Below are 72,089 nucleotides of genomic sequence, written 5' to 3'. Positions count from 1 at the left end.
GGCTCATAGAGTTTCAGATTCTCTACAATCATAACAAAGTAAATGTGCATATATGGTGGTAAACTTAGTCTATAGGAATTATCACCCACCTTTTCTAGTATCTCAAAGATACCATACCTTAATGCCTTGATTTTCTTACTGAGCCCTTGAAGCCTCTCCTTGTTCAATTGTAACCATACTCTGTCTCCCACCTTAAACAATTTCTCTGTTCTGTGTTGATCATGCTAGGCCTTATACTTCTCCTATGACTTTTGTAATGTCTCTTATACCTATAAATGGATATTCCTGATATTCTCTATAAAAATTTCACCCCTCAAGGCATCTCTTGTAAGATCTTCCCTCACTCCTCCTTGCTTCCCATATGCAACATCTGAAGGAGAAGGTGGAAAATATCCAAAACAAGTTTCAAATGGGAACATTCCTGTAGAAGTGTGGACTACTTTGTTGTAAGAATGTTGTGAATATACCATACGTTCATCCTAGGTCTTCATATGCTTATGTTTGTATCCCATCAAAAGTTGCACCAAAGTCCTATTCACTACTTTTGTCTACCCATCTACCTGTGGATAAATGTTGTAGATACTTTCAACTTCGTTTCCATCTTATCCCACAATGTAGTCCTCGCAGATGCTTTATGGATGTATTATTGAATAAAGATGCATTTTCATGGACTCCAGAAGAAACAAAGGCCTTTGAACATCTTAAAGAGGCAATGTGCCAAGCACCGGTCTTAGCTACACCGGACTTCACAAAAACCTTTATTGTGGAATGTGATGCTTCAGGAAATGGAATTGGTGCTGTTCTAATGCAAGATGAAAGACCCATTGCTTTTGAAAGTCGTCCAATCAAGGGAAAGTTTTTAAGCAAAGCTATTTATGAGAAGGAAATGTTGGCAATACTCCATGCACTTAAGAAATGGCGACCCTACCTAATGGGAAGACACTTCAAGGTAAAAACGGATCATGATAGCCTTAAATACTTTTTAGAACAAATATTATCCTCTGAAAAGCAACAAAAGTGGGTCACAAAGATGTTGGGTTATGACTTTGAAATCATCTACAAAAAAGGGAAGCAAAATGTGGTGGCAAATGCACTCTCAAGAAAGGATGAGGATGTGGAAGCATTGTTGTGTGCCATTTCTATTATCCAACCAGATTGGATAAATGAAGCAAGGGAGGAGTAGAAGAATGATGAAGAAGTGTGGGCACTTATTCGAAAGTTACAACAAGATTCCAGTACATCTGATACATTTAGCTGGCAAAATGATTCATTATGGTACAAAGATCGCTTATACCTCTGTAAGAATTCCCAGCTAAAACAAAAGATTCTTATAGAATTGCACACTTCTCCCTTAGGAGGGCACTCAGGATTTTTAAAAACTTACCACAGGGTTAAGAAGGAATTTTTTTGGGATGGCCTTAAATTAGATATTCAAGAGTTTGTGGCGGAATGTTTGGTTTTCCAACAAAATAAATTTGAAACAATTAAGACACCGGGTTTATTACAACCTTTATCCATTCCAAGCCAACGTTGGGAGGAGGTTTCAATGGATTTTATCACAGGTTTACCCAAGTCTAAGAGAAAGAGTGTCATCATGGAGGTAGTTGAAAAACTTACCAAGTATGCACACTTTTGTGCATTATCACATCCATTTAAAGCCAGTACAATTTCTACTGCATTTATGGAAATAATTCAAAAGCTACATGGAAACCCAAATATTATTGTAAGTGACAGAGATCCCATTTTCACAGGAAATTTTTGGACAAAATTATTTTCTTGTCTTGGTACTCAGTTAGCTCATAGCTCATCTTATCATCCTCAATCTGATGTGCAAACTGAGATAGTAAACAAATGTTTGGAAGCATATCTTCGTTGCTTTGTATATGATAAACAGACACAATGGGTCAAATGGTTGCCTCTGGCTGAATGGTGGTATAACACTTCCTTCCATATAGCAACAAAAATGACCCCATTTATGGCACTTTATGGGTATCAACCACCATCCATCACATCATATTTAAGAGAAAATTCTAAGGTTCAGGCAGTGGAACATCACATTGAACATCAACAACAAGTCCTCCAACTCTTAAAGGATAACCTCGTGTTGGCACATAATAGAATGAAACAACAGGCAGATCAACATCGCAACGAAAGAAGTTTTGATGTAGGTGATTGGGTATTCCTACGACTACAACCATATAAGCAAATGTCCCTCAAGCAAGCTAAGAAGGATAATAAATTATCAACAAAGTATTATGGTACGTACAAGGTGTTGCAAAAGATTGGTATTATGGCATACAAATTGGAGCTTCCTACAGCTTCTCGATTGCACCTAGTTTTCCATGTTTCATGTTTAAAGAAGGTTATAGGCAACAAGCTCCAAGTTCAAACAATATTCCCAGAACTTGACGAGGAAGGAAAAATTATATTGGAACCAGAAGCAGTCACAGAAACAAGAACTCGACAGCTAGGAAATCGATCAATTTCAAAGTCTCTTATCAAGTGGAAGAACTTATCCACTGAAGATTCCACATGGGAGGATGAAAATTTTATGTAGAAGTATCCAGAACTACTCAAGCATTGAGGACAACACTTTTTTGAAGGAGAGGGGCATGTTGGGTCCCCATAATACTAGTGATTACCCCATTACTATTGTAGTTATACCCCTTATAAATATTGTTGTGCCCCTATTGCCCCCATATTGTTATTACTGTGCCCCATAGAATCCCTCTATTGTTATTTTTGTGGCTTTATATTATTATTGTTAGGTCGGCTGGATTATATTGTGACTCCTTAGACTCCTATATATAGAAAGGAGGTTTTGTCATTTGAATCATCCAAGAATTGTTCATTTATGTAATGTAAAGGAGGTTGCCCCCTCGAAGAGGCTGAATTCTAAGGCGTTGATCTATCTTTTCTATCTTTTCTTGAGCTGGTTTCATAACACCATCCTTGATGAGCCAGTACTGGTTAGATCTTTGCATGAATATTAAATCTCTCATGCACATGTAGGGAATCCTAAACATGACTCCACATACATTAAGGGGAACCACATCTAGTTCTACTTTATCAATAAAATCAGCAATGACAACAAATCTAATTTTGCACTATTTTGTTACCTTCAACTCAACATCCCTATTTACCCATCCTAGTGGATATAGGTTTGGATGATCATTAACTTCCAACCCCAACTTCTTGACTAGCTATGTTTCAATGAGATTCACCTACAATCTTGAGTCAAACAAAGTATCAATCTTTGTCTTCTTGAGCTATATCTTTATATGGAATAGTTTGGTCATTTATTTCTCTTCCAATTGATGAAGGCTACTCAAACTCACCTCCTTCTGCACTGATGTACAGATGATCTTCTCATCCATTTCTTAGTTTCTTTCAACTTGGTTGCTTGAATCAGTGACCATGACATTCTTCTTATTATTATCTTTATTTTTGTTCATTGGGTTCAACTCTGGATGCAACTTCCAACACTTCTCCTCTATATGGCCATCAATGTTGCAGTGGTTGCTATGATCTTTGTAATGAAGTGATTTGGATGTCATCTTTTAATATTTCTCGCCTTTTTTCTTCTTCTTCTTCCCCTCCTTAGGAGTGTCTTGTTGCTCCTTCTGCTTTGATACACTTGATTGCTCTCACTTTAGGCCTATATTCTCCATGTATTTTTCTTGTACACAAGCCTCATCCACTTATTTAGGCTGGAACAACATCACTTGCTTCCATGGATGGTGGTGTAGACCCCCGAGATACTTGAGGAGTACATATGGGCTCTTTAGGGAAATAATCAATATTATGACCATCTTTCTGAACTCTTTGGTATACTCCTACACACTTTGGCCTGACGTTTTCCTGAAGTAATGCCACTGGATCCATTAGTCCTCTATGTGTACCCAATTGGGTTAAAATGTGACTTAATGAAGGTTTTGAATTCCTCCCACTTAGTCACTAGAGGTTCGTCCTCCAACCTTAAGGTCTCTGTGTGGCTCTCCCACCATGTTAGTGCATGGCCCTCTAATTTCAACTGAGAAAATGAAATATTTTGTCCTTCCTCAATTTGATGGATGTTGAAATAAACTTCCAATTGTTGCAACAAGTAATTCAACTTCAGAGCATCGATATCATTATGGTACAACTTGATATTGACTATTGATTCCATTTTAAATAGGGACTGTGATTAATTCACAACACTCAAACTAGGTTGATCTTTTTCAGGTTCTTTCTTCGGTTGGTTCTCCATTTATTCCTGATCTCTCGATCCCCCTTCTGATTTGTCATCTGCATTTGAACTCCCATATTCTCCAAATATCCCAATATTATTTCTCAGGGTTTCCTTGAGGAGGTTTACAATGTGATTTATGTCTGTGAGTTATTGTTTCAGTTGTGAAAACCTCACCTCTATATGATCACAAGGGTCATTCACAGATTCGTCGAGCATGATTAGGGTTTTACGATTTTTGGCCCCAACAATATAGATCCCCTGCAAATCTCCATAAAATACCAAAATACACTTCCTTTGATACCAATATGATCCATAAACTATCATGGATATTCCACAGAAGATTTCATAGCAACAAATCTAATAAAATTATTTTTAAGATATGAAATTATACACTAGTACAATTTTATTAAATTTTTGGATCTGTAGATTTACTGTTAATAGTGCATGCATGTGAATTAAAACTATGCATAGAGAACGGAAAAATAAAAGCTTAGAAACACACATAAGACACAAGATATGCTCTAGGAAAACCTTTTGGGAGAAAACCCAGCTGGAAGGTGAGGCCACTCCACTCTCTTTCTCCGTTGGGAAATATGGCTGCAAGTACAAAGAACTATGTATTGTGGCCCGTTGGCTACTACAATGCAAAAATCCTCTCTATGTGGTCTACCTCCTATCCCTCTTGGATATTTTTTCTTTTCTATGGAACAAATGCACTCGAAATAATGGAATCCCATTTCCTCCTAGTGGCCAAATTCTAACACAACCTAATAGCCTACTAGTGGTTAAGTTTGAATACCTCAACTCTTAACTAGAGTTACAATATAAAATATTCGAGAGTCTTTTAAATCATAATCATGTGGCTAGCCTTTTTCCCTGAAATGACATCCTCCCGAATTATGGGTGTGAAAACAGGAAGGTTAACTTCTGAGTGGCATAACTTTCGTGTACAGACTTAAATTGATATGCTTCTTATGTCACTGGAAAGATCTGTGTGTAGAATAAAATGAAAAGGTGCAATATTGAAATGGAAATTTTTACCCACAAATAAGTTCGTTTGATGCCTCAAAATGTTCCTGAAAGGTTTCAAACCCTGTTTTGCCAAACTGGGTCTCACCAATAAAAACGGTCCGATTTGCTAATTCCCTCACCTTTTCCACTCTAAAAGCATCGAGATGGATGAAAACCAATATAATTATCCAATATGGATCACACCTCCCGATTTTGGGAGGCTTTTGATACCCAAATGATTCTACTGAATGAGGTTAAGAAATTTTTCCTCCACCTTCTCTTTGGTGTACCATTTAGATTTGCCTGGACGTTGTCCTTTCAACCTAATCTTCCAAAGGTCATGCTACCCCTTTATTGTAGTTTTGGACCTCTTCTACAAAACTGTATCTTCTGGCAACTCTGCCTACGCATCTGGTGCCAAATCCTCCATAGAAGGTAGGGCATGTTCCTCTTCTTGATCTAGCATGGAAGGCTCATAGAGTTTCAAATTATCTACATTTAGAATGAGTAAATGCACATATACAGTGGTAAACTGAGACGATAGGAATTATCACTCACCTTTTCTAGTATCTCAAATGGACCATACCTCAGTTCCTTTATTTTATTACAAGGCCCCTGTAGCCTCTCCTTGTTCAATTGTAGCTATACTCAGTCTCCCACATTAAATATTTTTTATGTTTTGTGTTGATCATGCATGGCCTTATACTCGTCCTGTGACTTCTACAATGTATCTTGTACCTGTAGATGTATCTTCCTGATCTTATCAATAAAATTTTCAGCCCTCAAGGTGTCTCCTGTAAGAAATTCCCTCACTCCTCCTTGTAGCCCATATGCAATTTCCAATGGCGAAGGTGGAAAATATCCAAAACAAGTTGTAAATGGGGACTTTCCTGTAGAAGTGTTCATTGCTTTGTTTTAACAATGTTGTATACATACCATATTTTCATCCTAGATTTTTGAATGCTTGTGGTTGTATCCCCTTAGAAGTTTCACCAAATTCCTATTGACTACTTCTTTCTACCCATCTACCCGTGGATGGAATGTTGTAGATGTTTTCAAGTTTATGTCCATATTCTCCCACAATGTAGTCCAGAATACACTGAGAAATCTCATATCCATATCTCAAACGCTACTCCTTGGCATCCCAAAGTGCACCCAGGCCTGTCAAAAGAATAAGTTTGCTACTTCTTGCCCACTAATGGTCTTTTTATAGGGCATCAGAACACACATCTTGTTGAACCTCTCAACTACCATGAACATGTATTCATATTTGGTAATTGTTGGTTAACCTCCTGGAAAGTCCATGGAAATGCTTTCCCAAGGACGAGTGGGTACAGGTAAGGGATGATATAGACCCCATTTCCTATTACCAGGCTTGTTGGTACAACAAAGTGTTGGCTTAGTGGGTCCTAACCCAGGTTCAGAGTTAATTTCTCCAAACAAAACCCTACACTACTGGCCCTTTTGACATCAACCCACGTAGTGCAACCTAAAGTCTCACCTGAAGCAGTATGGGGGGATGCTGGAACCAAGTTTCCACATCCAGAGATCAGTGTGATGTCTTTTATTGACCTAGATCTGCCTTTGCATAGATCTATGATCCCCTAGGGCTCAATAATGAAACTTCCTTTAAACGGCCTCCAAACCTTTGCGAAGGTCTACGATAGGTCGTTGCAGACCCTTCATAGATGAATCAACCACTTATGTGCACCATAGAATAACCCTAGATCTGAGTTCACGCATATCTACTTAAGTACTTAATAAATATAACAGAATGTATTATAATCTTCACCGAAGTACTTAACAAGAATTGTGTACAGTTAATAAGACTTATCCAATAGAGTCACACATCAATAAATCAATAATTCATAAAGACATTATTCCATCACAACATATATCGCAACATAAATAATAGAAGTAAACAGATAAGCACATGAATTTCTTCAACAATCTTCTTTATTGATCTTCAATATGAAGTTACAGACTCAAACTGCCATGCGCACTCAGCCGTAGGGGTCTGCGCTCTCAGTTGAAAACTCTACTCTAGGCCCCCAGACACTCAGTTGCAAAGCCTTTTTCCTTGTATCTACGCGCTACTTACTTGCCCTTTTTCTCCTCTCTCTGTCGTAGACATAGATCTACCTTAGACTCTCTAAGACACACCTATTTATAGCTTTTTACATAAAATCCCATGGTCCGCGGACCATGGGTGGATCTCAAAACTAACTCGACTTTACATAGAAAAGGGGCTAAAACCCACTTTTGAATCCTAATTGTCTATGCACCTCGCATCCACAAATTTCAAAGACTTTACATATTTTTACCAAAATTTACATCAAAAATTGGGTTTTTAACCCCAAAACTAACCCATGGGACCCCATCCCAACATGCCTCCAACATAAAGGTCGCGACTCACCCTCAAGTCACTCAGCTGGCACATCAATCTTGCTGCGAGGATCCCCCAGCTCCACCTACACAACTGCAACCTTGGAAGCGCTCTACATAGCTTCCTGCATGACCTCTTCTACGAGCTGCTTTGTAGCTAGTCCTTTCGCAGCCAACTTCATCATTTGTTGTGTTTGTTGTAAGCCCATCATCTTATCCTGAATGTTAGTTGATACTTGGCAATATTCTTCTAACCAAGGTCCCAACTTGCCCTTAAGCATGACCTCCTTCTTTTGAGTTGCTTCTACCTGTGTGAGGAGCTACTTCCCCTCCTGCAACTTGGCGAGGTGCTTTGCTATAGAAATTGATCACATCATCACCCTAACCTCGTCGTACTACTTTTGGAGCTCACAAATCTTTGTATTCAATATCTGCAGGTTTGGGTCTTCATGAGGAGTTGTGACCAACTCCATCCCCTATTCAAACAAGGTCGTGCAATCAGTGACTGCGGCATCCAAAGTGGCCATCCCTTCCTTGATGGTGGCTCCTCATTGCTCCCTGACCTTGGGCAGAGTCATAGGCTATAATTTGAGTTGTAGCTCCATGATATTCATATTGAGTTCGAATTGAACTCACCCAACATCCGCCTTCGCCTCACGTACTCCTGCAACTAATTTCCAGATCTTGGCTTCCGGTTATGCATCCTCTGGGATGTGCAACTCCGGCATTATTTTGCACGCCTTTGCTACCGTGGCCTCCAACCTGGAACTTTGTTCCCGTATTGTAATTTCTTCCTTCAGGGCCTACGTTTTCTCAATGAAAATTTGTTCATTATTCACCCTATATCTGCTTATCAAATTGAGAGTGTGTTTCTCCCGAGCTCTCAATTCCTCTGTCACCCCTGCCTGTAGCGCATGAATAAATTAATTGGGGAGTGTTGCAATGTTCAGTGTGATGTCCTTAAGGGTACTTAAGATGACTCGTTCATCAACCAATTCTGCCCGTAGGAACCCTTCCGGTAGAGAAACCATGAGAAGGTCCAGGGTCCTTACAAATTCTGCAGCCTAACTTGTCCCTGTTGCCAGGCTCACTTGTGTTGCGCTCGCTTGAACTGTGCCCACATGTATCCTGCTAGTTTGGATATAAAGCTCATGTAGATCCTTCTGGATGCTGCCCAGCATCAGCATATACTGCTGCTTGAACTATTGTAGCAGTTTAGTTGTGGTGTCCCGGACTTTTTCGTCGATCTCATCAATATCGCCCTCTATCAACACCATGGGATCACCCTGCGCTTTATCTAACTTTTGCTTCTTGTGGGGACCTTCCCATTGTTCCTGTCTGTGCTTCCTTAGCCAAAATGGGGTTCTCTACCCCTCATCTCTTCTGCCACCCTATTCAAACTATTCTTCCTCCTCGGTCGCGGGTGAAGGGGATTTACTGCTTCTCTATGATTTGCACTGCTCTTACTCAGCCTACTCCTTAGCAGCGTGCTCCTTTTCCATTCGATCCTTTTCTGTGGCTTCCTTCTTCCGCTGCACGACCAACTTCTGCACAACCTGCTTTTCTGCATCCTTCCTTTTCTTTTCAGCCGAGCTGCCTGTGCCCTTAATGGTTCCAGTATCCAAATCTGATGGGGCACACCATTCTGTTGACTATCACTTAATGACCTTCTATATGTCATTACCTATGACTAAGTATGGTAAATCATACCATTTCTGTTGCAGGTCCTTTCATGCCTGAATGTATACACGATGGAAGACAACTTTGAACACAACATAAGCTAACAACTACTCGTACAAGGTTGGGGACAACCTTGGCACTAGTTGATGGCCATGCAGAGGTTGGATTCCATCAGAACCCAAAATATCTTTGCTTCAGTAACCCACACAATGTCCTTCGTGGCCTAAAGAGAGGTGAACTGTGCGGCCTCTAGAAATCCTTCCTTCAATGGAGGAAACTGGCTATCCTCCGGTAGCTCCCATATGACCAACACGATGGAGAGTAGCAAACACGAATAGTGAAATGGCTTGGTCTCATCTTGGACCTTGTGGATAGGTACCTTGACCAGTTAAACTACACACCCTTCACGCACTGTGTAGCTAAAGAGACCACGGGTGCCAGAACTTCGTTTGCACGACACTTCCTCATTACTTTTCCAACCAGGGTTTGTGTGGCAATTTGCACCATGGGATCGTTGATAGACGTGATTGAATATATGCATGACTTTTTCACAAGTGCAAACTCCATCTTAATTAGGTCCGCTAAATATTTTTCACCTACCTTTCCTCCAAACTCCTTGACCGGATTTAAGCCCTCATGTGTCTGGTGCGTGATCCTCTGGATGAGCATGTCAATGATGGGTATAAGCCCTCATAGCCATAAGCATCCATCATGGACTAGTGTAAGCAACTGACGAACATAGTCGTGTTGATAGTGGTGCGGTGATAGTGGGGTACCCACAATAGGTTCAACAACCCGAAATTCTCCACTCCGCGGATCCATTCCATTGTTTCTAACTCAATGACACCTGAGTCCAAGTAATATACATACTTCATATAATTTGTTGTCACAAGGTGAGGGAATCTCTCATGGTATTCCAGGTTCCAATCTTCCATCTTCAGCAGGGGGATCCACACAAGGCATGGGCCTTCGAAGGGGACATGCAACAGCAGCAGGGGTGTAGAAATAACAAATTTGCCTAAGTCAGGGTCCTTGGTGACCTTTGTTTTCCCCTTGCGTAGAGGGATATAGTCCTGCAACATTGAAATGGGCTCCATTCCCTCAGTTTCTATATCCTCGGTGCCCTGTCCTTCCTCGACCTCCAAATCGATAACCATCTCAGGCTGCTTGTCTCTCTTCTTCTTTTGATTCGCAGAGTGTTTTCTAGGTGACTTGTGCATCGGCATCAACTTCTTTTGCTTATTCTTCTTCGGCTTCTAGGTTTCTCTAACAAGGTTAGGCTTCGACCTATGTGATCTTGGAACTGTAGGCACAAGAGCCAGAGCTTCCATACTCACCACCTCTAGAGCAGCTCCTTCAGATGTGACATCTCCCCCAATGCTCATAGTCTCAGTAGGGCTTGGTCCTAACATGGTTTCAAGGATGAAATTTGGATTCAACTATGGTAAATTGGCAAATGTATGGCTCGCAACCAAATCCTAAAAGAACGAGTGGTTTATAAGCAATAGATAACTCAGCTCAAAAACTCTAAGTGTCCAAAGTGTTCTCTATTGGACCAGCACACGTAGTTTATAGAGGTTTTTGAATTCAAATCTCACCGTTCCCCCGAAAATTTGATCATTAATGTTGTTTTGGTGGTAGATCCTCAAATATTTTGGCCTTAAATGTTGCCAACCCACTCCTCTTAACCATCTTTTGGCTATCAAATCATGAACAGTGACTCCAACGGTCACTTTCCTACTATGCTGCACCGCACCTATCTTTATAGCGCAGCTTATTATACTGCAACTTCACCCTTTTCCACACAGTCCACCTGCCACATAGTATTCCAATCCTGGCAGTGTAGTTTATAGTCCTATGCTCCCTTACAACTGCCTGGAGAACTAAGATTGTCTTGCCGTCATATAGTCATTAAGCCGGGTCCCCCATATATGGCTTCAGTTGGCTTCCATTGACCCTTCCCAGAAAAGGTTCTCCATTCAGCTTTGCGAGTTGAACGACGCCTCCATCTATAATCGCTTTGATAATATATGGCCCAAGCCAGTACATATGAAATTTCCATGGAAATTTAGTGAACTTGATATCATATAATAAAACTAGATCATTTACTTTGAATGTGCGCAACTTTATGTGTTGATCATGCCATGATTTTTCACACTCCTTCTGTACTTGTTGATGGAATCCAACCAAGGATCTATCTTCTTCAAGCTCCATCAACTACGCGAGCCGTTCTTCCAAGGCTTCATGATGTGTCATTCCTATGAAAGCTGTTATGCATAGACTAGGCACAATATATTCCATAGGCATCACAACTTCTATGCCATAGACCAATCTAAAAGGTGTATCTCCTGTCATCTTTTTGCAATTAGTCTTATACGGCCATAGCACTACAGGTACACGTACATCCCAATCATTCTGTTGCGTGTTACAAATCTTTGTTAGCGCATTCTCCAAAATCATATTAAAGGCCTCAACTATTCCATTAGCCTGAGGATGATATGATGTGCTCTTCTGATAATAAACCTGGAACTCTTCAGTCAACACGTTGATCATTTCATTTAGGAAGTGCATACCTCGATCACTCATCAACACTTTTGGGCAGCCAAATCTAGTTAACACATACTCAAACAAGAACTTCATTTTTGTAGCCTTTGTACAATCCTTCACTGGTTGTGCCTCCGCCCATCTGGTAAGATACTCCATCACAGTGATGATAAAGCGCGCACCTGTCTTCTTTCATGGGGAATGAATTGGCCCAATGAAATCAATTGCCCATTTTTCAAATGGCTGCAACAATACTTGAGGATTCAGTAGCAACACGTTCCTTCATGATGGTCTTCCTGTTCACTGACATGCATCGCATGCCCTACAATACGCTTTAGAATCTTTATGCAGCATAGGCCACCATAACCCTGCGCACAAAATCTTCTGTGTTGTCACCTTTCCTGCATAATGTCCTCCCGCAGCCCCTCCATGAGCTTCAACGAGGATGCTATTCTGTTCAAAATCTGGCACATATCGTTGCAATATCTCGTCTAAACCCATCTTATACAAATGTCCTGCAATCACTGAGAAATATGTCATGTGCACTACTAGTTCCTTCTTTTGCTGACTGTTATATCCTTCTAGCACCACCCCTGTAGTCAAAAAGTGGATAATATCTGCAAAGTGGTTATCTGCTACATGCACTATGAAGAGCTATGAATCAGGCAACCCTTACTCCAAATTGGTAGCTCCTCTCCTGTCTCGATCCGCGGCAGATGTTCAGGTCCTGCATTCAACCTCCCTAGCTTCACAATCACCTCAAAGTCATACTCGTAGAATAACAACAACCATCAACAGATCTTTCACCCCAACACAGGCTTGTTGACCAAGTATTTCAAGGCAGAATGACCTATGTACATTATGAAATGTCTACCCAACAAGTAGTGCCTGAATTTCTGTAGCGCATATACCATAGTCAATCCTTCGCGCTCCGTCGTTGAGTAATTCTTCTTGGCCTTTGATAATTTCCTGCTCGTGAAGGCTATAGGATGGTCCATCTCTCCCTCACCTACCTATGTTAGCACTGCTCCCAACGCAATGTAAGAGGCTTATGTGCTCATAGATGAATCAACCACTTATGTGCACCATAGAATAACCCTAGATCTGAGTTCACGCAGATCTACTTAAGTACTTAATAAATATAACAGAATGTATTATAATCTTCACCGAAGTACTTAACAAGAATTGTGTACAGTTAATAAGACTTATCCAATAGAGTCACACATCAATAAATCAATAATTCATAAAGACATTATTCCATCACAACATATATCGCAACATAAATAATAGAAGTAAACAGATAAGCACATGAATTTCTTCAACAATCTTCTTTATTGATCTTCAATATGAAGTTACAGACTCAAACTGCCATGCGCACTCAGCCGTAGGGGTCTGCGCTCTCAGTTGAAAACTCTACTCTAGGCCCCCAGACACTCAGTTGTAAAGCCTTTTTCCTTGTATCTACGTGCTACTTACTTGCCCTTTTTCTCCTCTCTTTGTCGTAGACATAGATCTACCTTAGACTCTCTAAGACACACCTATTTATAGCTTTTTACATAAAATCCCATGGTCCGCGGACCATGGGTGGATCTCAAAACTAACTCGACTTTACATAGAAAAGGGGCTAAAACCCACTTTTGAATCCTAATTGTCTATGCACTTCGCATCCACAAATTTCAAAGACTTTACATATTTTTACCAAAATTTACATCAAAAATTGGGTTTTTAACCCCAAAACTAACCCATGGGACCCCATCCCAACAGGCCTCCAACATAAAGGTCGCGACTCACCCTCAAGTCACTCAGCTGGCACAGCAATCTTGCTGCGAGGATCCCCCAGCTCCACCTACACAACTGCAACCTTGGAAGCGCTCTACATAGCTTCCTGCATGACCTCTTCTACGAGCTGCTTTATAGCTAGTCCTTTCGCAGCCAACTTCATCATTTGTTGTGTTTGTTGTAAGCCCATCATCTTATCCTGAATGTTAGTTGATACTTGGCAATATTCTTCTAACCAAGGTCCCAACTTGGCCTTAAGCACGACCTCCTTCTTTTGAGTTGCTTCTACCTGTGTGAGGAGCTACTTCCCCTCCTGCAACTTGGCGAGGTGCTTTGCTATAGAAATTGATCACATCATCACCCTAACCTCGTCGTACTACTTTTGGAGCTCACAAATCTTTGTATTCAATATCTGCAGGTTTGGGTCTTCATGAGGAGTTGTGACCAACTCCATCCCCTATTCAAACAAGGTCGTGCAATCAGTGACTGTGGCATCCAAAGTGGCCATCCCTTCCTTGATGGTGGCTCCACATTGCTCCCTGACCTTGGGCAGAGTCATAGGCTATAATTTGAGTTGTAGCTCCATGATATTCATATTGAGTTCGAATTGAACTCACCCAACTTCCGCCTTCGCCTCACGTACTCCTGCAACTAATTTCCAGATCTTGGCTTCCGGTTATGCATCCTCTGGGATGTGCAACTCCGGCATTATTTTGCATGCCTTTGCTACCGTGGCCTCCAACCTGGAACTTTGTTCCCGTATTGTAATTTCTTCCTTCAGGGCCTACGTTTTCTCAATGAAAATTTGTTCATTATTCACCCTATATCTGCTTATCAAATTGAGAGTGTGTTTCTCCCGAGCTCTCAATTCCTCTGTCACCCCTGCCTGTAGCGCATGAATAAATTAATTGGGGAGTGTTGCAATGTTCAGTGTGATGTCCTTAAGGGTACTTAAGATGACTCGTTCATCAACCAATTCTGCCCGTAGGAACCCTTCCGGTAGAGAAACCATGAGAAGGTCCAGGGTCCTTACAAATTCTGCAGCCTAACTTGTCCCTGTTGCCAGGCTCACTTGTGTTGCGCTCGCTTGAACTGTGCCCACATGTATCCTGCTAGTTTGGATATAAAGCTCACGTAGATCCTTCTGGATGCTGCCCAGCATCAGCATATACTGCTGCTTGAACTATTGTAGCAGTTTAGTTGTGGTGTCCCGGACTTTTTCGTCGATCTCATCAATATCGCCCTCTATCAACACCATGGGATCACCCTGCGCTTTATCTAACTTTTGCTTCTTGTGGGGACCTTCCCATTGTTCCTGTCTGTGCTTCCTTAGCCAAAATGGGGTTCTCTACCCCTCATCTCTTCTGCCACCCTATTCAAACTATTCTTCCTCCTCGGTCGCGGGTGAAGGGGATTTACTGCTTCTCTATGATTTGCACTGCTCTTACTCAGCCTACTCCTTAGCAGCGTGCTCCTTTTCCATTCGATCCTTTTCTGTGGCTTCCTTCTTCCGCTGCACGACCAACTTCTGCACAGCCTGTTTTTCTGCATCCTTCCTTTTCTTTTCAGCCGAGCTGCCTGTGCCCTTAATGGTTCCAGTATCCAAATCTGATGGGGCACACCATTCTGTTGACTATCACTTAATGACCTTCTATATGTCATTACCTATGACTAAGTATGGTAAATCATACCATTTTTGTTGCGGGTCCTTTCATGCCTAAATGTATACACGATGGAAGACAACTTTGAACACAACATAAGCTAACAACTACTCGTACAAGGTTGGGGACAACCTTGGCACTAGTTGATGGCCATGCAGAGGTTGGATTCCATCAGAACCCAAAATATCTTTGCTTCAGTAACCCACACAATGTCCTTCGTGGCCTAAAGAGAGGTGAACTGTGCGGCCTCTAGAAATCCTTCCTTCAATGGAGGAAACTGGCTATCCTCCGGTAGCTCCCATATGACCAACACGATGGAGAGTAGCAAACACGAATAGTGAAATGGCTTGGTCTCATCTTGGACCTTGTGGATAGGTACCTTGACCAGTTAAACTACACACCCTTCACGCACTGTGTAGCTAAAGAGACCACGGGTGCCAGAACTTCGTTTGCATGACACTTCCTCATTACTTTTCCAACCAAGGTTTGTGTGGCAATTTGCACCATGGGATCGTTGATAGACGTGATTGAATATATGCATGACTTTTTCACAAGTGCAAACTCCATCTTCATTTTGTCCGCTAAATATTTTTCACCTACCTTTCCTCCAAACTCCTTGACCGGATTTAAGCCCTCATGTGTCTGGTGCGTGATCCTCTGGATGAGCATGTCAATGATGGGTATAAGCCCTCATAGCCATAAGCATCCATCATGGACTAGTGTAAGCAACTGACGAACATAGTCGTGTTGATAGTGGTGCGGTGATAGTGGGGTACCCACAATAGGTTCAACAACCCGAAATTCTCCACTCCGCGGATCCATTCCATTGTTTCTAACTCAATGACACCTGAGTCCGAGTAATATACATACTTCATATAATTTGTTGTCACAAGGTGAGGGAATCTCTCATGGTATTCCAGGTTCCAATCTTCCATCTTCAGCAGGGGGATCCACACAAGGCATGGGCCTTCGAAGGGGACATGCAATAGCAGCAGGGGTGTAGAAATAACAAATTTTCCTAAGTCAGGGTCCTTGGTGACCTTTGTTTTCCCCTTGCGTAGAGGGATATAGTCCTGCAACATTGAAATGGGCTCCATTCCCTCAGTTTCTATATCCTCGGTGCCCTGTCCTTCCTCGACCTCCAAATCGATAACCATCTCAGGCTGCTTGTCTCTCTTCTGCTTTTGATTCGCAGAGTGTTTTCTAGGTGACTTGTGCATCGGCATCAACTTCTTTTGCTTATTCTTCTTCGGCTTCTAGGTTTCTCTAACAAGGTTAGGCTTCGACCTATGTGATCTTGGAACTGTAGGCACAAGAGCCAGAGCTTCCATACTCACCACCTCTAGAGCAGCTCCTTTAGATGTGACATCTCCCCCAATGCTCATAGTCTCAGTAGGGCTTGGTCCTAACATGGTTTCAAGGATGAAATTCGGATTCAACTATGGTAAATTGGCAAATGTATGGCTCGCAACCAAATCCTAAAAGAACGAGTGGTTCATAAGCAATAGATAACTCAGCTCAAAAACTCTAAGTGTGCAAAGTGTTCTCTATTGGACCGGCACACGTAATTTATAGGGGTTTTTGAATTCAAATCTGACCGTTCCCCCCAAAATTTGATCATTAATGTTGTTTTGGTGGTAGATCATCAAATATTTTGGCCTTAAATGTTGCCAACCCACTCCTCTTAACCATCTTCTGGCTATCAAATCATGAACAGTGACTCCAACGGTCACTTTCCTACTATGCTGCACCGCACCTATCTTTATAGCACAGCTTATTATACTGCAACTTCACCCTTTTCCACACAGTCCACCTGCCACATAGTATTCCAATCCTGGCAGTGTAGTTTATAGTCCTATGCTCCCTTACAACTGCCTGGAGAACTAAGATTGTCTTGCCGTCATATAGTCATTAAGCCGGGTCCCCCATATATGGCTTCAGTTGGCTTCCATTGACCCTTCCCAGAAAAGGTTCTCCATTCAGCTTTGCGAGTTGAACGACGCCTCCATCTATAATCGCTTTGATAATATATGGCCCAAGCTAGTACATATGAAATTTCCATGGAAATTTAGTGAACTTGCTATCATATAATAAAACTAGATCATTTACTTTGAATGTGCGCAACTTTATGTGTTGATCATGCCATGATTTTTCACACTCCTTCTGTACTTGTTGATGGAATCCAACCAAGGATCTATCTTCTTCAAGCTCCATCCACTACGCGAGCCGTTCTTCCAAGGCTTCATGATGTGTCATTCCTATGAAAGTTGTTATGCATAGACTAGGCACAATATATTCCATAGGCATCACAACTTCTATGCCATAGACCAATCTAAAAGGTGTATCTCCTGTCATCTTTTTGCAATTAGTCTTATACGGCCATAGCACTACAGGTACACGTACATCCCAATCATTCTGTTGCGTGTTACAAATCTTTGTTAGCGCATTCTCCAAAATCTTATTAAAGGCCTCAACTATTCCATTAGCCTGAGGATGATATGATGTGCTCTTCTGATGATAAACCTGGAACTCTTCAGTCAACACGTTGATCATTTCATTTAGGAAGTGCATACCTCGATCACTCATCAACACTTTTGGGCAGCCAAATCTAGTTAACACATACTCAAACAAGAACTTCATTGTTGTAGCCCTTGTACAATCCTTCACTGGTTGTGCCTCCACCCATCTGGTTAGATACTCCATCACAGTGATGATATAGTGCGCACCTGTCTTCTTTCCTGGGGGCTGAATTGGCCCAATGAAATCAATTGCCCATTTTTCAAATGGCTGCAACAATACTTGAGGATTCAGTGGCAACTCGTCCCTTCATGATGGTCTTCCTTTTCACTGACATGCATCGCATGCCCTACAATACGCTTTAGAATCTTTATGCAGCATAGGCCACCTTAACCCTGCGCACAAAATCTTCTGTGTTGTCACCTTTCCTGCATAATGTCCTCTCGCAGCCCCTCAATGAGCTTCAACGAGGATGCTACTCTGTTCAAAATCTGGCACATATCGTTGCAATATCTCGTCTAAACCCATCTTATACAAATGCCCCGCAATCACTGAGAAATATGTCATGTGCACTACTAGTTCCTTCTTTTGCTGACTGTTATATCCTTCTAGCACCACCCCTGTAGTCAAAAAGTGGATAATATCTGCAAAGTGGTTATCTGCTACATGCACTATGAAGAGCTATGAATCAGGCAACCCTTACTCCAAATTGGTAGCTCCTCTCCTGTCTCGATCCGCGGCAGATGTTCAGGTCCTGCATTCAACCTCCCTAGCTTCACAATCACCTCAAAGTCATACTCCTAGAATAACAACAACCATCAACAGATCTTTCACCCCAACACAGGCTTGTTGACCAAGTATTTCAAGGCAGAATGATCTATGTACATTATGAAATGTCTACCCAACAAGTAGTGCCTGAATTTCTGTAGCGCATATACCATAGTCAATCCTTCGCGCTCCGTCGTTGAGTAATTCTTCTTGGCCTTTGATAATTTCCTGCTCGTGAAGGCTATAGGATGGTCCATCTCTCCCTCACCTGCCTATGTTAGCACTGCTCCCAACGCAATGTAAGAGGCTTCGACATGTACATGGAATTCCTTTTCCCAATCTGAGAAGACCAAAATCGGTGTGGTGAGCATCTTCTCCTTCAATACATCCAAATTGCACTGACATTCTTCATCCCAACAGAATGTAGCATCCTTCTTCAATAGTTTCTCCATAGGCGCAGTAATATGAGCATAAGCCTTGATGAACTTTTTTTAATATCCTATATGTCTGAGCATTGCACGCAGCTATTTGACACTTCTTGGGGCCTCCAAATTTACTATCACTGCAATCTTGGCAGGGTCCACCATAAACCCTTTCTTGCACACCACATGACCTAGCAAGATCCCAAAGGGGACACAAAATAGACACTTCTTCAGGTTCAACATGATCTCGTATCTGCGACACATATCTAGCATCAGCTGCAAACTTGCTACATGGCACTTTACTAGACCGAACATCGTCTAGTCATCAAAATACACCTCCAAGAACTTATGAATAAACTCCTTAAATGTTGCTATAACTATGCAAGAGAATATTGCAGGCGCATTCTTAAGTCCAAACAACATTACAGTATACTGGAAACAACCCCATTCTGTCGCGAAGGTTGTTTTGCTCCTATCCTCTAGTGTGATCTTGATCTGATGGTACCCCGAAAACCCATTAGTGAATGAGTAGGTGTCCTTCCCTCCAACGTTATCCAATACTTCGTCAGTGAACGATGTCGGAAAAGGATCATGGATGTAGGCATCATTAGTATTCTTTAGATCTATGCAAATCCTTATTTCTCCCTTCTATTTCTTCTCTTGAACCACCATCAGGCTCACCTAATCAGATTCCTCCACAGATTTGATGATGCTTGCTTCTAGCATCTTATCCAACTCCAAGCAGACCTTTTCCTTGTATTTTAGATTTAGGCGATACAGCCTCTGCTTAACAGGATTCACGTCCAGCTTCAAAGTGATTTTCATCACACCCAAGTCACCTATGATTCCCTTCAGGTTCAAAAACTTGGTGGGAAAAATATCCGGGTACTCGTGGAGTATCTCAACAACTTTATCCACTGTAGCATCATTCCAATAATCCCCAATATTCACAAATTTTGGCTCTGCTTCAGTACCAATGTTTACTTGTTTGGTTTTCAATGATGCGGTGATGTCCGGGTTTTCTAGTTGCAGACCTTTGACCTTGCGATGGCCTTCTGCATCGAGAATATTGATATTTCTTGGATCTTCATCCTCCCCCTCAATAGTCACATTATAGCATTCTAGTGCATGGTGCAGCTAAGTGCTCCAATCTGGCTTAACCGACTCTAAAGGATCCTAAAGTATTTTGAGGATCATTGCCTTAATCTCCTGCAGAGCTTCACCAATGCATTCGAACCCATCTTCAAAACTGAAGGTCATTAAGAATCCTTCCCTTAGTATATCCCACTCCACGGTGCCATGGTAGAGCTCCATTTCTAGATACCAATTCATAGGAATTATATACAAAGTATGACAGAATAAGTGCACCCACTCCAGTTGCAGCCCTGTTCCATAAGCTTTAGTCCACTTCACTAAATGATCATGTGAATCATTTCTCCCATCATACTTCTCAGTCAGTCAAAATTTAGGATGACGAAATCGCAACCTCATCATCCTTTTGTAATATCACCATTCATCAAAGATGTCCTTGTGCATACCCCACCATTGTGCGGGCGTAGCATGTAGAGCCAAATATAATGCATGGAAGCAGTGATCCTCAGGGACCTCTCATTCAAATGAATCCAAAAACTTATCTACATCAGTTAAACCATCATAATAGGGTAAATTGCTTACCTCCAATGACACGTAATGCAACGATTTAGTCATCATGTTCCAGTGCAGTGTCGATACTTCATGTAGCCTATTCTGCCAATGCTCCAATTCTTCATCTGAATCCAAGGTACAGGAACTTTCCCAGTCCCATGCAATCTATCCATCAGCTGTTGAATTAATCCAGTCTTGATCTCACGCTGTTATTTTATAGATCTGATCCAATTCATCATCACTCTTTTCATAGTCACAGACCAGTTCCATATAGCACGATCCTTCTGCAGGGTCCAATGGTACTACAACCTGAAGTGATTTCCTTTCAAACGACATCATCCTCTTTTTTAAGTTGATGACTCCATTCATATCAATGGCCCAGTCAATTCCAAGGAGTGCAGGGTATGGGTTGATGTTGTCAACAATATCTATTACTTTTAAATCATCCAGTGCACTCACACCTTCTATATCCATTGTTACTCCATGTAGTCATCCCATAGGGATGATCTTTTGTTGGTTTTCCATTTTCAGCTGGATCAGAGAACACTACAGCGCAGGTCTCTCAATTCTCTCACATGTTTGTTTAGGCAAAATTTTTGCGTCAGACCCTAGGTCCAGAATGACCTGGACCATCTCATAATCTCCTGTCTGTGTGGTGAGCCTCATCTTGTGCCCTATTCTTGCCTTTTGTTTGCTAATTTTTCTTACTGCGTGGTGCCCATTAGGAGCATTTTCTTTACTAACACACTTGTTTATCAATTCCTATAGACCTTTCATAGCCTTTCTATTGCGCAGAATTTTCATGCAGGTTTCTAGGAACGTGGTAAGTACAAAGGGGTCAACCTCTATAGGCGCATTGGTTTCTGGTACCTTTCTCTTCCTTCCTGAGGTACATTCCTCAGTGAAGCTTTTCTTGGCTTCCATAAATGTTTCCTTCGTGTGCTCCAGATCAAACCCAACTTCCTTCTCTAGTGCCTTATGGACCCATCCATCCTCTTCAGGTTGTTTTCCCTTATCATCCCCAGTAGTTATTCCGCTTCTCAGCACGATGTTCACATTTGGATCTTCCTCGCAAGGCTTAGCTCTCATCATTTGTAAGTTCTGTGTAGGTGTTGAAGGCCCGAAAATCGGGTCGACAACAAGGGGGATACCCACCCGGTCCGGACCTTGGTTGGCAGCTCCTTATCCGTTTGGTATAGCGGGTCCGACTGGGGATAATGGGACCAGTTTCCCAATCTAAGGGGTGTGTGTGTGTGTAGAGTTGAATGATGCTGATCTAGGAGTGTTCTAAGCTAATTTAATTCAAACTTTTAAGCTAACTCTATGCTATTGTAATATAATAAAGGAAAAACAACACATCTAATCTACACTAACCCGGGGTGTATTTCTTCTATTATGCGATCTAAAAAGATTTCAAACAATAACTGGTAATAAAGATCATTCAGCTATCATAAGAATAGAAATCAATTAAGATAAACCATTCTGCATAAAAAGTTAGGCAAAACAGTTGTGAACAGCATATCGCATAATAAGTTATTCATATATCAAGCACAAATAAATGACTCCACCGTACAGAAGTGCCAAATGGTAACCCACACATTCATGCATTAACGTATAAACAACTGAAACTGCATATCACTTTAAGAATATGAACAGAAATAGGTCAAGAGATAAAAGTACCATTTATGACTGGTTCCACTCATAAGCTTCAAGCAATAATGATTTATCTCTACTTGTTCTAACATCTACTAAGAGTACAAAAGTGCAACATCAGTAGCAGACATTAAATGCAAACATTGATAAATCTCGATCCGTCCATTCACCAAAAACCCCCTCCGAGGGTGCAAAAGTGCATGTTCTGAGGACAAGTTTTTTGACAAATTTCCGGACCCTTCTCTAAATGCCTGAGAAGGGTTTAAATACTGCTAACTAATTAATCTTAATTACATAAATTTAGGACACGGTTTCAAATGACCGCCCTTCTACTAAAGCAAATTTATTTCTAAAAATTAAATCTAATTTCTAACCGTTTCTGTATTTGCTCCTTAGTGTTGTAAGCAATGCAACATTCGCCTGGGAAGAGTCAGCTGGTTGTCTTCTTCTTTCGTTTGAGTTACGAAAATAGAAACAACAAGAGCTGGCACCGCTTTTCTGACAAACTAGAAGGTATTTTCCTCTGACTCGGTGTATTCGCTGTGTGTATTCTTGGAAATAACCCAAATTTCTCTCAAACTGATTGTGCTGTTGCTATTTCGCTTTCCGGCCTTGCGAATGACTGAATAAGTCAGGGACTTTGCTCTCTCGACAATTTTCTGAATTGAAAACTGCTTCCGTTCTTTGTTCCAGGCTTTTCTGGTGCATTTTCCCTCTTTAGCGTTTTTCTTTTTTCTTTACCCAATCTAAGCTTTAGGATCTTTTGTGAACACGCTGCTTTTGTGCGCCTTTGACTCTGAGTCTTGGATAGTCTATTTCCATCAGTCTCTGTTGAGTGATACTCTGGAATCCACGGTCCTGCTGTATGCGGCATCCGTTTGTGAAGGCATTTCTTCTCTGTTCTCCTTAGATGTTTCCTGCACATTGATTTATATTAGTTTCTGTCTTGTAGTTTACGCAAATAAAAAGAGTAACGACGAAAATATTGACATGAAAGCTTTAAGCTCTAATGAATGCATAATCATGATACTCATAATGAACTGACTCTTCGAAAAACACAACACAATCCTTCTCGGATACTTTGGCGTACAATCATTAAATTCATTTTAGGTGCGCGCTCAATTTGGTCTGCAGACAGCTTTCCTTGAACGCTGTGCCGAGGAAGCTTTGCGATGAGTGATTTCTGCGACTCGCATCACAGTGTTGAGGATTGCGTCATTTAAGATGTATCATCGCAGGAATTGGTGATCACATTCATCGCAGATCGCAGTATCGCAGATCGCAGTATCGCAGATCGAAATTAATCATAATCATCATGTGTTGTTTATGCGATGTTGCGATATGCGACGTCGCATATCGGCCGTTGGCGATTCCTTAAGTTTTTCATTTAAGAGCGCTTCACAATATAAGCGATGCGATGAATTTCGCGTTGCTTCTTCGCAGCTTATTATGCGCATAGGAAAACATCTCACTCTCTTCTCGCGATGCGATATAGCTTTTAGGGAGTTTAAAATACAAAATTTTTTTGATAAAATGTTTTTTGGATTTATTGTTAAGGGTCCCCATTTGCTTGGTGTTATTGCTAATACCAATCAAGGAGGGGGGTTGTTGGTGACCACAACAATGGCGATTCACTGTGAAGAACCAATTATCTCTGTTTTTCTATTGAATTTCAACTTCCGAAGCAAAAAAGTTTTCATATGTCTAAATTTTGTAATGGAAAGATAGAGTATATTATTCCTTATCCTAGCATTGATACTTCGTCTCAACCTTTTTATATTCCAATCGTTTGTTTCCTCAGGCTTAGTTCTTGTATTCACACCAGACACTACTTGGTCTTCTAAAGATAAAATAAGGTCTTCTCTGCGTGCTGGCCTTTTTAAAATATGCTCATTTGTCGTAGGTAGAGCCTCTGCTGCCCGCAAGCATCCATAGCCTCGACAGGGTTACCTGTTTATCCAGCAATGATCCTTTATCCTGCTTGAGGTTATTTACAACATTTTCAGAGGAAAACCCTTTTTGACACTTTTTCCTTTTTTATTCTCTAAAGAACAATGTCTTGGTTTGGTGGCCAAATTATGACACAGTCATTCACTTGATTTACACTTTTGCTGAACAAGCTGGCTCGTGATGAGACCCCTTGTCTTTTGATTGCACCAATCTTGAGTTGTTGCCCTGTTTTGGTAGACAGTATTGGCAAAGTCAGCAAGTTATAATATCTGTGATCATGATAAGCCGGCTCGTGATGAGACCTCTTATTCTTTGAGATATAGTGTTTTCCAGGATTGTTCCTCTGAACGTTGCGATTTGCTTTAGCAAGGAGGAAGTCATTGTCTTTCCTTAAGAAAGCTCTAGACGACAATAATAGAGTTTGAAAGAAGCAGCCTTACAGAGAATGTTTATTTTATTATTGATACCTTTCATTGTGCTGATATAAAACAATTTTTTACCAAAAGGTTGCTTTCATCAAATCTTTGAAGTTGAAACTAGCATCAATGTTTAGGCTAAAGTTAACTCTACCTGTCAATAATAAAAATCAGATCTTTCGAAAATTTTTGCTACTTGTACAAGCGAAAAGCTCAAAATCTGATAGAGAATTGGTGTCCTTTTCATGAACCCTTTTAGTGACCATCTACAACTGGTTTTATTCATAAGAAAGAGAAAACAAATAAAAACTAAAACTATCCTACAAAAAATAGAAGAGTAATCTTCTATGGAAAATATTTTTTAAGAATCTGTCCATTAACAGGCAAAGAATCTCTTCTACCTGTTAAATCCTGCAACACAACCGTCGATAGGCCTATGAATTCTACAATCTGAAAAGGACCAAGCCACAGTTTCTGAAATTTCATATGTTTGCCCTTTTCTTCATGAGCCTTATCCCATTTCAAAACTAAATCTCCCATCTGAAAAAAATTTCTGGTCATTATGCTTGAGTCAAAAGAGGATTTTATCAGCGCTTGGTGATGAGCATGGGTTTTCTTAGCTTGTTCTCGTCGTTCTTCTAATTTAATTATTTCCATTTGTCTTAGTTGTATGGAGGAGGTAGGTACCTCATCGATGTGTTGTACTAAAGATAAAGAGGGAATGACTAAGTGAGTTGGAAGAACCACTTCTTTCCCATAAACTAAATTAAAGGGAGAAGTGTCGATTGAAGCTTTCTTCATTATTCTATCTGCCCATAAAGCATTTACCAACGCTTTGTGCCAATTCTTTTGGTTTTGGTCGACTGTTCTTTTAATAATCCTAATCAGGTTTTTGTTTGTTGATTCAGCCAATCCATTACCTTGTGGATAGTAGTTGGCCGAATATTTCAGTTTAAACCCTCTTTTAAGTGCAAACTCAGTCATTGTATTTCCAGAAAAGTATGAAGCATTATCAAATATTAAGGCCATTGGCAATCCAAACCTAGTGATTATAAATTGATCTATGAACTCAATAATATTTTCAGAATTGGCTATCTTGAGAGGAACTGCTTCTACCCATTTAGTAAAATAATCTATTGCCGTGAGGATGTACCTATGCTGCTTAGAGGAGTGAGGAACGATCTCACCTATTATGTCCAAGCCCCACTGGCTGAATGGTTGCTCGATGTTTACCGGCTGTAGTGGCATGGACGGTTTCTTTTGTTTCCCTGCAGCAGTCTGGCAGACTTGGCTTTTCCTCACGTAACTGTGTGAGTCTTTGAACAGTGTGGGCCAATAATATCCTGCACGTAAGATTTTATGTGCAGTAGTATCTCCAGCATAGTGTCTACCTGCTGGCCCATTGTGGAGTTCCTGCAAAACCTTTTCGGCTTTAGTTTTCTCAAGACACCTAAGAAGCACAGAATCATAATTCCTTTTAAACAAAACATCATTTATGAGCTGGTATTGTTTGGCTTTCAACCTCAGAGCTCTTTTCTTGGTGTGATCCAGGCGTGATGGAGCATACCCGTTCTTAAGATAATAAATGGTGTCAGCATATAATGATTCTGCATCGTTTAGGCTTACCTCATACGTATGTACCTCGTTAGATGAATTCTCAGGAATTTGCGATGCTCCAGCCAACATTTTGCAGAAGCCTTGGCCTCTTACAATGTTTGCTGGTTTGATCTCAAGATCGTATTCTTGTAAAGCGGTGATCCAATTTGCTCTTTTTTCGCCCACATCCTTCTGTATCAGAAGGTTTCTTACCGCTGGAAACGGTACTATGACTTTAGTATGGGCTTTGAGTAAGAAAGGTCTGAAATATTTGATTGCTTTGAAAACAGCGTACGCCTGTTTCTCTACGTCGAAATAGTTGAGTTCAGCACCTTGTAAATTTGAGCTAAAAAATGTGATTGGAGCTTCCACTTTCTCTTGATTTGTTTGAGTTAGAATCGCGGCATAAGATTTTTCTGAGGCAAATGTGTATAAGATAAAAGATTCTGAAAAATTCGGGGTTGCTAAAGATGGAGCGTTAATGATGGCTTGTTTTATCAAGTTGAATGCTTCATGCTCATCTTGACCCCATTTAAAACTTGAATTATTTTTTATCATATTTTGCAAAGGAGAAACAATACGTGAGAAATCTGGGACAAATCTCTTCACAAAATTAATTTGACCAAGGAAAGATTGCATGGCTTTTTTGTTATGAGGCATGGATATTTCGGAAATTTCTTTGATTCTGTCAGGTTCAATGTGAATGCCAGATTTTGACACTATGAATCCTAGAAGTTTACCTTCACTTAATGCGAAAAAAGATTTCTTCGGGTTAAGTGAAATCCCATACCTTAAACATCGTTGAAAGATTTGTTTCAAGTCTTTAAGATGGTCGCTTCGCTTCTTGGAGTACACGGTTATATCATCCAAGTAAATCACTAAAGATTTATTGACTAAGCCTTTGAATGCGATGTCCATGGCTCTCTGAAATGTAGCGCCGGCATTGATCAAACCAAATGGCATCTTCTGATATGCGTATGTGCCCCATTTAGTTCAGAATGTGGTTTTTAGCTGATCATCGGGATGCACCAGCACTTGATTGTATCCTGAAAATCCATCCAAAAAAGACATTAATTCTGAGCCTGCTACTGCCTGTAATATCGGCTCCATAGGTGGGAGGGGAAAATTGTCTTTTTGACAAGCTTTGTTGAGGTTTCGGAAATCAATACAAATTCGAATATCTCTATTTTTCTTTCTAACGGGTACCATATTAGAGACCCATTTGGAATGTCTGATGGGGAAGATTATTCTGGCTCTCAACAGCTTATTTAGCTCAGTTTTTATCTGATTTTCTAAATTGGGGTGGATTTTTCTGAGCTTCTGTTGGACAGGTTTTTCATTGTCAATCATCGGGATAGTGTGTTGAATGATATAAGTGTCGTATGTTTTCAACTCATCGTAGTTCCAGGCAAAAACATGTTTGTATTGTCTCAAAAGACGGATGTATGCTAATTTCTCTTCAGGTGCTAGGCCGTGGCCTAGATTACGTTTTGCGGTTTCTCATCGGTTCCTAGGTTTACTAAATCGTAGTTCAGAGTCGAACTGTAAAGTTTAGCATTGGTAGACCTTTTAAACCGACTTTTCAAATCATATAAGTCTTCTAATTTAACCACCGAGTTAGGTATAGCATTATCAATGCTATGCTGTTGTATTTGATGATCGTGATGGTCTTCGTCAATTATTTGATTTGAGTAGGATCCTTCAGAAGTGAGAAAATTTACAATGTCTGGATCGTCATTGAATACTCTCCAGTTTGTGATGTTGTCAGGGATGGACGGTCTAAAAATTAATTCTATTGAGAATCTATCTGGACTAAAATCTTCGGAGGGAATAATTCTAGAGGCTACGTTAGCTAACAGGTCTGCGCTCGCATTTTGGAGTCTTGGGATTGACGAAATATCGAATGCTATGAAATGTGTAGTCAGATATTGAACTAAAGATTGATAGTGCTTCAAATGACCTGATAGGCAATGTATGGTGTTACGTACCTGTTTGATGACAATTTCAGAGTCTCCAAAGACTTGAAGGTACTTAACGTTCAACCCGATTGCTTTGTATAGGCCTTGCACCAAGGCCTCGTATTCTGCTGTATTGTTTGTGCAATCAAATTCAAGTCTGCACGTAAGCATGGTCTTATTTCTGTCTGGGCTAATCAGAACGCTTCCTGCTCCTGCTCCCTCGTTAGATTTGGAGCCATCAAAATATAATTTCCAAAACAAAGATGTATTTACAGAGTTATCTAAAAAATTAACACACTTCGAATCATCAGTTTGGGAAAAATTTTCGACTTGGGACAAAACTGAATTTTCTAAGGTGAGGTATGAGCATTAAAATTGCCGAGGAAAGAATCTACCGAGTAGTTTCCTATGATGTTGCTGTTGTATGCTATTGCTTCATTTTCTCCCTCTAATTCTGTCACTATGTACTTCTGGTGTAACTCTCGTTCAACCTTTATTTGATTGGGTTTACCATTGTAGGGTAACCACATGTGCGACCAGTCAGTTGAGAAGTATCCATGGAGTTTTTCGGACCAATCCCTGCTAAGAATTAAACCATAGAATTCAGGGATATCAGCTACTAGAATATCAATAACCTGACACACCTTCGGGTTAGATGACAATCTTATGGTCACTTGATTAAGTTCACCAATCACTTCGACTTGGGATCGATCAAGTTGAACTATGCGCACTGCGGATTTTTGCGGTTGAACATTCAACTTGGCACATATTGATCTGGGTAAAATATTCGTTGAAGCACCAGAATCTACCAAACAATTGTGCACGTTTTTGTTGAAAATTTCGTAAGTGAGAAGAAAAGGGGGAGTGTGAGACCTTGATCTCCCTCCAATCAAGGCGATGTCATTTGGGTCAATCTTATTGATCGTGTTGGTTGGAGGTCTTCCCGTGTTGTGGGAAGCTACAGCTGCAGGCAAAGATGTGGTCGGCACGGCATGTAATTCTTTCATCATTATCTTCTGTTGATGTTTCAATTTGCTCAACTCATAAAGAGTGATATTAGCCCTAGTCTTTTTCATGTCATCAATAATGTTATACTCCATTTCATCTGACACAATGAGTGTTCTTGATGGAGGTGTTTGATCTGATCGGACTGGGCTAGATTAAGTCACCTTTGTGGTTGTTTTCTTTGTTGCGACTTTATCTTTTGCTGCAGGGCTTGCGCCCTTCTGCTTGGGGGTAGTTTGGGGAGGATCAAGTTGATTTTTGCTTCGTGTACTAACCGGAAATGCTTCTTGATCTTCTTCTTGTGGGAGGATTAAATCCCACATTCCTTGTAGTTCCACAACTTCTTCGTCATCGGTCTGCCCTTCAGTGGTATTCTCTTCTTCTTCTTCTTCTTCGGATTCGACATTTGAGATAGCATTGGGCGGTTTCACCTCCACTGAAGGATTTCTTTTAAAAGCTCTATAGGGCTTTCTCGAAGAAGTTTCTGCTACTTGTTTTTTTATGTCAATCATCTCATTGGACATGGTTTTTAACACTTTTTGTAATCCCTCCAAATCGAAAGGATCTTTCGATTGTTTCTTCTTGGGGTCTTCCTTGTAGGAGACTTTCTTAGATTTGTGTTCCTCTATTGCAGATCTCTTTTCCAGGGCTACTACGCATTTCTCTACTGCTATCGCCTCTGTCAAATTTTCAACTAAGGTTGTCTTATTTGCCCTATCCACGAAGATTTCCAAGTTCGATGGTAAGGCAGTAATATACCATTCACATCTCACTTCTTCGCTAGGCTGGGAAGCAGCAGGAATTTTTTTGAGGATTTTATTGAACCGTAAGTTAAAGTCTTTGATGGGTTCTCTAGCCTCGGCTTTGAGATTGGATAGGTCGTTTATCAACGTTGCCGTTGATCTGTCATCGCTAAATTTGGTAAGGAATTGACTTTGAAAAATGTCCCAACTTGTGATAGACCCGGACGGTAATGAAAAGTACCATGACCTGGCTATTCCTTGCATTGTGTAGGGAAAAAGCCGGACGACAGCATCCTCGTTGGTAACTCCGTTGAGATTAACAGAAAGCATGAAATTATTGATATGTTCTTCAGCTAGCATGCCTGCTTCTGGATTGAATTTGGGTAGCCATTTCTCAGGATGGGCCGGTATTGGGCTCAGAGGTGGAGGCATTAAAACTGCCCCAGGATTATTCCATGGAGACTGGGCCATCGTTGAGCTGCTAGTGAATGTAAGTGCAGAGGATGATCCCTGATGCTGGGAAGATGAAGGTATTATGATCTTTGATGATTGAAGAGGAGGGATTGTGGAAGATGGATGAATGGTTTGAAAGAGTCTCACTGTCAGACTCTGGTGGTGTTTTCCTTGCTCTTTTCCTGGTGGGAAGAGGGAACTCAGTTGGCTGGATGCCAAATTTTTCACTCTTTAATCTGGTCAGAGGATGAGCAGGATTGTACTGCGAAGTCACGTTGCTTTGAGATTTTTCAGACCTCTGAGTAAAAATAGAAAATCCCTGGAGTTTGCGAATCAGAGTTTGAACTTCAGGGGGTTCAATGATAGGTTGGTCTGAAATATTAGGGTATGTAGCAGCGGTTGATACCCGAGCGACTTCTGACTCTAGATTTAATCGTACTGGAGAAGTCGGGGGAGTTGGTGAGGGCGATTTACTCTCAGAATGGTATTTAGATTTTGATTTAGATGCCATTCATAGTTTGGGCCCTCCTTCTAGCGCCAAATATGTTGAAGGCCCGAAAATCGGGTCGACAACAAGGGGGATACCCACCCGGTCCGGACCTTGGTTGGCAGCTCCTTATCCGTTTGGTATAGTGGGTCTGACTGGGGATAATGGGACCAGTTTCCCAATCTAAGGGGTGTGTGTGTGTGTAGAGTTGAATGATGCTGATCTAGGAGTGTTCTAAGCTAATTTAATTCAAACTTCTAAGCTAACTCTATGCTATTGTAATCTAATAAAGGAAAAACAACACATCTAATCTACACTAACCCGGGGTGTATTTCTTCTATTATGCGATCTAAAAAGATTTCAAACAATAACTGGTAATAAATATCATTCAGCTATCATAAGAATAGAAATCAATTAAGATAAACCATTCTGCATAAAAAGTTAGGCAAAACAGTTGTGAACAGCATATCGCATAATAAGCTATTCATATATCAAGCACAAATAAATGACTCCACCGTACAGAAGTGCCAAATGGTGACCCACACATTCATGCATTAACATATAAACAACTGAAACTGCATATCACTTTAAGAATATGAACAGAAACAGGTCAAGAGATAAAAGTACCATTTATGACTGGTTCCACTCATAAGCTTCAAGCAATAACGATTTATCTCTACTTGTTCTAACATCTACTAAGAGTATAAAAGTGCAACATCAGTAGCAGACATTAAATGCAAACATTGATAAATCTCGATCCATCCATTCACCAAAAACCCCCTCCGAGGGTGCAAAAGTGCATGTTCTGAGGACAAGTTTTTTGACAAATTTATGGACCCTTCTCTAAATGCCTGAGAAGGGTTTAAATACTACTAACTAATTAATCTTAATTACATAAATTTAGGACACGGTTTCAAATGACCGCCCTTCTACTAAAGCAAATTTATTTCTAAAAATTAAATCTAATTTCTAACCGTTTCTGTATTTGCTCCTTAGTGCTGTAAGCAATGCAACATTCGCCTGGGAAGAGTCGGCTAGTTGTCTTCTTCTTTCGTTTGAGTTACGAAAATAGAAACAACAAGAGCTGGCACCGCTTTTCTGACAAACTAGAAGATATTTTCCCCTGACTCGGTGTATTCGCTGTGTGTATTCTTGGAAATAACCCAAATTTCTCTCAAACTGATTGTGCTGTTGCTATTTCGCTTTCCGGCCTTGCGAATGACTGAATAAGTCAGGGACTTTGCTCTCTCGACAATTTTCTGAATTGAAAACTGCTTCCGTTCTTTGTTCCAGGCTTTTCTGGTGCGTTTTCCCTCTTTAGCATTTTTCTTTTTGCTTTACCCAGTCTAAGCTTCAAGATCTTTTGTGAACATGCTGCTTTTGTGCGCCTTTAACTCTGAGTCTTGGATAGTCTACTTCCATCAGTCTCTATTGAGTGATACTCGGGAATCCACGGTCCTGCTGCATGCGGCATCCGTTTGCGAAGGCATTTCTTCTCTGTTCTCCTTAGATGTTTCCTGCACATTGATTTATATTAGTTGCTGTCTTGCAGTTTACACAAAGAAAAAGAGTAACGACGAAAAGATTGACATGAATGCTTTAAGCTCTAATGAATGCATAATCATGATACTCATAATGAACTGACTCTTCGAAAAACACAACACAATCCTTCTCGGATACTTTGACGTACAATCATTAAATTCTTTTTAGGTGCGTGCTCAATTTGGTCTGCAGACAGCTTTCCTTGAACGTTGTGCCGAGGAAACTTTGCGATGAGTGATTTCTGCGACTCGCATCGCAGTGTCGAGGATTGCGTCATTTAAGATGTATCATCGCAGGAATTGGTGATCGCATTCATCGCAGATCGCAAATCGCAGATCGCAGTATCACAAATCGCAGTATCGCAGATCGCAGTTAATCATAATCATCGTGTGTTGTTTATGCGATGTTGCGATATGCGACGTCGCATATCGGCCGTCGGTGATTCCTTAAGTTTTTCATTTAAGAGCGCTTCACAATATAAGCGATGCGATGAATTTCGTGTCGCTTCTTCGCAGCTTATTATGCGCATAGGAAAACGTCTCACTCTCTTCTCGCGATGCGATATAGCTTTTAGGGAGTTTAAAATACAAAAAAAATTTGATAAAATGTTTTTTTGATTTATTGTTAAGGGTCCCCATTTGCTTGGTGTTATTGCTAATACCAATCAAAGAGGGGGGTTGTTGGTGACCACAACAGTAGGTTGCTAAGGTTGCACCTTCTTCTCCTGCATCTTAGTTATCAACATAGGGCATTCTTCCATAGTGTGGTCAAACTGGCTGCAGTATTGACAGGACGGGCATGTCTAATTTTGACATTCCCACACATAGTGCCCTGGTGTCCCACAGTTATAGAAAATTTCTTGACCACGACCTCTACCAGGTCCTCCTCCTCCTCAACCCTATCCTCTTCCTTGATAACCTCCACGCAGTCCTCCTACACCCTGACCTGGAGGTCGAGTTTCTGCTTGCATTCGGTAGGTATGCGTTCTTTCCATCATCAATTCGTAGTTAAGACAGTGGCGCTCATCATGGCCGACTAATTTGCAAAAATTGCAAAACAACTATTGTGGAATTTGAACGAACTTTTGTAGTAAATGACAATTATATGTTACGTGTTTTCTAGCCGCTTGACAAATAACGCACCATATTGCGGGCCTCGTACTCGGTCCTATTAGAGTTTCCTGCCTTAGGGGAATTGGTCCCCCTCTGTAATATAATTTGCGAAGACATGGCGGTGGTCTTTTTCATGCCCCTGGCTCTTACACTTGAGGCACTAGACTTCCTCGCACACCTCTGGCCTAGCCTCCTTCTCTTTTTTCAAGTTTTGCAATTCCAAGCAGAGGTTCTGCAACTGCTAATGAATTTGTTGAACTCCCAAATTCACGTCCTAAATAGGTGTCTCATGCAATCTCATCATGATTTCCAGGGTTTCCACCTAAGTTCCTATCTTCTACTGTGACAAAGCAATCCTCAGGTGGGGCAAAAGAGAAGCTATAAACCACTCACAGTTCTGACCATCTGTGAGCTATATATTAGCTTTGTGGATCACACATTTCAACCTTTGATCTAACTCCCAAGGCATTTTATCAACCCTCATCATAATTTCCTTAAATCCAACTACTGACTGTAAGTCAAATGTAGGCTTACTAAACTCTTTGTTTAATGCATCCTTAGTTTCTTCTAGCATCGCTAAAGGATGATCGACAAAGTGCTTGATATACCACATTAGTGTGCGATCCTGCAGGGAAGTGACTAATTGCGCCTTCTTTATGTTATCATTAGTGATATTTTGTGTGGTCCATATAGCATTCACAAAAAACCATAACTGATATGTATCTTCACTCCCTTTACCCTTGAAAATTGGCAATTTTATTGATTTTGACATGTTGAACGACAGTGGTGGTGGCGGAGGTGTGGGCAAAGGTGCACGTTGTGGGGATGAGGGTGGAGGTGGAGTGCATGGATGATGTATTCGCAGAAAACCCTATCTTATCAGCTGGAAAACACTCCGCAGTGAGGCGTGTACTGCTCCCTCGTTGTTGCTCGAAGGAGGTCTAATCAATGGGCTATATTCAAGACCTACTTTCTCTTGATTTCTAAAGATCTTCCCACTTCGCATAGATATAAAGATCAAGGCAATGTCATAACCCATTTCTCACACAAAAGCATCTTAATCCAGTATTTAAAGACCTCAAATAGCTAGCTCGCAGACCCTTGAAGAATTGTCGCTCTTCTTCGTTGTGGCTGACCGAGGAATCAACCGAAAACTCTGTAACAAATCCTCCTATAATTCGATTGAGCCAGTGGTCAACAACGCACGCGATATTGTCTTCAGAGGCTTCTAATCATCGTACCAATTCTGGAGTCCACACTATTGGACTGTCAAGCCTCCACCTTCCTTGGTCATCTGCCAACTTAGCTAGCCACTCGTATAGTTTGATTAGGAAGGTGCAGAAGAAAATTTCATGTATTTATGTTTACAAATATTTGTCCAACCACTGCTCCTTTGAAAGACATGGATTCCTGTTATCTTGCGCCGTGGATTCATGAATATTTCTATCCAACCACTTTTCAATTTCCTTCTTGGTCGGATTCCAGTGATGCGACATCACACATATCCTTAAGCAGATCTCAGTCCCAACAAATGAACCATTTGTTGGCTTAGTGGGTCCTGACCCAGGTTCAAAGTTAATTGCGCCAAACAAAACCCTACAATATTGGCCCTTTCAGCATCAACCAGCGTAGCACAGGTTTAAGTCTCACCCGAAGTAGTATGGGGGGATGCTGGAACCAAGTTTTCGCATCCAGAGATCAGTGTGATGTCTTTTATTGACCTAGATCTGCCTTCGTGCAGATCTATAAGCCCCTAGGGCTGAGTAATGCAACTTCCTTTAAATGGCCTCTAGACCTTTGCGAAGATCTATGATAGGTCTTTGCGAACCCTTCATAGATGAATCAACCACTTACGTGCACCATAAAATAACCCTAGATCTGAGTTCACGTAGATCTACTTAAGTACTTAATAAACATAACATAATGTATTATAATCTTTGTGGAAGTACTTAACAAGCATTACGTATAGTTAATAAGACTTATCCAATAGAATCGCGCATCAATAAATCAACAATTCATAAAGACATATTCCATCACTACATATATTGCAACATAGATAACAGAAGTAAACAGATAAGCACATGAATTTCCTCAACAATCTTCTTTATTGATCTTCAATATGAGGTTACAAACTCAAACTACCCTGCGCACTCAATTGCAAGGTTCCACGCACTCAACTGCGGACTCTATTGTAGGCCTCTGTGCACTCAGCTATGGAGCCTTTTTTCCTTTTATCTAACCACTGCTTACTTGCCTTTTTTCTCCTCTCTCAGTCATATACATTGATCTTCCTTAGACTGTCTAAGACACACCTATTTATAGCTTTTTACATACAATCCCATGGTGCACAAACTGTGGATGGATCTCAAAACTGACTCGACTTTACATAGACAAGGGGCTAAAACCCCCTTTTGACTCCTAAATGTCTACGCGATCTGCATCCACAAATTGCAAAGACTTTACATCTTTTACAAAATTTTACATCAAAACTTGGGTTTTTAACCCCAAAAATTACTTAGGGTACCCCATCCCAACACAATGCATGCATCCTCTTATGAGCCTAGTTAACTGTTCTTGCATCTTGGGCCAATACACACACCTCTGAAAGTTGGCCATTCTCTTCCCTACACCAAAATTTCCTCCAACCTTAGAGGTGTGAGGCTCTCTAATTAGTTGCAGTCGTTTACCTATAGGAACACATAGCTTATCCAACTTGTACAATAACCCATCTTGGAAATGGTATTCAACAGTGTTTTCACCATTGTGCACATGACTCTGACTCTGCTAAAACACCTCCTTAAAGTCCTCATCCTCTGAATATGACTCTTTGTATGCAGCATGGGTGAATGGCTCCATGTTCCTAAGAGTCACCAAAGTTTTGATCTTTAATGTGGGTGGCCTTGAGATCATATCGGTTAACTTTTTCGTGCTACCCTTTTTCTACTTAATCACCAAATAGAAATGCAGTAGAAACCACATCCACTTGTAATGTCTAGTCTAGTGTAGCTTACATTGGGCCTGTAAGTACTATAATAGTTGGTTATTTTGTGGATTACTATCTCCTTTCCCATCATATAGAGCTTCCAATTCTTCACAACTTTCAACAAAGCATAGAGCTCCTTGTCATAGGTAGGGTAGTTAAGAATTTCCCCTTGAAATACTTCAGAATGGTAGCATACAAGCCTTCCTCCCAGCATCAAGAAAACTCCCATAGAATACCCACTCACATTTGTCTCCAGTCCAAAGGGATACTACAAGTTTGGTAATGCCAGAACTAGTTCTTGACTAATTTTCTTCTTTAGCTGTTTGAAAGCCCTCTGCTGACCCTTTCCCCACTGGAAACTCTTACCACAGGCTATTATGGCATGGCATGGTACTGCTACCATTGAAAATGAGGCTATGAATTTCCCACGTATTGTGCTACCCCAATGAAACTATTGACCTCAGAAACATTAGTACGCATTGACCATTTCATGATGGCCTCCATATTAAAAAGATCTATATTCATCCTCTCCTCCACTAATCACATACCCAAAATACTAAAAAACTCAGAGTTCTTGAGATTTTCTAGCAGCTGGTGCTTATTTAATGTATCAAACACCTACTTCAAATGTAAGATGTGCTCCTCCCAGGTAGCACTGTATACTAATATATCATCCAAATCGACAATAACAAATGAATCTATAAAATGACACAATACATCATTCATTAATATTATAAACATACTTGGTGCATTACATAGGCCAAATGGCATGACTAACCACTCATACAAACCTTGACTAGTTTTGAAGGAAGTCTTTCAGATATCTTCTTATTTGAGTCGAAGCTAGTGATATCCAGACTTTAAGTCTAGCTTGGTGAAGTACTTCTCTTACTGCAACTAATCGAGTAGATCATCTAACTTGGGTAGGGGGTATCTATTCTTGAGCGTGATTTTGTTCAACGCCCTGTAATCTATACACATCTGCCAAGTCCTATCCTTTTTGGCACAATGATGATGAGTGACCCACATGGTGATGTACTCAGTCGAATGACACCATGTTATAGTAGTCATTGCGACTATTTCCTCACCTCACTTGCTTCTATTATAGACTACCTGTACAAACCAATGTTTAGCAATGGGGAGTCTGGAATTGATGGATCTCATGCTCCACTTCCCTCTTAGGTTGTAACCCTTTAGGCTCTTGGAACACATCCCTATATGACTTTACTAACTCTTCTAGCTATAGTTTATATTTCTTAGTACACTGCTCTAGGGATTCCTTGCCTCTTATTGACTCTTCTACAGACTGACTTTCTCTTAAAAACAATAAAAAATACTTCTTGTTGGAACTGATCAATTTCTTGGCTTGGTTGGTACTTACCAATGAAATTTTTCACTTTCCTTTGTGTGCATTGATGATGAATGATTTCCATCCTTGAAGAGTCCTTACTAGTTGGCTCTCGACATGAATATTTCATATTGCATGTACATGTAGGGACTCCCAAACATGACTCCACATACATTAAGGGGAACCATATCTAGTTCTACTTCATCAATAAAATCAGCACTAATAGGAAATCTAATTTTGCACTATTTTGTTACCTTCAACTGTACATCCTTATTTACCCATCCCAGTGGATATGGGTTTGGATGATCAAGAACTTCTAGCACCAACTTCTTGACTAGATCCACTACAATGACATTCTCCTATGATACTGAATCAAACAAAACATCAATCATTGTCTTATTGATCTGTATCTTTATATGGAAGAGTTTGGTCATTTCTTTCTATCCCTGTTGTTAAAGACTACTCAAATTCAACTCCTTCTTCACTAATGTAAACACGATCTTCTCATCCACATTTGAGATGCTTTCAACTTGGTTGCTCGAATCAGTGGCCATGAGATTCCTCTTCTTATTATTATTCTTTTTTTTCTTCGGGTTCAACTCTAGATGCAACTTCCAACACTTCTCCTATGTATGGCCATATATGTTGCAGTGGTTGTTAGGATCTTTGAAATGGTGTGTTGTGGTTGTTGTCTTTTTATCTTTTCCACCTTTTTGCTTCTTCTTCCCCTCAAAAGCATCATGTTTCTCCTTTTTCTTCAATCCACTTGGTTGCACTCTCTTCAAGCCTATGTTCTCTAGGTACTATGCCTATACACAAGCCTCATCCACTGATTTAGAATTGAACATCATCACTTGCTCCCGCAGATGGCAGTGTAGACCCCCCATATACTTGAGGAGTACATATGGGTTATTTGGGGAGATACCCAAGATTATGGCCATCTTTCTGAACTTTTTTGTATACTCCTGCACATTCTTTACTGACTTTTTCCTAAATTAGTGCCACCGGATCCACTGGTCCTCTACGTACCCAATAGGGTAAAAATATGACTTAATAGGGGTTTGGAATTCCTCCCACTTAGTCACTGGAACCTCTCCATCCAACCTCAAGGTATTTGTGTGGCTCTCCCACCAATTCAGTGCATGGCCCTCTAATTTTAGCCACACAAATGAGATATTTTGTCCTTCCTAAATTTGATGGACGTTGAAATAAACTTCCAGTTGTTGTAACCGGTGATTCATCTTCAAAGTGTCAATATTGATGTGGTACAACTTGATATCAATTTTTTCTTCCATTTTAAATAGGGATTGTGATTAATCCATAACATTCAAACCGGGTTGATCTTTTCTGGGTTCTTTCTTCGGTCGGTTCTTCATTTCTTCACGACCTTTTGATCCCCCTTATGATTTGTCCTCTGCATTTAAACCCCCATCTTCTCCAAATATCCAAAGTTTATTACTCAGGGCCACCATGAGTAGGTTTACATTACGATTTATATTTGTGATTTTTTGTTCCAGTCGCGAAAACCTCACTTCTACTGCATCATGAGGGTCATTCACATATTCATCGGCCATGATTAGGGTTTTACGATTTTTGGCCCCACCGATCTAGATCCCTTGTAAATATACACAAAATACCCAAAGAAATTTTCTCTGATACCAATATGGTCCATAAACTGTTGTGGATAATCCATTGAATAGTTCGTCACAATAGATTTGATAAAATTATATTTAAGATCTGAAATTTCACACCATTATAGTTTTATTAAATTTATCGATCTGTAGATTTAATATTAATAATGCACGCGTGGGAATTGAAATTATGTAGAAAATAGAGAACAACAAAATAAAATCTCTCACACACACATTAGACATAAGATATGCTCCAGGAAACCCTTTCAGGAGAAATCCCAATTGGAAGGTTAAGTCGCCCCACTCTATTTCTCTATCTGGAAATATGGCTACATGGAATCCCTTTTCCTCCTAGTGGCCCAATTATAACACAACCCAATAGCCTACTAGTGGTTAAGTTTGACTACCTCAACTCTTAACCTTAGTTGCAATATAGACTCTTCTAGAGTCTTTTACATCAAAATCATGTGGGTAGCTCTTTTTCCATGAATAATAGGGGTTGATGCATGATCCAGGTGGATATTGGTGGCCACCTGCCAAGTCCACCTGGACCCCCACCATTGTTTCTCTCAGCATTTTCAGTTTCCTTAATTGTAGCACAACTTACTATTTTTAGCAGTTTTTCGGGTCCCGAACTTCCGGAGCCTTTTTGAGGCCCTAAACGACGTTTTTTTGGAAATCTGGGGCAACATGGGACCATGGACCGATGTTGCCTCCCGAAGTGGCAATGCTCGGATAGATCTTTCTAACAAGCTATTGTACGCGTCAAACGGAGATCGTATGCCAAAGTTACGACCCCGGGAAGTTGGTGTACCAATTTACCCAAACGGGGCCCACAGTTTGGCGTTTCATCTTCTAGGGTTAGGTTTTGGAATGTTAAGGGTTTTCCATTGTTTCTCAACAATAAATAGGCCTTCGAGCCTCATTGCAACACAGTTCAGAGGCATGTAGCCACCACATCTCTCCTCAGAGATAAGCTACCATCACCCTAGCTAGTTTATTTCCAATACCATTTGTAAGCATATTTCAGTATTTTACATTAATGAAATGAAGTATTATTTCCACTGTGTATCTGTGTTTATGGTTATCTCTGTAATTTGTTGCGTTCCTGTTTAAGTCTGGATCAGTGGTATCAGAGCGGTCTGCTTTTTCTCTGTTTTTCTTTGCATGTCCCCAATAAGGTCGGGATATAAAGAGTTAGGGCTTGAACTGGTCGAACCTTTGCAAGACTAGCCTCGCAAATCCCGACGGCCTCCCATGGCGGATGAGAAGAAAGATGAGGGGGCAGGAGATCCCATCAAAATCTTGCTCGAAGAAGCCCTCGAGTGACAACGGAACGCGATGATGGACAGCTTTGCCCAGATCCTTCAGTGGCTACCTAGAAGCGACGCATCGGCTTCCAGCAGCTACTCTGGAAATGCCACGCCCTTTAAGGTACAAGTTAATTTTGAAATCATCATATTCGAGGGTCAGATAGACGCAGATGCCGTAGATAAATGGTTAAATCTGCTAGAGGGTTATTTTTCTGTTCATGAATTTTCGAGTCAGGAAAAGATTGTTTTTGCTCTTCTCAAAGCCGCCCCCCACGTCAAGGACTGGTGGGAAACCTACTGCGAGCAAAAGGATGAAAGTACTGGCTCACTATTTTCAACCGCACCCACCTGGAATTCATTCTGGGATGCCATCAAGGAGCAGTACTACCCTGTCGGAAGCTATGAGGATGAATACATAAAGTGGACCACGCTGCGGCAAGGAAGGGACCAAGACGTGCCGGAGTTCACCAATCTTTTCCATACCCTTCGCACAAAGTTGGGTATCAAAGATTCGGAGCAACATTTGATACTCAAATACCGTGGCTGCCTGCACAAGTACATCCAGGAAGAAATACAATTCCTGAACATCTCCTCTCTCGATGCAGCATACCGATATGTCGTCAAGGTCGAGCAGAAGTTTAAACAAAAGAAGCGAGACTTTGGATCTGCGAATCCAAAGCGGGGAAAAGGTGCCCCTAAACCACAGAACAAAGGACAAAGCCAAGGCAGGATAGCCCAAGACAACCTGTCGAAGCTGCAAGCAAAGAACAGCGTCGCGAAGCCGAAAAAGGACACGGGAAAATGGTGTGAGTTCCACAAGAGCTCCACTCACAACACAAGTGAGTGTCGGGCCAAGCAGTCCCTGGTGGCTGAGCTAAAGGTTTCAGAATCAGATGCATGTTCTGTCTCTGAGTCAGAACCCGATAATGGGAATGAAAAAGGAAAGCAGATCATTGATGCGGATCCCAATGCCACTGTTGCTACTGCCAAGATCCAGAAAAATGAACCCGAAGATCCAGAGGAGGAGGAGCGTCTCTTCCACTCCCAGATGTGGGTAAAGGGCTCCCCGATACAGTTCATTGTTGATAGTGGGAGTCAAAAGAACCTCATTTCGACAGAGGTCGTGAAGCGGTTGGGCTTACCGACCACAGCACATCCACAACCATACACCATTGGGTGGCTTCACCAAGGACGAGATCTTCGTGTGAGATAGCAGTGTCGCCTTCCATACAACATCAAGCCCTTCACGGATGAGGTATTGTGTGACATTGCTCCCCTTGAAGTTTGTGATGTATTATTAGGATAGCCATACTTGTGGAAGCGACATGCTGTGTATGAATCAAGGCCCCGTGCTGTTATTATTACATTGGGAAATAAGTTGTACAGGATACCAGAGGTAGCACCACCTACCGCCATCTCTTTGATTACTGCAAAACAATGCACTAAGATCATTTCCAAAACCAGGAAATTTGCTTTCCTGATGATACGCCCTCAAGGAAAGAAGAAGACGGTGGTCGCGGCCTCCAGACGGGGTCCCTCTGCACGACAACTACAGATGGACAAGGTTGTGGAGGAGTACGAGGACATCTTCACCTCCCCTGGCGGGGTTCCTCTACACTATCAGGTCAAGCACTCCATCGATCTGACCCCAGGTGCACCGCTGCCCAATGGACCAATTTATCGGCGCTTTGTTCTGGAGAACAATGAAATCAAGAGGCAAATTCAGGAGCTCCTACAGAAAGGTCACATCTGTCCGATTTCATCGCCTTGTGGGAGCCCGATCGTGTTGGTATAGAAGAAGGATGGGACGTGGAGACTCTGTATTGACTATCGGGCGCTGAACAAGATCACTGTCCATAATAGGTACCCGATCCCGCGGATTGATGACCTCCTGGACCAACTAAAGGGGGCAAAATATTTCAGCAAGATCGATCTGAAGTTAGGATATCACCAGGTACCAATCGAACCCTCTGATGTGTGGAAGACTGCCTTCAAATCCAAGGAGGGCCTTTTCGAATGGTTGGTTATGCCTTTCGGATTGACGAATGCTCCTACAACCTTCATGAGGCTAATGGATGACATCTTGCAGCCATTCACCAACTCCTTTGTAGTAGTATACTTGGATGACATTCTGATCTTCAGCCAGAGTTGGGAAGAGCACCTCCACCACATCCGACAAGTTCTCTAAACACTGCGGCAACACAAGCTATGTGCCAATTTGGAGAAATGCACTTTTGGCATGACCCAGGTTCAGTATCTGTGATACATCATTGATGAACAGGGGGTGCATGTCGATCCAGCCAAGATCCAAGTCATTCGGGATTGGCCATCTCCAACCACTCTAATAGAGCTCCGCAACTTTCTAGGTCTTGCCAACTTCTACCGCAGGTTTGTGTTGGGGTTTTCTCACATTACTTGGCCCTTGAGTCAAGTCACCAAGGGAGGGGAGAAAGCAAAATTCTTTTGGTCTGAATCTCAACAGAAGGCATTCATAGAGTTGAAGGATCGCCTCTACACGGCACCAGTGCTCGCGTTACCAGATTTACAACAACCATCTGAGGTCGAGACAGATGCCTCTGACTATGCTATTGGGGTAGTCCTTACTCAAAATGGACATCCAGTGGCATATCACAGTGAAACACTTTCAGACACAGTCTGGAAGTACCCCACTTATGATAAAGAGATGCATTCCATTGTACAGGCCTACCGACAATGGAAGCATTACATTTTGGGGAAGGAAACGGTCATCCACACAGACCACCAACCCCTGTAGTTCATACAGACCCAAGGGAAATTGCAGAATGATCGCCATCAGAAGTGGTCTACATACCTGCAACAGTTCCACTTGAATATCAAGTATAAGAAGGGCAGCACCAATAAGGTTGCAGATTGCCTCAGTCGACCACCGATCATGGCATTAACCACCGTGCTCAACTCTTGTGGGCACGAGACTTCTGATTGGCCACTTCTCTACAAAATCGACCCAAAATTCGGCCACACATACCAGACACTCTTGGAGGGTCAGCATGTTCCAGATTTTCACCTCCAGGATGCCCTGTTATGCCACCTGGGTCACCTTTGTGTTCCTTCAAGCGAGCGTGCCAAGATGATTTGGGAAGCACACTACAGTCGGGCTGCTGGGCATTTCGGGGTCGAGAAAACAGTGGCAGTACTGCAAAATTATTTCTATTGGCCGAATCTTCGACAGGATGTTGGGAAGTACATCAGATCATGTACTGCCTGTGCCATTGCCAAACCAACCATCAAGAAGCAAGGCCTCTATACCCCGTTGCCTACCCCTAGTCAACCTTGGGAATCCATCTCCATGGATTACATGTCAGGCCTTCCTTCCACTAAGCATGGAAATGACTGTGTTTTTGTGGTCGTCGACAAGTTCTCAAAGATGGCCATTATGGCGGCCTGCAAGAAGAATATCACAGCAGAAGCCACTGCTAAACTCTTCTTCGAACGAGTGTGGGTGCACTTTGGGATCCCACAGTCTATCATTTCATATCGGGACAGTCGGTTCCTCATCACATTTTGGTCCAGTCTCTGGTCAATGTTGGACACCAAACTCACGAAGTCCACGACCTTCCATCCTCAAACTGATGGCCAAACAGAGGTTGTCAATAGGATGATTGTGCACATTCTACGCATGTATAACTCAAAGAATCCACGCACATGGGACGAGAGCTTCCCCTATGTTCAGCACAGCTACAACCGAGCTCTTCACAGCTCCACTGGCCATAGCCCTTTTCAGGTGGGTTTGGGATTCCAGCCATTATGCCCCATTGATGTGGCCATGCCACTTGCAGCTACTCACATAAATTCAGCTCATCTCCAGTCCAAAACAGATAAGGCCACCAGCTTCATTGAGCACATCCAACATATTCGCCAGCAGGTCCATGAAATTCTGGAGAAATCAAATAGCAAGTACAAGCAGAGACATGATCAACATCGGGTGCAACACAAGTTTCAGGTGGGCGACAAAGTCTAGTTGCATTTGCAAAAGGAACGCCTTACTGGAGCCTATCGGAAACTGAGACCACTCCGATATGGTCCTTACACCATTACTAAGGCTATGGGAGACAATGCATTTGAGCTCAGCATTCCCCCATTCCTTGGCCTGCACCCAGTGTTCAATGTGGACCGCCTTCGGCCATACTTTCCACCATTGCTAGACACATCCGACATTGCAGAACAGCTCACACCCACATAATTAAATCCAGATTGCATGGAACAAGCTACAACTGATCAGATCATGGATACACAGATCAAGAACACTCGCCAATAGAATATCCAACTGTATCGAGTTGTCAAAGCAGGCCAACTCCTTCACCAAGGCAAGTGGCTCACCAGGGAACAAGTTCAGCAAAAGTTTCCTCATCTCATGGAGGAACTCAACGCAATGGGGACCATTGCTTCCTAAGGGGGGAGGAATGATCCAGGTGGATATTGGTGGCCACCTGCCAAGTCCACCTGGACCCCCACCATTATTTCTCTCAGCATTTTCAGTTTCCTTAATTGTAGCACAACTTACTATTTTTAGCAGTTTTTCGGGTCCTGAACTTTCGGAGCCGTTTTGAGGCCCTAAACGACGTTTTTTTGGAAATCTGGGGCAACATGGGTCCATGGACCGATGTTGCCTCCCAAAGTGGCAGTGCTCGGATAGATCTTTCTAACGAGCTATTGTACGCGTCAAACGGAGATCGTATGCCAAAGTTACGACCCCGGGAAGTTGGTGTACCAATTTACCCAAACGGGGCCCACAGTTTGGCGTTTCATCTTCTAGGGTTAGGTTTTGGAATGTTAAGGGTTTTCCATTGTTTCTCAACAATAAATAGGCCTTCGAGCCTCATTGCAACATAGTTCAGAGGCATGTAGCCACCACATCTCTCATCAGAGATAAGCTACCATCGCCCTAGCTAGTTTATTTCCATTACCATTTGTAAGCATATTTTAGTATTTTACATTAATGAAATGAAGTATTATTTCCGTTGCATATCTGTGTTTATGGTTATCTCTGTAATTTGTTGTGTTCCTATTTAAGTCCGGATCAATGCAACATCCTCCCGAATTATGGGTGTGAAAATAGGAAGCTCAACTTCAAAGTGGCAAAAACTTTTGCATACAGACTCTGATTGATGTGCTTCCTACGTTGTTGGAAAGATCTCTGTGTAGAAAAACATATAAAATTTCACACTAAAGTGGAAAAGTTTTACCCCCAAAAAAAAATTTTGATGCCTCTTTTAACATTTTAATTTATGAAAATTGGAAAACGAGACACACAATAGTCTTCCAGTGTCATGTTTTGTGTCTCCTTTTGTGTTCAATGGTGTCTCCAAATTTGCTTTTTTTTTTTTTAATTTTTATGTTGAAATTAGAACATGCAAGGTTGCTTTACAGGTCCCTTTTATGTCCCCATAATTACCCTATTGCATGGCTCTTTCAATTGATTCCCTGTGTCCTAATTTCATCCCTTTATAATTTTTTGTCCTATTTGTTTCATATATCTAGTTTATTAGTTTTTCAACCATAAATAGATGGATGGGCACACTAATTAGCTATTAACTTTTTTATTTTAAAATTTTAAACATTTGTATAAAAAATAATAAAAATATAAAATATATTATATATTTTAAACATTTTAATGTTAAATAAAATGTTAATATTATGTTTTATTTCTTAATAAATAATTTTTAAATTTTGTTTATTATTTAATAATATTTTATTGTTTAATAAAAATGAATCTTCTACTAAACATGGCAATCAACAAAATGTTTTTAATGGAAGGAATGGTGTCATGACATATTACCTTAAAATTGAAAGCACTCATTATGTTGTTAACATGGATTAATTGATGGGTATTAACTTATATTTTCCTTATTTAACCATCAAATACTAACTATTTTAAAACGATGATTACCTAATTTTCCAAACCATCAATTTGATGGGTGATTTAAAAATTTACTTGTATCCAAGTATATAAGTGATTTCAAATAAAATTATAGAAAACAAAAGAAGCTAGTGATTCTATTGGCTGAGACTCCAAGATAATTATCACACTATGCAACACCCACAATACATAAAATTTAAGATGAGACCACAAAATAAGCATAGACTCATCCATGGTGGATCTTTGGACTTATTAGAAAAATCTTCTCAGCCACACCATGTGATCCTCCATTATATACACTTAAAACATGAACATTGAAGCCTAAAGCTTAAAGGTTGAGACTCACACCACATGTCCACATCCATGTGCCATTGATATTTTATATAAATGATCTAGATGGATGTTGTAAGTCAAGTCGAAGTTTGCTATATGACCAAGATGGTCCTAGGTAGCGAAATTGTTCTTGACTTATGCAGAAATTTACCATCCCAATTGCTTGCAAAATTAGCATTAAGTCAAAGGCTCGACTTAGAGATTCCAGTGGTATCTCAGGATTCGCATTTGGCCTTTGTACGAGGAAGAAAATGGCCATTGAATTTTTTACTGCAATTAGGTAAAAGTCAAAGTTACCTCAGAACAAAGTCAAATCTGCCAAGTAGTTCATTTACCAAATTACTATCGATTGATATGTTTTACTTGAGCCAAAAAATAGAGTACCACATGGGCCAATGAATGGCTACCACATGGCCTCTCCATAGCATTTTAAAAGTTATTTATGAGTGCAGGGTTCTAAGGGGATTGAACTCACAACCTCAAGCCTCTCATACAAACACATTTACCAACAGGCAAGCTACGTGTTCCTTTCAAAAGAAGGGTGCAATGTTGATGCTAAGGGAGGTAAGGTTAAAAACTATGGGAAAATAATTGGTGCAATGGTAAATCGAACTATGGAAAAACATATGTTATGGGTTTATTAATTATCTAGAATTACATTGTTTAATGTTTAAACCCTATGATATATCGACCATGGTTTAAGTCCAATGGCGGAGATATAGGTTTCCAACCTATAAGCAAAGAAAATGGCAGAGTTTTTAAACGTGACATCCGAGCATAGATACAAGCCAACGGAGTTTTGGATCACATGGCATGTCAGCACAGAAATAGCCAGGTTATGTGGCATTGAAAGCATAGTGAAGATGGCATGTCAGCGCAAAAGGCATTATTTGGCATGGTAGCACAGAGGTGTCACACCGAAAGCGCAGTGGATGTGGCATGTTAGCGTAGAAGGCACAGACTTAGCATATTAAACACACCGAGAATTGGTATTAATGGATACGGGTTATACAGATGGCAGAAGGTAAATAGAAAACCAAAACACAACGCAGAATTGGCACCACTATGTGGTAGTCTAGAAGTGTGGAGGTAAGCCAGTGGAGTACGCAGTCCATTGTATGTGTCAGCTGTTAGCCTCCTGCTACAGCAGGTTAATCATCTTTCATGATCGACATTTTCACATGCCAAATATGTCATACTTTGCTTGCTGCAATGCTCCATATTTGCTACAGATGGCCAGAGAAGTATCCATGAGAGTGTGCTAGTCTAAATGCCACTGCTGTGTATCATTTTTGATGAGTTGATCCATTTTTGATGAGTTTTTCAGCTAAGGGAGGTCCAAACAGCTTAATCTTGGTCTCCCTAGGTTTCAATTTCTTGTTGTAGAATATAGAGAATGAACATCTGTCCAAACAGCTTAATCTTGGCAGATTTGTAGTTAGGTAGAGAAACAAGGGTGCTCAACAGCCTAATCTGAGCCCCTGGATGCAATAAGTGTAGATTTAGATAGGAGGACAGCAAGAAGAAAAGAATGAAAAGCTAGGTATGCTAGTTCAAGTGCACCCAAACCAAAAAGAAGAGAAAATGCTAGGTGAATAGGCCAAGTAGGTAGCTTTGTGGTTGCAGAATCATGACTTGTGATCCATTTCAGATTTTCAAGTGTCATATCTATTCATATCACAAGTTTGAGGCAGTTTTCCATTTGAAGGACTTCAAGAAATGCATGTCTAACTTCCCCTTCTCCCTCTTTCCCAAATCACTCACTAACTTCCCCTAAAGAGATCAAGAACTACTTGATACCTCTTAATTTCATCATTCTCCATATCATCTGCCTTGGTGAAGATCTGCTTCACTAAAGGAATGTTCATACTTCTTCTATCAGTCATTTTCCCCCATTGATAGTCTAAGACATCATTCTTAGCAATTTTTCTCATCATTATCATATTAACTACTAACTTTATTATGTAATTCCCTATCTATTTCCCCTTCCCCTACTAAAACTACGTATATAACTCCCCTATATATTTATCCCTCCCCCTGGGTGAAAATAACCATATACTTCCTTGTAAATTGCTAAGTTTATCTAAAACTCAGCAAGAATCCTCACTTAACACCTCTAACCATCTTCCAAATGCAAAAGGGCTCATTCCTTTGCATAGTTTACCTTCATATGTATAAAAATCATCTCTTTGGCCTTGGTTTGCCTTTAGAAGGCATGAAACCCTCTTTGGTCACTAAACCCCTCTCAAAACCATATCACTTTCCTCCTAAATGCCTTTGGACTCCTTCCAAGGCATGAAAATTCCCAAAAAACCATGCAAAAACCATGAAAAACCTTCAAAAAAGGATAAAATCCTCCCTTTTTTGGCTATCGGACCCCTTCCGATGCCTTAGAATCCATGCCAAACTATAAAGGAACCCCTCCGAATTCATTTGCCTTGCCTTTTCATAAAAAGCGTGCTTCGATGAGATAAAGGTCTGTTTGATCCCCCTCCGATGCGATATCGCTATCGGGAGGGGGCAGTGGCATATATAAGCGAAAATGGCTAAGTCTCAAGGCATGGGGTATAGTTCCGATGGGCCGGACCCGAAAACATATAAAGTGGACCGGTAATAGAATATCGGGTCCGCGCAGTTCGGCGATTCCATATGTGCCGCCCTCTGGTCCCTCCGACTGCCGATTCGTTGACAGATCTAGGACCGTTGGATCGGGCCCTAGATCTGACGGCCCAGATCTTGTCGCGCGGCCCCCCACTTTGCATCGCCCCATATACTGCTCCGATTGGCTGGAGCCGATGAGTTATCAAATGTAGTGTTAAGGGATTTCGGGTCCGCGGACCCATTCCATTGTTAAAATCCGCCGATTTGGGTTCCGCCGATGGGTCAGACCCAAAATAAAATAAAGAGGGCCTGTATAACCTATCGGGTCCAATGGGTTTCGGCGTTTCTATGTGGCAACCCCATGACCCCGCCGATAGCGAATTGCCGAGTTAATCTCAGCCGCCCATTCAGGCCCACAGATCAACGGCCCACATGTAATCGCATCACTCCTATATGGCTCCGACCAGCGGAGCCGAAAAGTAATAAAGTGCAGCATAAAGGCATACCGGGTCCGCTTACCCATTTTTATCAAGTCCGCCGATATGAAAGCTCCGATGGGCCGAACCCGATCACCATAAAGAAAGGGCATAAAGGCATATTGGGTCCGCGGCGTTTCAGAGGTTTTATGTGTTGGGACCAATGGTCCGCCCCGATGTGATTTAGCGCCAGCCGTTGGATCTGCCTTCGTGCGATCCAACAGCTAGGATTTAATCTCCGCTACAGTGCCGCTCCCGCCTATGTTTTTCACGAAATTTACATAGAAATTGGTCTTTTTCTGTGTAAAAGAAAAGGCGGCATTTGTTCATATTTTCACATATATGCCCATGCCCGACTCCCGATAACGCAATTCACGCATCCCTAAGCTTTCTGAGATCGCTCCAAGGCCCAGTTTTGCTTCAGATAGCTAGTTTCGGCCTCGGTACAATCAGCAGCATACAAATCGTCCTTTTTGCGGCATTTTTTGCAAATTTTAAGGCTAGTTTTGATCAACCAAGCGCCGATTGCACCCAAAGGCCACAGAGGACATTAGCAGCAGTTATTTTTGCATTAAAAGGCAGAAAGGGGGCGATGGGACAGTCTAAAGAGTATCAGCGGTGAAAAAGGCCCAGATTCAGTGCCAAAGTGTATCAGGATGTGGCAAAGAGTATCAGTCCAGTTTTTTCAAAGCAGATGAAAGAAAATCAAGCCCAGCAAAGTCAACAAAGCATCATTCGACCACTAAGGCTCACCAACACTTCTTTTGTTGCTTTAAAGCCACCTAAAGGCATAGATGAAGGCTTTCAAGGAAGAGTTATTGCAGAGACATTGTTCCCAGTCATATTTTTGGAGCAGCGCTGCTTCCTTAAATGCACAGTTATCACACAGAGGACAGCGCGTGGCTCAAGGAACTCTTTTGATCCATTTTTGACGCAGCTGCCCCAGCGCAGCACTTAGATAAATGTTTTAAGCATTTACTTCAAGATAAAATAGATTAAAGCACTCATTTTCCTCAGATCTGCCTAAGATCTGCTGTAATAGATATTTTGAGATGCCAGTTACCCCAGCGCAGCTGTTAGATAGATATTTCTGCCATTTACTTCTGTACAAATTAGGTTAAAGGAATTTATTTGAGGAGATCTATCCCAGATCTGATGTTTGTAAATATTTTCTATTTAAACCACCCTCTGCACTGTTTTAAGGGTTGGTTGGTCGATAACTTCCTCTAGACTTGCATTGTTTTTTCTGAGAGTCTCTATAATCAAAGATCGTTGGAATGTTTGGGAGGTGAATTGGCTGTTGTGTATTGATGTCTGAAGAGTGACTATGGAATCTTAACGCTTCTACATAGCCCAATAAGTGTTTCTTATCTCTGTTTACAGTTTATATGTGTTTATGCCATCATTGTTTCACTATCTGAATAGCAGAAAGAAAGAATAGTTTAGAGCTCACTTAGTTGTATTCTGTTCTCAATTTCTGTGATTTATCTATGTTTTCCTCTGAATTAGTCCTAAATATGAATACTGATTTGCTCATATTTACACTAGTTCCTTCATATATGAATGTTGTTTAGGAATACTTGATTGCTCCTATATAAATGTTCATTCACCTTCCCTCTGTTAGCATAATGAGAGCTACTTAGTTGCCTTTCATTCTCTGACCTTCGTTCCATCTCTATTCTAGCTAGATATTGTTTTATGTGTAGCGATCCTGCTCTGTATTCCTCTTGTGACCAAGAAAACGCAACAGCAAGCCTAATCCATGACTCCATGCCCAATGGTTTGAACTTCTCACACTATGCATCCCAACTCTATTTGAACGAATCCTCCATCCCACCAAAATCAAAACAAAACCCAAGAAAATCATAACTAGCCTAAAATCAACCCAAAACAAAGCTAAATTATAAAGAGAGAGCCCTCTCTGATTGCAGGTAGGCTAGGACCTGCAGTCCAAAGATTGGTTTGTGGTTACCTCAGTTGTACCCTTTAAGGAGCTTTAAGGACAACCTGAGTGATAACATAATGGCGACTCCGCTGGGGACTTTCCTCAAATAATTTCATAAAGTTTCACAAAGAAGGTAAGAAGACTCCACTGGGGACAATCCTCAGATAAGTTCACAAATCAAGTTGGAAAGCTCCACTGGGAAGGAACCAGACCTTCAAAAGTTTCTTTCTAACCCTTATATTCTTAGAAAAATCCCCAAAAAACAAGCCAGACACTGGCTCCCAGGAAGAATTCACATTATACAAGGTCAAATCCAGACCCAAATCCTACAGCTGCCTTTGAAAATCCGAATTTGATCCAAAGAAACCTCAGGAAATTAGAGCTAAAGCAGGATTTTGATGATTCTACTCCTGTGATAGTCCAGCCAAATTGTGGCCCAACCCCTGTCAAAGTTTTATTTCGTTCAACCCATAGTTCCCCTTGTTCTTCATCCACGTCTCAAAGCACTCCTTCCACACCTCCATTCACTGCACATACTACCACTACTACTCCTATTATCCCAGTTGTTCCTATTGTCCCTCTTATCCCTGCCAACATGGCGAATAGATATGCACCTTTACAACTGCCTGCAAATCCCGGGGCTATGCCTCAGGATTACCAAACTAAAATCACATATTTTGATGGCACAAGTGCCTACACAGCCCTTCAGCATACAAAGAAAATGCAGGATTACTTTGAAAGCTATGAGATTGACGATGATGGTGTGAGAATGAAGATTTTTGTCCAAAGTTTGACAGGCGATGTCAGGACTTGGTTTAGAGCACTTCCAGCCAATTCCATAGCAGACCCAGAAGCCTTATACCAGTCTTTTATCAACAGATGGGAGAAAAAGAAATATCCCTTGCACATACTAGCTGAATACGATACAATCAAAAGAGGTCCACAAGAAACAGTCTTGGACTATTGTGCAAGGTTCAATAGCGTTTATAATGCTATCCCATAGAACTTAAGGCCCCCACCTGACCTTGCCTTATATAAATTCCCTGATGGTTTCGACCCAGATATGGCCTACCAATTAAAAGAAAGAGCCCCTAACAGCCTTACAGACATGCAAAACGTGTCTATCATTGTGGAGGCAAATTTAATTGCCAAAAGAAACAAAGCTAGAACTGAGAGAAGAACCACCTTCAAGGAAGAGCCCTCAGCCTTGGATCAAAAGCTAGATGCTATTATCAATGGCATGCACAGGCTGGGAGACAGAGTAGAGAGTGTTGAAAGGAAATCATCATGGCAAGGACAACAGCCCAATACCATAAGGAACCCAAATTTCAGGAACACTCAGAACTCAAACGTTGGTAGATCTAGCCCAAACCGTGATATAAGGCCTCCTTTCCAAGAAAACTATACAGAAGCATCCACATCTAGTGATGCCATAGAGGACACTCACATGAACTTGGTGGATTTGAAGGGTGAGCAACAAATTTTCCTAACTCAAGAAGACCAAGATGACCATGAGATAAGTCAATTTCAGACTAACTCTGGTGAGTCTTTTGACTTTAAACAAGGTTATGATTCAGCTATTTATGAAGTCCACAAACAGTATAAGCTGAGGACAAGAACCATAGATGTTCCTGAAAAAGTTAAACCAAAGGAGGGAAAACAGCGCAACCAGATTAGAGGCAAGGCTATTATAACAGATACAGCTTATATAACTGTCCCAAACCTGCACCAAGTGACTGTAGAGGACACACCAGACATGCAGCCCTCTAATGATCAGCCTCTGCTACCTTCTTCCTCAAAGGAAAATGTAAATAGCACTCCTAAAAGCCTTCCCAAAATAGAAATACCGCAAGGTATCACTCACCATAACACTGATAATCAAGAGGAAAACGCAGAAAATACACTTGAAAAGGGGAAATCTGCTATTGCCAACACAAATATTCCATTGGAGAAACCATTCAACTTAGAAGCAGAAATAAGCAAACTTAAGATTTCCATCCCTTTATCTGAACTTGCAAAGCATGATGTGTATAGGCAACAAATCCAAAGATCACTGCAAATGCCAGAGGTCAGGGATGATGTGAATGTTTTAGATGATACACCTGAGTTGCTTTTTGGTCCAGAAGTTGATGGCAAATCAGCACATGGAGTTGTTCTACCCTTTTATGTCAGTCTGCACATTCATGACAAAGTCTTGCACAACGCTATGTTTGACTCAGGTGCCTCACACAATCTTATGCCCAAAGCTGTAATGGAGAAACTAAACCTTGATATCACAAGACCCTACAAAGATCTATTCTCCTTTGACTCAAGTCAGGTCAAGTGTTTAGGCTTAATCAAAGACTTATGTGTCTCCTTAGTCCAATTTCCCAACAAGACAATCCTAATGGACGTGGTGGTTGCTGACATTCCACCAAAGTATGGCATGCTGTTGTCAAGATCTTGGGGGGCAAAACTCCAAGGATCTCTCCAATTAGACCTCTCCTATGCCACTATTTCAGTCTTTGGGCAACCAAAGAGACTGTATAGAGAAACACTGATGAAGTATGTGGTAAGTAGTGAGGAAAAGCTCCAGAATTTCCCTATATATTCAATCCATTCTGATATGGATTCTTTTATTTTGTTTAATGATGAAACAAGTCCTCCAACTAATCAAAGGCCTTTGCCTTTAGAACAAGAAACATGCATTAATCAAGAATCAGTTGCTCATACCCAGGACACTGTCAAAACAGTCAGCGCAACCAGCATACAAGAAGAACCACATGAAGCACAAAACCTAGGTCTGCCCAATCCTAAAATGACTGAAACTCTTAATGTCAACCACAAGTAAGAAATCACATGGTATTTAGAGTTTGATGGTTCTGTTAATAAGCTAGGAGCAGGGGCAGGAATATGGATTCACAATACACATAATAGCCATGCAGAGGGTCATGCTTACAGACTTAACTTCAGATGTACCAACAACATGGCAGAGTATGAAGCTCTCCTTTTAGGCCTTAAACTGCTCAAAGCTCTAGGAGCTGCTAAGGTGTCCATTCTAGGTGACTCCGATTTAATCATACAAAAAATGAAGGGCAACTTCATTACCAATGATAGAAGGCTAAGAGCTTATAGGATTGCTGCCACTGCAATACTTGATACCTTCACTGAATCCAAACTTGCTAAGATTTCTAGAAGCAATAACATGCATGCTCATAGCCTAGCTACTTTTGCTAGCACTTGCAAGCTTCCTTTTGAGTCCAATCACCACTTTACATCTAAGATAAAGCATAGGCCTGTTGTCCCTAACAATGTTAAAGATTGCCAAGTGTTTGAGGATGATGCTCAAATCAACAATTTTCTTACCTTACAGCATGAGTTTTCAGGCCTAAACATTGATATGGATGCTATGGATGATCCACTGCAAGCAATAAACCAAATCCAGCAAACTGTAACAGCTGAAACAGCTAGAAAATTGCTACAGCCAACCACCTTTGATGAAGAAAACATAGAAGAGCTGAAACAGATGCATTTGGAGGAAATAGCCAAAACAGAGGCCGAAATCATTGATCTAAAGGACAATTTTCTCCCGGTTGGCCTCACTCCACTAGAAGACATGTTTGATGCAAATGATGTCCCCAGAAAACCAAAATTGCAACCCATAAACACTGAGATAGAAGAACATAACATTGGGACAGCAGAGAACCCGAAAATGATCAAACTGTCCAAAAATTTACCAGCTGATCAAAAGCCCAAGTACGTGGATTTGTTCAAAGAATTCCAAGATGTATTTTCTTGGAGTTATGAGGACTTGAAGTCCTATGACACCTCAATTATTCAACATACCATTCCCTTAAAGCCAAATCAAAAGCCCTTCAAACAGAAACTGAGGAGAATCAATCCTGTGCTTCTCCCTTTGATTGAGACAGAAGTGCAAAGAATGTTTGAAGCAGGTATCATAGCACCCATTAGATTTTCTGAATGGGTATCCAATCTTGTTCCCACAAGAAAGAAAATAGGTGAGATTAGGCTTTGTGTAGATTTGAGAAACTTAAACCAAGTCTCCCTTAAAGACCACTACCCATTGCCCAAAATGGACCACATCCTACAAAGATTAGTGGGGTCATCTAGAATCTCTTTGCTAGATGGCTTTTCAGGTTTTAATCAAATACTAGTTCACCCAGATGATCAAGACAAGACAGCCTTTACCACACCGTGGGGAACATTTAAGTATGTTAAAATGCCTTTCGGCCTAAAGAACGCAGGTGCCACCTTTCAAAGAGCCATGGACATTGCATTTGCCAAGGAAATCCATGATTTCTTGGTTTTCTATCTTGATGATCTTACCCCTTTCTCCAAATCTGATCAAGAGCACCCAAGACATTTGAGACAAGTGTTCCTAACATGTAGGAAATATGGCATTTCCTTGAACCCCAAGAAGTCTTTATTTGGCCTTGAAGAAGGCAAATTACTTGGACATATCATTTCAAAAGACGGGATCAGAATTGATCCGGAAAGGATCCAAGCCATTCTCCAAATCCCGTATCCAAGAAACATAAAAGAGCTACAAGCATTCCTAGGAAAGATCAATTTCCTAAGGAGATTTATCCCAAATCTAGCCGAGCTGATAAGACTGTTGAGCAACATGTTAAAGAAGGATGCCAAGGTAAAATGGTCTCTTGAAACCAAGCAAGCATTTGAGAGTATCAAAGTTGCCTTAACTCAAGCCCCAGTCCTCACAAGTCCTCAATTTGATAGGGACTTTATCATATTTTCATTTGCATCTGATAATACCGTAGTTGTTGTCCTATTGCAAAAGGATGATCAAGGAAATGAAAAGCCAATTGCTTTTTTCAACCGAGCCTTAAGAGATGCACCCCTGAAGTACCAAATCATGGAGAAGCAAACCTATGCCCTTGTTAAAGCAATCAAAGACTTCAGAATTTACATTTTATATTCACACGTGATTGCCTATGTGCCAAATGCTGTTGTAAAAGACATATTAACCCAAGAAGGATTAGAAGGCAAAAGAGGCAAGTGGATTGCTAGCATTCTTGAGTATGACATAGAAATAAAACCAACCAAGCTAATAAAGGGACAAGGTTTAGCCAAACTGATGTCCGAAACAAACTTTCAAGCCTTATACATCAACCAACTGGACAATGAACAGGAGCTGGCGACTCCACAAATTAGTGACACCTTTCTGCAATCCCCATGGTATGTTGATATTTGCTTTGTATTGTTAAACCTGTGTGCTCCCCCAGGATTGTCCAGGACCAAGAAGAGATTTTTAAGAATGAAGGCTGTAAAATTTTGTGTCTTAGATGGTGCTTTATTTTGGAAGAATCATGAAGGCATATTGCTTAATTGTTTGACCATGAATGAAACTAATAATGTCATGAAATAATTCCATGCAGGGGACTGTGGAGGACATCTATATTGGAAGTCCAATGCTGATAAAATTTTAAGGGTTGGTTTTATTGGCCCTATTTGTTTGCAGATGTAAAGAAGTTTTCTATCTCATGTCACAAATGCCAAATCTTTGAGGGCAAAAGAAAGCTGCTCCCTTTGCCTCTGAAACCCATCTCAACCGAAAAGCCTTTTCAACAATGGGGTCTTGACTTCATTGGAGAAATCCATCCCTCTTCCTCAGGCCAGCATAAGTGGATTCTAACTGCCACCGACTATTTCACCAAGTGGATTGAAGCCATTCCATGCAGGCAGGCCAATGACACCACCATTATCCAATTCCTTGAGTGCAATATCCTTTCTAGATTTGGCTGCCCTGAGAAGATTATCACTGACAATGCCGCTGCTTTCAAATCCAAAAAGATGATCAATTTTTGCCATAAATTCCATATCACTTTAGGCCATTCCACAGCCTATTACCCTCAAGGTAATGGCTTAGCCGAGTCATCTAACAAGAGCCTGATCAGTATTATCAAGAAGACCTTAGAAGAAAACAAGAAGAACTGGCATAGAAAGCTCACAAATGCCCTATGGGCAGACAGATTGTCAACCAAGAAATCCATTGGGATGAGCCCTTATGAGCTAGTATATGGCATGGAGGCCAGATTTCCTTCATCACTGGGCATTCCTATTATCAAGCTGCTGCAAGAGATTCAAGCTAAGCCAAATGATATACAAAGGAGGATAAACCAAACAATCCATTTGCAGCAGACAAGAGAGCAGGTCTATGACAGAGCTCAAATTATGCAAGAAAAACTCAAAAGGATGTTTGATAAGAGAACTAAGGCTGAGAATTTCTGTGTTGGCAACAAAGTTCTAAGGTGGGACTCACGAAGAGAAGACAAGGGAAAACATGCAAAATTCGATTTCCTTTGGAGAGGGCCATTTGTTATTTCTGCTGTTCAGGGAAATAACACATATTTCCTCAAATCTGTAGAGGGCAGCACTGCTGAAGAAGGCCCTGTAAATGGCCGTATGCTGAAGCATTATCATGATCCCTTTTGTTGAACATAACGCAGCTTTGTAAATATCTCTTTGTACATTGATATTTGTATATATCAGCACTTTGTTTTTATTTTGTATAAACAATCCGATTGTTAGAGGAGCAACAACAAAGTTTGTGAAGACACATCCGATGCAAGTCCTCTATTTTTAAGCTCTGTCTCTGCAGTAATCTCAGCAAAACAGCAAGAGCAGCGCTATCATATCAGACTGATTTATGTTAAAGAGAAGCTGTTTGCAGCTTGTAGTTTTCAAGTCAACAATATCAAAAAGAAAGGAGGATTTGCAGTTTATTTCAGCACCCTTTCAAAGACAAGAAAAGAAGAGCTCCAGTTTTATTCTCTTTTTTGTGTTTATTTCCCAAGGCAGTGCTCAAGCAAAAGTGTATGCAATATCAAGCACGCAGAAGAAAGCAGGCGATGCTTTATTTTTCATAGTGTTTCAAATAAGGAGGAGTGCTGCATTCAGAAGTTAAAGTTCTAGTCATTCAGAAATTAGCACAGAAGAAATTTTCAATTAACAGCAACTACAGAGAATCAAGGCATTCTGACCTGTTGTTCTTGGCTTGTCACAAGGAAAATCCATCCCCAACTGGAGCCACTGTTAGCCTCCTGCTACGGCAGGTTAATCATCTTTCATGATCGACATTTTTACATGCCAAATATGGCATACTTTGCTTGCTGCAATGCTCCATATTTGCTACAGATAGCCAGACAAGTATCCATGAGAATGTGCTAGTCTAAATGCCACTGCTGTGTATCATTTTTGATGATTTGATCCATTTTTTATGAGTTTTTCAGCTAAGCGAGGTCCAAACAGCTTAATCTTGGTCTCCCTAGGTTTCAATTTCCTGTTGTAGAATATAGAGAATGAACATCTGTCCAAACAGCTTAATCTTGGCAGATTTGTAGTTAGGTAGAGAAACAAGGGTGCTCAACAGCCTAATCTGAGCCCCTGGATGCAATAAGTGTAGATTTAGATAGGAGGACAGCAAGAAGAAAAGAATGAAAAGTTGGGTATGCTAGTTCAAGTGCACCCAAACCAAAAAGAAGAGAAAATGCTAGGTGAATAGGCCGGGTAGGTAGCTTTGTGGTTGCAGAATCATGACTTGTGATCCATTTCAGATTTTCAAGTGTCATATCTATTCATATCACAAGTTTGAGGCAGTTTTCCATTTGAAGGACTTCAAGAAATGCATGTATAACTTCCCCTTCTCCCTCTTTCCCAAATCACTCACTAACTTCCCCTAAAGAGGTCAAGATCTGCTTGATACCTCTTAATTTCATCATTCTCCATATCATCTGCCTTGGTGAAGATCTGCTTCACTAAAGGAATGTTCACACTTCTTCTATCAGTCATTTTCCCCCATTGATAGCCTAAGACATCATTCTTAGCGCTTCTTCTCATCATTATCATATTAACTACTAACTTTATTATGTAATTCCCTATCTATTTCCCCTTCCCCTACTAAAACTATGTATATAACTCCCCTATATATTTATCCCTCCCCCTGGGTGAAAATAACCATATACTTCCTTGGAAATTGCTAAGTTTATCTGAAACTCAGCAAGAATCCTCACTTGACCCCTCTAACCATCTTCCAAATCCAAAAGGGCTCATTCCTTTGCATAGTTTACCTTCATATGTATAAAAATCATCTCTTTGGCTTTGGTTTGCCTTTAGAAGGCATGAAACCCTCTTTGGTCACTAAACCCCTCTCAAAACCATATCAGTTTCCTCCTAAATGCCTTTGGACTCCTTCCAAGGCATGAAAATTCCCAAAAAACCATGCAAAAACCATGAAAAACCTTCAGAAAAGGATAAAATCCTCCCTTTTTTGGCTATCGGACCCCTTCCAATGCCTTAGAATCCATGCCAAACTATAAAGGAACCCCTCTAAATTCATTTGCCTTGCCTTTTCATAAAAAGCGTGCTCCGATGAGATAAAGGTCTATTTGATCCCCCTCCGATGCGATATCTCTATCGGGAGGGGGCAGTGGCATATATAAGAGAAAATGGCTAAGTCTCAAGGCATGGGGTATAGTTCCGATGGGCCGGACCCGAAAACATATAAAGTGGACCGGTAATAGAATATCGGGTCCGCGCAGTTCGGCGATTCCATATGTGCCACCCTCTGGTCCCTCCGACTACCAATTCACCGACGGATCCAAGACCGTTGGATCGGGCCCCAAATCTGACGGCCCAGATCTTGTCGCGTGGCCCCCCACTTCGCATCGCCCCATATACTGCTCCGATTTGGCGGAGCCGATGAGTTATCAAATGCAATGTTAAGGGATTTCGGGTCCGCGGACCCATTCCATTGTTAAAATCCGCCAATTTGGGTTCTTTCGATGGGTCGGACCCGAAATAAAATAAAGAGGGCCTATATAACTTATCGGGTCCGATGGGTTTCGGCGTTTCTATGTGGCAACCCCATGACCCCGCCGATAGCGAATTGCCGAGTTAATCTCAGCCGCCCATTCAGGCCCACAGATCAACGGCCCTCATGTAATCGCATCACTCCTATATGGCTCCGACCAGCGGAGCCGAAAAGTAATAAAGTGCAGCATAAAGGCATATCGGGTCCGCTTATCCATTTTTATCAAGTCCGCCGATATGAAAGCTCCGATGGGCCGGACACGATCTCCATAAAGAAAGGGCATAAAGGCATATCGGGTCCGCGGCATTTCGGAGGTTTTATGTGTTTGGACCAATGGTCCGCCCCGATGCGATTTAGCGCCAACCGTTGGATCTGCCTTCGCGCGATCCAACAGCCAGGATTTAATATCCGCTACAGTGCCGCTCCCGCCTATGTTTTTCACGAATTTTACATAGAAATTGGTCTTTTTCTGTGTAAAAGAAAAGGCGGAATTTGTTCATATTTTCACATATATGCCCACGCCCAGCTCCCAATAGCGCAATTCACGCATCCCTAAGCTTTTTGAGATCGCTCCAAGGCCCAGTTTTGCTTCAGATAGCCAGTTTCGGCCTCGGTACAATCAGCAGCATACAAATCCTCCTTTTTGCGGCATTTTTTGCAAAGTTTAAGGCTAGTTTTGATCGGCCAAGCGCCAATTACACCCAAAGGCAATGGAGGACATTAGCAGCAGTTATTTTTGCATTAAAAGGCAGAAAGGGGGCGATGGGACAGTCTAAAGAGTATCAGCGGTGAAAAAGGCCCAGATTCAGTGCCAAAGTGTATCAGGATGTGGCAAAGAGTATCAGTCCAGTTTTTTCAAAGCAGATGAAAGCAAAGCAAGCCCAGCAAAGTCAACAAAGCAGCATTCGGCCATTAAGGCTCACCAACACTTCTTTTGTTGCTTTAAAGCCACCTAAAGGCATAGATGAAGGCTTTCAAGGAAGATTTATTGCAGAGACATTGTTCCCAGTCATAGTTTTGGAGCAGCGGTGCTTCCTTAAATGCACAGTTATCACACAGAGGACAGCCCGTGGCTCAAGGAACTCTTTTGATCCATTTTTGAGGCAGCTGCCCTGGCGCAACACTTAGATAAATGTTTTAAGCATTTACTTCAAGATAAAATAGATTAAAGCACTCATTTTCCTCAGATCTGCCTAAGATCTGCTGTAATAGATATTTTGAGATGCCAGTTACCCCAGCGCAGCTGTTAGATAGATATTTCTGCCATTTACTTCTGTACAAATTAGGTTAAAGGCATTTATTTGAGGAGATCTATCCCAGATCCGATGTTTGTAAATATTTTCTATTTAAACCACCCTCTGCACTGTTTTAAGGGTTGGTTGGCCGATAACTTCCTCTAGACTTGCATTGTTTTTTCTGAGAGTCTCTATAATCAAAGATCGTTGGAATGTTTGGGAGGTGAACTGGCTGTTGTGTATTGATGTCTGAAGAGTGACTATGGAATCCTAACACTTCTACATAGCCCAATAAGTGTTTCTTATCTCTGTTTACAGTTTATATGTGTTTATGCCATCATTGTTTCATTATCTGAATAGCAGAAAGAAAGAATAGTTTAGAGCTCACTTAGTTGTATTTTGTTCTCAATTTCTATGATTTATCTATGTTTTCCTCTGAATTAGTCCTAAATATGAATACTGATTTGCTCATATTTACACTAGTTCCTTCATATATGAATGTTGTTTAGGAACACACTATTGCTCCTATATAAATGTTCATTCACCTTCCCTCTGTTAGCATAATGAGAGCTACTTAGTTGCCTTTCATTCTCTGACCTTCGTTCCATCTCTATTCTAGCTAGATATTGTTTTATGTGCAGCTATCCTACTCTGTATTCCTCTTGGGACCAAGAAAACGCAACAGCAAGCCTAATCCACGACTCCATGCCCAATGGTTTGAACTTCTCACACTATGCATCCCAACTCTGTTTGAACGAATCCTCCATCCCACCAAAATCAAAACAAAACCCAAAAAAATCATAACTAGCCTAAAATCAACCCAAAACAAAGCTAAATTATAAAGAGAGAGCCCTCTCCGATTGCAGGTAGGCTAGGACCTGCAGTCCAAAGATTGGTTTGTGGTTACCTCGGCCGTATCCTTTAAGGAGCTTTAAGGACAACCTGAGTGATAACATAATGGCGACTCCGCTGGGGACTTTCCTCATATAATTTCATAAAGTTTCACAAAGAAGGTAAGAAGACTCCACTGGGGACAATCCTCAGATAATTTCACAAATCAAGTTGGAAAGCTCCATTGGGAAGGAACCAGACCTTCAAAAGTTTCTTTCTAACCCTTATATTCTTAGAAAAATCCCCAAAAAACAAGCCAGACGCTGGCTCCCAGGAAGAATTCACGTTATACAAGGTTAAATCCACACCCAAATCCTACAGCTGCCTTTGAAAATCCGAATTTGATCTAAAGAAACCTCAGGAAATTAGAGATAAAGCAGGATTTTGCTGATTCTACTCCTGTGATAGTCCAACCAAACTGTGGCCCAACCCCTGTCAAAGTTTTATTTCGTTCAACCCCTAGTTCCCCTTGTTCTTCATCCACGTCTCAAAGCACTCCTTCCACACCTCCATTCACTCCACATACTACCACTACTACTCCTATTATCCCAGTTGTTCATATTGTCCCTCTTATCGCTGCCAACATGGCGAATAGATATGCACCTTTACAACTGCCTGCAAATCCCGGGACTATGCCTCAGGATTACCAAACTAAAATCACATATTTTGATGGCACAAGTGCCTGCACAGCCCTTCAGCATACAAAGAAAATGCAGGATTACTTTGAAAGCTATGAGATTGACGATGATGGTGTGAGAATGAAGATTTTTGTCCAAAGTTTGACAGGCGATGTTAGGACTTGGTTTAGAGCACTTCCAGCCAATTCCATAGCAGACCCAGAAGCCTTTGATCCAGGTGGATGTTGGTGGCCACCCACCTATCCCATTTGGACCCCCACAACTGTCTCTTTCATCTTTTTCAGTTTCCTAAATTGTAGCACAGTTTACTATTTTTAACAGTTTTTCGGGTCCTGAACTTCCGGAGCCGTTTTGAAGCCCTAAACGACGTTTTTTTGGGAATCTGGGGCAGCATGGGTCCATGGACCCATGGTGCCTCCCAAAGTGGTAGTACTCGGATAGATCTTTCTAACGAGCTATCATACGCGTCAAACGGAGATCGTATGCCAAAGTTACGACCCCGGGAAATTGATGTACCAATTTACCCAAACGGGGCCCACAATTTGGCGGTTCATCTTCTAGGGTTAGGTTTCGGGATGTGAAGGGTTTTCCATTGTTTCTCAACAATAAATAGGCCTTCGAGCCTCATTGTAACACAGTTTAGAACAGTTCAGAGGCATGTAGCCGCCACATCTCTTCTCAGAGATAAGCTACCATCACCCTAGCTGGTTTATTTCTATCTCTGTTTGTAAGCCTATTTCAGTATTTTACAGTAATGAAATGAAGTATTATTTCCACTGCATATCTATCTTTATGGTTATCTCATCTCTGTATTTATGGTTATCTCTGTAATTTGTTGCGTTCCTGTTTAAATCTGGATCAGTGGTATCATAGCGGTCTGCTTTTTCTCTGTTTTTCTTTGCATATCCCCAACGAGGTCGGGATATAAGGAGTTAGGGCTTGAATTGGTTGAACCTTTGCAAGACCAGCCTCGAAAATCCCGACGGCCTCCCATGGCTGATGAGAAGAAAGACGAGGGGGCAGGAGATCCTATCAAAATCTTGCTTGAAGAAGCGCTCGAGCGGCAAAGGAACGCAATGATGGATAGCTTTGCGCAGATCCTTCAGCAGCTACCCAGAGGCGACGCATCGGCTTCCAACAGCGACTCTGGAAATGCCATGCCGTTTAAGGTACAAGTTAATTTTGAAATCCCCATCTTCGAGGGTCAAATAGACGCAGATGCCGTAGATAAATGGTTAAATCTGCTAGATGGGTATTTTTTGTTGGCATTATGATACATATGTTGTACTTGATGGCAACCCACTCATCTCAGATGATAAATTATAGTGCAGAAAAGTTCACGCACTTTCATGAAGATAAAAGTTTCTTTCATGAAGATAAAAATTTCCTTCATGTAGAGAAAAGTTCACGCACTTATATGCAGAGAAAATTTTATTTCATGTAGAGAACACTTTTATGCAGAGAAAAGTTTATTTCATGTAGAGAAAAGTTCACGCACTTTTATGCAGAGAAAAGTTTATTTCATGTAGAGAAAAGTTCACGCACTTTTATGCAGAGAAAAGTTTATTTCACGTAGAGAAAAGGTTCACGCACTTTCATGCAGAGAAAAGTTCCTTTCATGAAGAGAAAATTTCACGCACTTTCATGGTTGGCTCATGGTATTAGTCCGACAGTTTTTGATCCTATGGTTTTGGTCCGTGGTATTGCATCCAAAAGTGTTGATCTCACGCACTTTCATGGTTGGTTCATGGTATTAGTCCTATAGTTTTTTATCATATGGTTTTGGTTCGTGGTATTGCATCCAAAAGTGTTGATCTCACGCACTTTCATGGTTGGTTCATGGTATTAGTCCAACAGTTTTTTGATCCTATGGTTTTGGACCGTGGTATTGTGGAAGGCCTAAGACTATAAAAGAGGAAGGAGATCATTTGGCAAAGCATCATCGAATGAATTGAATATCTAATAAGTGTTAGATCTGAAATATTTGTGATTGGGTTATGGTGCAGATCTGGATCTGAATGAAGGAGGAACCTTAGCGCATAAAGAAGGATAAGTTCTTTTGATGGGTCATAATCTTTATGCTTGAATAATAGTATCTTTGCACGATTTTGATCTGTTATATGAGGCGCATGCTTGATCTATAAATCTGACAATCTGGGTTAATTAGTGTCTGAATATTTGAAAGAAGGAATTATCCTTTATAGATCTACACGCAGGTTTCAGGTTGTTGAAGTAGCGTATATCTTTAAATTATGATCTAGCTACCTCTGTCTATCGCTGCAGTATTCTGGGTTCAGAATTTGGTGTGTGGTTACTGTTACTGTGTTCTGGGTACAACTATCAGAGAAGTCTTTACTTGATTCAGTGCTAATTGGGAAAAGGAGATTGTTTGATGCAGATATACTTGATGATTGATTGATGTTCATGGATCCAGTCTGAAAATTTATGAAACGTGGTCCCTGGAAGAAAGAGAAGGTTGTAGCCTTCAGTAGGCCAGCACCTACGTACTAGTATCTTGGCTAGTACAAGAGCTAAGGGGGTTGTAGCTCCCTTCCAAGAGAAGTTGGAGAATGAGAGAGGGTTGTAGCTCTTTGCAGGTTGTAGCCTGCATACTGTAAAGGACTGCACCAGTACAAAATCATTGTAAAAGGAGTTTCTAATTGAAAGAAGATAGAGACATATTGCAGCAGGTGGTTTTCACCCACATTGGGTTTCCACCTTATATCTGGTGTTCTTTTGTGTGACTGTTTTCTTTTCTTGTTCCTGCTCATTATTTTATGATACTGACATACAAAGTAATGATCAATATTTGAAGAATTATTCAAAGTATAAATAAGGAAGATAGATTGATAAGAATTTGATAATACTGATTCACCCCCCCCTCTCAGTATTATTTCCAACAATTGGTATCAGAGCAGGTCCTTCTGAAGAAGCTTGATCGCTTGAAGGAAGATCTAACATCATGAGCAACTACGAGAGTGAAGCATCAATCAGGCCACCGATTTTTGATGGAACAAACTTCGTATATTGGAAGGTAAGAGTTACTGCCTATCTTCAATCTTTGGGTACAAAAGTATGGGACATTATAGAAACAGGGTATACTTTTCCATCAGCTACTCCTACAGATTCAGCTGAGAAGAAGAAATATGAAACAAATGCAAAGGCGGTTAATACTCTTCTAGGATGTCTATCTCAATCTGAATTCGTGAAGGTTATGCAATATAAATCCGCAAAAGAAATATGGGACAAGATTGTTTTGAGCTACGAAGGAGATGAATAGGTAAAACGTGAAAAACTTCAAACCCTCAGGATTCAGTATGAGAATCTCAGAATGTATAATGATGAAAGTGTGGCTAACTATTTCCTTCGGGTAGATGAGATTGTTAATTGTATGAAAAACTTGGGTGAAGAAATAAAAGAGGTTGTTGTGGTTGAAAAAGTCCTAAGATCATTGTCCCCCAAGTTTGAATCTAAAGTGTCTGCAATAGAAGAAAAGGAAAATCTACGAACTCTTACTATGTCTCAGCTACACGGAATTATAACTGCTTATGAAATGAGAAAAGGAGGTCCATCAGACAGGAGAGAAGCTGCTTTTAAGGCTTCAGGCAAAGGAGACTACTATGAATCAAGTCACGTGCCAGAAGAAGAAGAAGAATCAAATTTTGTCAGAAATCTTCAACGGGGTACTGGAAGGTTCAGAGGTAAGCTACCTTTTAAATGTTTTGTTTATGGAAGAGTAGGTCATTATGCTGCCAAATGTCCTCATAAGGATAAGATTGACAAAGGAAAGGAACCTGCCAAATGGAACAAGAAACAGAATGCAAATAAGAAAAGCTACTACACTCATGAAGGCAGTGATGGTCTATCAAATAGTGATGAAGATGAACGAGGTAATGACTATAAACTTTTAATGGCATTTGAAGATGATGATTACGTGGATGCTATAGATGTGGATAGTTTTTATGAAGAGATTTCTAGACTTAAGACATGTATAGAAGAAAAGAATATGATCATTGATACTCTACAATTTCAAATTGATGAAAAAGAAAAATATCTTGAAAAGTTAGAAGGTGAAATTGTTGGCCTTAGAAAAGAAATTGAGAAAACAAAGGCTATTAATCTTAAGTTTGTCAAAGGATCTGAAACTCTGGATGAGATCATCAATGTACAGTGTTCTCCGCTAAACAAGACAGGTCTGGGGTATAATGGAGAAACATCTCAAGCATCCACCTCAAAGAGTTATCTTGATGCAGCAAGAAGGAATGAGAAAAAGCACAATGGAGATCACCAGGTAAAGCAGGGACGAATTACATCAAGAACGAACAAAGACTATCAGGTAAACCAGGGGCAATCTGTCTTAAGGATGAACAAAAGCTACAACCAGCCACAGGTAAAATCTTCTCAATTTTCTTCAAGAATGGATGACAATAGAAATTACAATCATTTGGCCGGTAGATTTGATAATCGCAGAAGTTTCTTCAATGGGCAATGTTTCTCTTGCCATAACTTTGGTCACAAAGCAGCGCAATGTGTTGCATATAAAACAATCATGACTAGAGAAGCTCAAAAACAAAGAAGTATGATCGGGATTACAAAAAGGACCTATAACAACTTTTCGGCTCTTGAAAATGAAGTTGAATGTTCTATTTGCAATAACTTTGGTCATGAAGATTCTGAATGCAGGAGCAGGTTTCAGCAGACAAAGGAACAAGCCTCAAGCACCAGAACATGGAGAATAAAGGAACCACAAACAGAAAGATGTGGGATAGCATTTTATGCAGAAGGACAAGAAAATCTATGGTACATTGACAGTGGATGTTCGAAACATATGACAGGTGATAAAGAAAAACTTGAATCATATTCTGCTTTAGAAAAGGGAAAGAAAGTCTCTTTTGGAAATGATACTCCTGCAGCTATAAAAGGAAAAGGCACTTCTCAGTTAAAAGAAAAGGTCAAAGCTGGAAATGTTTTGTATGTTGATGGATTGAAGCATAATCTTCTAAGTGTCAGCCAGATGTGTGATCAAGGAACCGAGGTGATATTTAGATCAAACGGATGTCGTGTTCGTGATCTTGATATAGGTGAAACAGTGATCAAAGTTAGAAGAACTCCAAATAATCTATACATATTTGAAGAAGGACAACAAAAATGCTATTTGAGCAAGGATGATGAACACTGGTTATGGCACCGGAGGTTGGGGCATCTAAGTTTTTCACAAATAAGGAAAGCATGCAAATATCAGGCAGTTCGTGGTCTTCCAGATATCAAAATTCCAGACAACACCATATGCAAATCATGTCAGTTTGGAAAGCAAACCAGAACTAACTTTCCAGAGAAGGAAGGATCAGCTAGCATGCCTCTTGAGCTAGTCCATACAGATGTATGTGATCCATTTAGGAAAAGGACACCTCAAGGAGAAGAATACTTGATATTATTCATTGACGATTTCTCCAGGTTTGTTTGGTTAGGACTTATGAAGCACAAAGACGAAGCATTCGAGAAATTCAAATCCTTCAAAGCCTTGGTTGAAAATGAATCAGGTTACAAAATTAAGTGCCTCAGGTCTGACAGAGGTGGGGAGTTTACCTCAAATGAATTTTTCGATTTCTGTGAAGAACATGGGATAAGAAGAGAATTCTCTACAGCTAGAACTCCTCAGCAAAATGGAGTGGTGGAAAGGATGAACATAACAGTCCAACAAATGGCTCGTGCTATGTTGGATGAGTCTGGAACTCCCGCAACTTTCTGGGGTGAATCCGCATATGCTGCGGTTGTTATTCTCAACAAAACAAATGTCCGAGTGAACAACACTCAAACTCCTCATGAGCTTTGGTATGGTGAGACTTCTTCGGTAAAGCACTTCAAAATCTTTGGGAGCAAATGCTATATTAAGAATACTGATGAGAAACTTGGCAAACTTGAACCTAGAGCAGATGAAGGCATTCTTCTTGGTTATTCTCCACACAGCAAAGCATATAAGTGCTACAATAAAAGACTTGGAAGAATTGTTGACAGCATTGATGTAGTGGTTGATGAAAAGGGATACATTCCTAGGCAAGTAAATCATGAAAATATCGAAGAAGATGAAGACTACCCTCAAAGACAGAATGATGAAGAAGAAGAACCTCAAGAAGCACCAGAGGAACAGATAAGGATAGAAGAGAAGACTCCATCCCGGTACGTTCAGAAGAATCATCCAGAATCTCAGATTTTGGGGCAGAAAGAAGCAGGTGTACAAACAAGAAGAACAATTGCAGAAGCTTCAAGCTATTTGGCATTACTCTCCTCCACTGAACCACAAAATGTAAAAGAGGCATGCAAAGATGAATGTTGGGTCAAAGCAATGGATGAAGAACTTGAGCAGATCGAAAAGAACAACACTTGGGAGTTGGTTCCTAGACCAAAGGATAAGAATGTTATAGGGACAAAATGGGTCTTCAAAAATAAGTTGAATGAAAATGGGAAAGTAATTAGAAACAAGGCAAGACTTGTTTGTAAAGGGTATGCGCAGCAAGAAGGAATAGATTTTGAGGAAACTTTTGCTCCTGTTGCAAGACTTGAGGCCATCCGAATGTTCCTTGCTCTCTCAAGCTTTCAAAAGTTCAAAGTATTTCAAATGGACGTGAAATCAGCCTTTCTGAATGGAGACTTAGAAGAAGAAGTATACATTGAGCAGCCAGATGGTTTCATTCTTGGAAATGATCCAAATCTTGTATGCAGACTGAAAAAGGCTCTCTATGGTCTTAAACAAGCTCCAAGGGCTTGGTACTATCGTTTGGACAAATATCTTCATCAACAAGGTTTTTCAAAAGGATCAGCAGATAGCAATCTTTATATAAAAATTGAAAATGACAAATTGCTAATACTTGTTGTGTATGTAGATGACATTATCTTTGGCAGCAATGAAGAATCTATGAGTCAAAGCTTTGCCTTGGTGATGCAGAAAGAATTCGAAATGTCCTTGCTTGGAGAATTGACATATTTTCTTGGCCTGCAAATCCAACAAAAGGAAGGAGGGATCTTCTTGTCTCAAACCAAGTATCTCAAGCAGATTTTGAAGAAATATGGCATGGAAGATGCAAAACCAGTATGTACACCCATGGTCACAGGATGTAGCCTCACTGCAAATGATGAATCAGCAGCAGTACATCAACCAACCTACAGATCTATGATTGGAAGTCTACTTTATTTGACAGGTACCCGACCAGACATCATGCATGCAGTGGGAATAGTTGGAAGATTTCAGGCAAATCCAAAGGAAACTCATCTTCAGGCAATAAAGAGAATCTTCAAATATCTTCAAGGGACTCAAAATTATGGCTTATGGTATCCTAGAGATATATATCTCACACTTCATGCTTATACTGATGCAGATTGGGCCGGAAGCGTGGATGACAGGAAGAGCACAAGTGGTGGTGCATTCTTTATGGGTTCCATATTAGTATCTTGGTTCAGCAAGAAACAGAGTTCAATTGCCTTGTCTATAGCTGAAGCAGAATATGTTGCTGCTACATCTTGCTGCACTCAACTCCTTTGGATGATGCAGACCTTGCAGGATTTTCAAATCACTTGTACACCACCCATCTCCATCTTATGTGATAATACAAGTGCAATCAGCATTTCAAAGAACCCAGTCATGCATTCAAAAACCAAGCACATACCAATCAAGTATCACTTTCTCCGGGAACAAGTGCTTGAACAAAAGGTCAAGTTGGAGTATGTTCCTTCTAAGGAATAGGTTGCTGATATACTCACCAAACCATTGCCTAGGGAGACCTTTGAATACCTCAGGCAAAAGCTGGGGGTTGTTGATGCATCATCTTGTTGTTGAATCTCTTCTGATTGTTGGTTGTACGCAAGGTTCATCTGCAGTATATGCGTACATGTGCTGGGTTGCGGATTGGTCAAAGATCGAATGGCACAGGTTCAGGGGGAGCATATCATGCATTGTTGGCATTATGGAGGAAGTACAGAAGGAGATCATGGATGTTGGTCTGAATATTGCTGCAATACGTCTCTATCTCTTTCATGGTCATTTATGGTGTTTGATGGATTATGGTTCTTCTTTGCAGATCTGGTTTATAGTCAGGGGGAGCATGTTCTTAGGGGGAGCATAACCCTTTGCCCTTGATGTCAAAGGGGGAGAATGATTGGTTGTTGTTGCCATCAAGTCCAAAGGGGGAGATTGTTGGCATTATGATACATATGTTGTACTTGATGGCAACCCACTCATCTCAGATGATAAATTATAGTGCAGCAAAGTTCACGCACTTTCATGAAGATAAAAGTTTCTTTCACGAAGATAAAAATTTCCTTCATGTAGAGAAAAGTTCACGCACTTATATGCAGAGAAAAGTTTATTTCATGTAGAGAAAAGTTCACGCACTTTTATGCAGAGAAAAGTTTATTTCA

Source organism: Pinus tabuliformis, chromosome 5_1 (assembly GCF_031772625.1).
Source record: "Pinus tabuliformis cultivar Carrire ecotype Pingquan chromosome 5_1, CPIR1, whole genome shotgun sequence".
In the NCBI taxonomy this organism is placed as follows: Eukaryota; Viridiplantae; Streptophyta; class Pinopsida; order Pinales; family Pinaceae; genus Pinus; species Pinus tabuliformis.
Note: the sequence above shows the minus strand (reverse complement) of the source record.